The sequence below is a fragment of the Papaver somniferum genome, chromosome 8 (genome assembly GCF_003573695.1).
Source record: "Papaver somniferum cultivar HN1 chromosome 8, ASM357369v1, whole genome shotgun sequence".
Classification (NCBI taxonomy): Eukaryota; Viridiplantae; Streptophyta; class Magnoliopsida; order Ranunculales; family Papaveraceae; genus Papaver; species Papaver somniferum.
Genome location: NC_039365.1, coordinates 123,565,941 through 123,638,029, shown reverse-complemented (window position 1 = coordinate 123,638,029; position 72,089 = coordinate 123,565,941). Strand labels below are relative to the sequence as shown.

Here is a 72,089-nt window from a genome sequence, read left to right as displayed (position 1 = left end):
CTTAAATTTTTACCAGACGTTGTATCCTAAAAAAAATCTTTGGGGATAAAAAAAACAGTCATCATTAAAATTTATCCTATTATTTATTCCTCATTTACTTATTCCGACAAGGTAAACTGTGAATGATAAATCAAGGAAGTGATTTAAAGTTTATGACATGTCGGGTTTTTTTATTGGGCCTCTCAACCAACTTGCAAAACCAGATAAGCCTTACACATCATCGTTACATGAAAGGACTGTTACAGAAGGTTCTTTATAAAATCACTTGTTCGTCAAAAAAAAATTATAGTGCAAAACATAATATATTCAGATCCATTCATTTACGTCTTATCCGGGAATATTGGTTCTTTCGTCGTTTCTATCTGGCAAGCACAACACACTTATAATGGCTCGGTATACCGTCGAAGAGGATGTTGCAATCACAAATGAGTGGTCAAGTGTTGTTATCCTTCACGAGGTTTACCATCATTTGGTATCGGCTAATACGGTTTGGAACCGCATATTCGAAAATTACACACAACAATTCACAAATATTCATCAAAGAACATCGACAACTATAAAGGGATGGCTCGGAGTAATAAAAAAGGGGGTGAGGGTTTACGTACGTTACCAGAAAGAAATTTATATTGCCCAGAACCGATCTCCTCTATGGACAGTTGAAAGGCTTGTAAGTAGTTTATCTTTTTACTTCGACCACTTGGCCGTATTCTTCACCAATAACACTAACCAGTTTATGACGTTTTTTTTTGTAGGAGCGATATGCAGATATTAAATACGCCGGGATACGAGAAAAGAATTCATGTTTTATCAATGCTACTTAATCATGAAGGCTAACTTCCCGGAACTAAACACGATACAACCACCACCAAATCCTCCTCAAGATGGAGAGGAAGATTAAAACAACCACATCAACGACATGGTTTTGTGGGTGTACCTCTATGTAAACCCCGACGAGAGAAAACTCGTCCGATATGGCCACATAACGGTTTAAAGGCTTGTCACACATGCTCTGGGTTGCCGCGCTTTGGGAGAAATTTATCTAAGTTTAGGATTAAATAATCATTTAGAAATCTGTAATCATTCCATCCATGTATCCCCAAGATCAATATCAATTTATTCGTAATGGTTTATGTTTTGTTGTATAACATAAGAGTGTAATCGGGGTGTAGGAAAAAAAAGGTCAAACAAATATAAAACTGGGATGCCATTTGTAATGGTGTATTTGAAATACACCTTTACAATTACTGTGGCACGCCATTCCTAATGGCGCACCGGAGAATATTTCGATGGAATATTCGCTGGTACGCCATTCCTAACGGCATATGGTGCTTTTTGGATACACCATTTCTAATGACGTGCCAGGTTGCTTCCATCTCGCATCCAAACAAACTGATGGACTCTCTGGGAATCAAGCAAATAGTGCTCCAATTAACGACACTTCAACAATCCAAATCTTGAATCTTGGACACCATTAGACTCAGTCTTACACGAAACATTTCTTGGATTCTTCGTTGTTTTCACTGTTACTAACATGAATATACATCAAAAATGCCCTCTTTTCAAAAAGTGATCTAGATTTTTTTTTTTTCTGAAAATAGTGGTTTGTTTATATTCCTTGGGTGGTGTATGATTACAGCAAACATAGATAGATTGCAGAATCGTTGATGGCAGATAATTATAATTTTGTATAAGCATAGCAAGGATTGGTAGTGTTTAACAACAACAACAAAAAAGAAGAAGAAACGGTTAATTATTAACACTCATTGTTTGGACACTTGAACCAATTGGTGCTACCTTCTTTCCCCAATATTCACAAACAATTCCTATAAAAAAAAATTCACAAACAAAAAGTTAAATTATTTTTGCTAGATGTTGAAGATGGGGATCCACCAAATTTTCTTCTTATACACCAGGAGCCATCCCATATGGTGGCTAGGAGCGGATATTTGGTAGTCTATGTTCGTACTTACTCCATCACCTACTAAATCAGCAAAACAATATTAAAGTGGATAAGCCTAACATTTTACTCCAGCTTTAGATAATTTCCAAACCTCCATCGAATGAAGGTCATAGTGAATAGAACTCTGTACTTTAAAAAAAACAAATTGCCCGCTTAAAAGGGTGTTTGCCCTTTAGTCATACATTGTAAAGTTTCTAGCATCATAAGAGAGATGCCTTGCCAGAAAAGATTGTGAAGTGACAGGATGGCGTTGCATTGGAATGGGAGGCCAGTGCATGAGCCATCTTCACTAACATTGAATTTGCTAGAACATGGTCATAGCAAGTAAATGAAGTCTCTTCCATCTTCCAGCATTGATAGAGCTTGCCATTAGATGTTCAAATTTTGGTTGTTGATGTAAGATAAAGTCTTTTAATTGTCTCCTTCTAACTCCTCTTGGTTTAGTCCTTTCTCCTTAGCCCATAGCAGGTCTTCCTTCAGTGGTGCATGCTCTCCTGTTTAGCCAGTTGATTTAAAGTTCTTGTGACTGTTTCTCTCTATGTAGTTTTCATACAAATCGCACAAAATTAGTCCAATGGATACCTGTATAGTTAATTCTAAAACCATCAGGAGCAGCCAATAATAGTCATATTAGTGATAGAAATAATTATTAAAAGGACACAAAAGTTATACCCATCAAATATATTTTTATTTCTCAAAAATTTAATTACTGAAGGGTCGTAAGCCACGCATCACCTAATTTTATTGATAGTTGCAAGACCCACCCTACTTGGAAAATTACAGGAAGCATTAAAAGCTCTTTGGTCTTGTATGTATCCAGCCCACCAAAGAACTCGAGATACACCATCCCAGCCAGATAATTAGTTGATTTTGACAAATTGCTTTAGACCTCGGAAGGTTCTTCTACAGTTTCAAGCACACTGTCTTGTCCAAATTAGGTGCCACGGCCTAAAAGACACGAATCTCATCGAAGGGCCAAAGAAATTATCTCCCATCTAGTTGGCCCGTATGTAAAGTTTCCTCAATTGGCAACACTACAAAAGAATTTGGGTTGGACAGCAATAACGGCTCTCATCTTGCTCTATCAACATATTTGTTGTTATCCATGGAGAACCGAACTTGATAATAATCAGTATGAGAAATCATAAATAAAGTTTTGACGACTATCTAACAACTAAAATCCGTACAGTGCTGGATGTGCACGTGATATCCTCTGGAGTTGTCTCAATATCAGATGCGAACTAAACAGTTAACCAAACCACTATCTGAAGTCATGCAAATGTAAAAATCACAAATCAAGCAGGCATTTGGAACTCTAGAAAAACTGAATTGAAACAACAGAAAAATATATGAAATAAGTGAAAAAGAAAAAGACCGAACCACATAGTTCTGTTGTACTGGACATATATATGGCATATGGAAGTAATCTCACTTCACCATACATAAACAGTTTGCGGCACTTGTGGTTGCGAGTTTCTTCTTATAGAAAAATTTGGATGTGCCGCACAGTAAACAGAGAGAAACAGTCGATAACCTCCAAAGGGAGAGCACAATTAATATCCAGAAAGTATCATTTAAAGCTTGAACACTTGGTTGATTTTGTGCAAAAAGAAAGAATTTCATAAGAATTTTGAGCACATTGGTAGAAAACATAAATGCTATGCAATTTGTAAGTCAAACATGGTATACCTACAGTTATGAAGAAGTGACAGAGTGAAAATAAGCAATAGTGTACGGCTTCTGAATCCTCGAACTTCTGAAATTGTATTTCAAATTGGTCACTGGTAGCTCAATATTAAGATATCAATAAAGTTTCAGAATTATTCATAAAATCCAACAATATGGGCCGAGGAGTGAAGCTACCACGAATCAAGTAAATGTGTGTAGCCAGTTACTGCTTCCTTTTGTTTTCTTTTTTTCTAGGCTGTCACAGTATATTGACATTTGTTGCGAGCACCTACGTATGCGGCATAAATTTCATGTGTCTAGTCAGTCACTAAATGTTGGCGTGTGATGCAGGCACCGATGGTTAAAGTTGATAACTATGAAAGCTAATAAAAAAAAATGAATCCTACGAACCATTTTTAAGCACCTATGGATGTTCTTCCCTCGGAACCATACGGAAGTCTAATTTTGGAAAACACAGTTGGATGAACATAGTATAGGAATCCATCATTCCTCCGGCCGCTCCTCTGCAACCCAACTATAAATGTAAAATTAATTGAGAGCGACTAAAATTATGGTCCTACGATGTTTTACTACATTTAAAATATGATCTGCAGTAGCTCAAGCATGGATGGATGTCAAAAAATTGTAAGAAAAAATAGTGCTAATTGAAGAAAAGTTAGGAAAAAAATCAAGTCACTCGTATTATCAACTTTTCACGTATTAGCACTAACCTTCTATTGCAAGTTGAGTGAAATTCCATAATCCATTTGCAAAATTGCACCCAAGGCGATCCAATTCGTACTAAATTCGTCACTCTTCCAGCAATCCACTACAACCTAAGCCATAAATATATAATTAATCGAGAACGACTTAAATTATCAAATGATACCAAATGATCAGTGGTATCATCTTAGCTGTCAGAAAATAGATCAGGAACAACAAAGACCTCGTATGTTACCAACAATAACTTCATTTCCATGTCGTTAAATTCTCCCCACTTCCTTGCACCCGGCAACGTTTTACTATATGTAAAATATGGTCTGCAGTAGCTCAAGCATAGATGAACGCGGAAAACTGTAAGAACAAATAGTGTTGATCGAAGAAAAGGAAGAAAAAAAATCAAGTCAAGCTATATGACTCGTATATCAAATAGTTTGTATAACCAAATTTTCAATTATTAAGTATATTAGCACTAACCTCTAGTTGCAAGGTTGATCAATAATCAATTAGTAAAACTGCATGCACTGCACCCTAAGGAAATACATTTAGTAAGTAATAAAAATAAAGTACACAACTAATTCACTTGCTTGATTTTAAGTAAAATGAGGGAATTTTATATGACAATTAAAAGAATCAAACAATTGATGGAAGTTAAAAGAACCAATTAAAAGATATGCACAAACAACCAAGCTATGCATCAACAAAGCCATCCGCATTGAAAATTCAGCAAGATTATCATTCAATAGTATTTGCTAAAGAACAACAATTGCCACATATGCGTTAAAACAAACAGTTGGTGTGATGACAATGATAACAAATAACAGTTGAAGAATGACAGCCAATTCAAATAGAATGAAATTCAGTTGCCATCTAGTAGAATGGTTCAGGCAAGAGAAGATAAGTTTTCATTCAACCAGAGAAGAGACTTATTCACACTGTATATACTCGACAGTTTACAGACAAGACAGACAGTGTGATCAATAAGGACCAAACACCGGAGGACACGTAGACTAAAGCAAGAGAAAAGTGTAACAGCCTTAAGGGAATGTTTGGTTACTACCCTCCCGCAAGCTGAGGAGGGGAAAGCACTCGAAGCTTGTTCTTTAAAAAGTCGAAACGAGGACTGGCAAGGCCCTTAGTGAAAATATCCGCAGCTTGATGGAGAGAAGAAATGTAGATGACCTGCAGATGCTTTGACTGAGCCATCTCACGCACAAAATGATAATCAATATCCATGTGTTTCATCCGGCTATGAAACACAAGATTAGAAGCTAAGGCAATTGCACTCTTGTTATCACATGCAATGGATGGAGGATCAGGGAGAAACACATGAAGATCTTTTAAAACCTGACAAATCCATAGCACCTCTGCTGCAGTAGAAGCAAGAGAGCGATACTCGGCTTCAGTACTAGATCGAGATACTGTAGGTTGTTTCTTGGATGACCAAGAAATGAGAGTATCACCAAAAAACACAGTAGCCGCTAGTTGATCTCCTATCATCAGGGCATCCTGCCCAATCTGCATCAGTGAAGCCGTGAAGAGTTGTAAAACCTTTGCTGAAGTATAAGCCATGGTCTATGGTGCCTTTGACATATCTAAGGACTCTCTTGGCAGCAGTTAGATGAGTTGTAGTAGGAGCATGCATGAATTGACATATTTGATTCACAACAAAACTGATCTCGGGTCTAGTCCATGTGAGGTACTGTAAGGAGCCAACAAGAGATATGTAAGCAGTAGCATCTGTGAGGGGATCACCATCTGTAGCTGAGAGTTTGAAGTTGGCAGGACAAGGAGAGTTGCAAGGCTTCAGTCCAACAAGATTGGTTCTCTGAAGTATATCAAGCACGTACTTGGATTGAGAAAGAAATAACCCCTTAGAATTCCTCCTCACCTCCAAACCCAGGAAATAATGTAGATTACCCAAGTCTTTGACAGGAAATATAGAACTTAAATGTGCAATGATAGAGTTGCAGTGAGCTAGATCATTCCATGTGATGATAATATCATCAACATAGACTAGTATGATGGTCAGTTTAGCACCAAACTTTTGAAAAAATAGGGAGGAATTAGCAACTGAAGGCCTGAAGTTTAGAGCAACTCGAACATCAACAAGTTTTTCATACCATGCTCTTGGGGCCTGCTTAAGGCCATAAAGAGATTTGTTCAATTTACACACAGTCTGGTTTAGAAGAATCTTGATAGCCTGGATGTTGAGTCATGTACACAGTTTCCTTTAGATCTCCATGTAAGAAGGCATTGCTCACATCAAGTTTTTTGATGGGCCAATCAAAAGTAACAGCAATGGAGAGAACAAGTCTTATTGTAACAGGTTTAACAACTGGGCTGAAGGTGTCAGTGTAATCAAGCCCCTCAAGTTGGTTGAATCCTTTAGCAACCAATCTAGATTTATGCCTTTCAATGGTCCCATCAGCATTATGTTTAACTTTGAACACCCACTTACAGCCTATGAGATTTTGTGAGGGATGTGGAGGGACAAGGGTAAAAGTTTCTGCATCCATAACTGCTTTATGTTCTGTATCCATTGCAGTTTTCCAGACTGGAATTTTGACAACTTGAGAATAACAAGTAGGTGTTGGTGGGGTAAGAGTGATGAGTAAAGCAGTTGGAAGTACATGTTTGGTTGCAAACATAACTTTAGGTTTGTAAATATGATTTTTTGATCTGGTGGTCATGGTATGGGAATTGACAGTGTCAGGGAGAGAAGGAGAAGGTGATGTAGTTGATGTAGAAGTAGAAGGGGAAATACCAGATGAAGTACTAGGATTAGGAGTAGAGTGGGTAGGAGATGGAGTGTCAGATAGAGTGACAGACATATCAAAAGGACAGTTAGAAATAGTAGAGTTGACAAGAGTAGAATAAGGAAAAGAAGTTTCATGAAAAATGACATGTCTGGAAACAAAAGTTTTACCAGTAGAAGGATTGAAGCATCTGTAACCTTTCTGAGTAGAACTATAACCTAAAAAGATACATGAACCACTTCTAGGAGCTAGTTTAGTGGATGTATAAGGCTTAAGCCATGGAAAACAGAGACAACCAAAGCTTCTAAGGAAAGAATAGTCAGGTGTTTTATGGAAAAGTTTTTCAAAGGGAGATAAAAAGGAAATAGACTTGGTAGGAAGTCTATTGATGGTATAATTAGAAGTACTAAGAGCTTCATACCAGAAAGAGGTAGGAAGAGAAGCTTGAATGAGAAATGTTCTAGTAACATCCAAGAGATATCTATGTTTTGATTCAGCAACACCATTTTGTTCTGGTGTGTGAGGGAAAGTAATTTAATGAGAAATACCAAAGGAAGACAGAAAAGATTTTAGTTCATTGTTGACAAATTCACCTCCTCCATCAGTCCTAATAGTTTTGATTTTGCAAGATAATATATTTTCAACAGAGGATTTGAAGTAAATAAAAATTGACTTAAAATCAGACTTAGATTTTAATGGAAACACCCAATAAAATTTAGAAAAGTCATCAATGATGTTCACATAATACTTAAAACCAGTTAAAGAAGTAACAGGGGCAGGGCCCCAAACATCCATATGAAGAAGTTGTAAAAGAAAAAGGGATATAGAGGTAGACACTCTAAAGGGAAGTTTGTGGCTCTTGCCTGCTGACAAGCAGTACAAAATAGTGGTTTGGACTGAGAAGTGTCAAGCAGAACAATTTTACAGACTCTACTAAATGAATTAAAGGAGGGATGAGCCAACCTCCTATGCCATACTTCAGGTGAAGCTTTAACACAAGACAGGGCTGAAGCTGATGTAGAAGTTGAAGCATAAATACTAGGGAAAGGATAAAGGCCATTGTCACTGGGTCCCTGGAAAAGGATTCTCCCTGACTTGAGATCCTTGACACAAAAATGAGTGGAGGTGAAGGTTAGAGAGCAGTTGTTGTCTTTAGCAAACTTATGAACAGATATCAGGTTATGAGAAGCTTTAGGAACATGCAGTATATTACTCAGATAGAATTTGTGATTATCATGAGCGATGACAGATGAACCATGACTCAATATTGACATACCTTCTCCACCAGCAGTAGCTATATGATCATTTCCATCATAAGGAGTGGAGGTAGAACCATCAAAGTGAGAAGCATTAGAGGTTAAGTGTTGATTGGCGCCTGAGTCCATGAGCCATGGATTTTCACCAAAAACATTAGCAGAGGCAATTGCATGAAGGTTTCGTGGTGGTCCTCTACCTTGATAAGAAAAGTTCATACGATTCCAACATTCATCTGCAGGATGACCAACTTTACGACATATCTGACAAGGTTCTCGATCATCATCAAACAAATGAGCTGGAGGTTGAGTAGAGATTGGTGTTGGTGTGGGTAATATGTCTGAATTAGTAAATCCCCTGCCAGAACTTCTACCATTTTGGTGTTGAAAATTAGTGTAGCCTCTGCCAGAGTTAGAATAACCAGAGTACCCTCTGCCTCCTTGAGAATTATAGTTGGGATAGTTAAAATTTCGACCAGAATTAAACCTTCCACCAGAACGACCAACACCTCTATGATTAGAAAAATTTCTACCACCTCTTCCTCTAACATTATATCCAAAATTACTCATATGAGCAGTGAAAGCTCGGTTACTAGATTCATTAAGCAAATTTTGATTGCGCTCTTTAATAACAGTTTCCTCACTTAGCAACAAATTATGTAATTCAATACTTGATACTGGAGGGTTTATTTTCCTCATAGACGTTGAAAATGGGAAGTAATCAGAATTCAAAGCAGATAAAGTGACAACAACCAATTCATTATCTGAAATTATCTCTCCTGTAGCAGCTAATTGATCAGATAAGGATCTAATTTCATTAATCAAAGTAGGAATAGACTTATCACCTTGTTTAATTGACAGTAACTTGGTGTGTAATTGGATTGAGTGTGTTGAGGAAGAACGAACAAATCTTTCATGAATACTTGACCATAATTGATGAGAAGTAGAAGATCTAGTAAAGTAAGGGATTACCGAAGGAGAAATTGTTGATTGTATCCACATAATAATGGTGGTGTCTTCATCGATCCAATCTGTGTATTCAGGATTTTCAATCTCATTGGTTTGATTTCTGATATTGTTGGATTGAACTGGACAAGGATAAGATCCATCTAAGTATTTCATCAGCTTGTACTTACGAATAACAGGAACCATCAGCGATTTCCAGGTTAGGAAATTATCTTCTGTCAATTTGAGCGTAACAAAACTAGATAGATGATGAATAGGAATTTTAGATATAGAACTAGAAGTAGGATTCTCCATTGGAGGAAAAGAAAAGAAGAAGAAGGATCGATGAAGAAAAGATAAGTTTATGGATGAAGAAAATAAAGAATTAGGGTTTATGGATCAGATTGCTCTGATACCATAGTAGAATGGTTCAGGCAAGAGAAGATAAGTTTTCATTCAACCAGAGAAGAGAGTTAGTCACACTGTATATACTCGACAGTTTACAGACAAGACAGACAGTGTGATCGATAAGGACCAAACACTGGAGGACACGTACACTAAAGCAAGAGAAAAGTGTAACAGCCTTAAGGGAATGTTTGGTTACTACCATTTACCTAAGATTGACGCCTTTTTCTGAAATATAAATCAGTGGTGCACCAATAACAACAAAATGAAAATGCAGTGTTGCATCGCTATAATATAAATTATCAACTGTTCATTGCATAATCTGCGATGAAAACAAAATCAGTCAACGCTTAAAACAACGAAATATCAAAATCAGAAAATTTTCCCTAGAAAAGTACCAAAATCATTGAGAATATGCAAAGGATAATGTTTTGTGGAGTTTATGTAGTCGAACATTCTAAAGGATTGGTATAGAGAAATAATGGTGTTTCCATAACGTATAAATCAAAGGGATTAAATGGTGATAGTTAAATGGTGGTGTTAATGGGAAGAACAATTGTGGGAGAAGAAAGCGAAGAAAATGCTAAGTTTTGGCTAGAAGAGATTACATACATCGGGGGCTCGTTCTGAGCCACGATTTGTCTTTTCCATAGATCGCTGAAAAATGCCCTTCCATAACCGTGGATTGGGCCAAAACCATTTGTTTTTGTAAGAATGACTAGGGTATGGCCCGTGCCGTTATTTGGTTTGCCGAAAATAAAGATCCATGAATTTTTCTTGTGGTGCAGGGGATGGCTGGTTCTCGCATTTTCAAACCAAGTGAATAGTTGTTCATGGTGCGGTTATGGTAGTGAACTCTAGTTTGCACGCATTTTAGATATTTTGGTTTAAATACTGAAGTGTATGTTGTAAAATTAACGCTAAAAAAAAGTGAAGAAAAGAATGTTGCTTCTGGGTTCAGGGCTCTAATGATAGATTCTTTTCGACAATCATTCGACCCTTCCCAATTAGATTGGCGAGTACAAACAGGTCAATGAATATTGCCGTCAGGATACTTGAATCCCTACAACAATGTTGGATTCAAAGCTTGTACAACCTTGAACCAGCCAAGAACACACTGGTTTTGTTTCTGATGATGCTTGTAAGAGAGAAAACAGAGAAAGTTGAGATGTTATTCGTTAGTAAATGGAAAACAATCATCACTACTTCTAGGGGACTCCTGCCTATTGGAGATGCCTCTTCATTTCCAAAAGACACATAAGGTGTCTAATGGGAATGGTTGCGTCTTTTGTGAACCATCACACCCATTAGAGGTGCCTCTTGATCTCCAACTAACATCCATTGTATCTATTCAACACAGGATACTCCACTATTGTAGTGGCAAACCAAAAACGAAAATCATTTTATTTCTATGTTATTGAAAATATCCAACAATCTTCCCCTATTTTCAATAACAAAAAAAACATGAAAATAAAGTAAAACTTATAAAACAGGAGTGGCTGCATCACTCAAATGACTACCTACGTACCCGAGTGGGATCAAGCCAGCATATTTCAAGGTAAGTTGAGACAAAGCATCATCGTTGGAACCAATACATAAATGATAGGTACCTTTTGGGTTTGAAACTTCACTTAGTGTAAGATATTCAAAGCTTTATCGAGGTCCTATGGTGAATTTAATCTTGAACCAAGTACCCCTTGTGATAAAACCGGAACCTCCACACATATTGATTTCCGATAGTAGTCTGTTCTATAGCTTGCACATTAATGACCCTGTGCTTTCTCCTGGATTCATGAGTCCTTTTCTGAGAATGGTCTTATTCTCATAAGAAACGACCTGATTTCCAAATACTCATATAGGTAAGTCTCGAAGGTGTTTCTGCGAGACACCTTGTGATAAAAGTTAGACTTATTTAAGGATTTTCATCCATCCCTAAGATCATGCAGAATCACTACACTAGAAGAACAATGGGAAATTTTAGTTTAGTGTACCATAACTACTGCAATAACTTGTTAGTACCACATTGAACTTAGTTTATCTTTTTCAAAATATAACATAAGTTGGGTTTCCGTTATTGGTGATCAAACTTCTTTCACATACCTGAGTCCCATCTCCTTATACTTCATTGAAAACATTTCCTTTGGGAGATTCTTCATGAACAGGTCTACCAAGTTTTTCTATGTTTCAATGGTTAACTACAATTACTCTTTTCTTGAGTAATTGGCTTACCGTTCAATGTCCAAGACTTGCGCATGTCTTGACTTTTTCATTATAACTCTCATTAGAGACATTATAGATTCATATCCTGATTCTCTCAATTAATCAATACCACTTGAAATGACTTCTTCCAAAATGGGATCTCTACAAGTTAGTTTCCAAGCTATTCTACCTCGTTATTTATTAATTGCATCTATTTATGCAATCAATTTTGACAACATTATTAAAAATGTTCTTATTTGATTTACAAGATTATTTGTAACTTCTCTAGTGATCTTAATTAACATTCACAAGAAGTCATTATAGACTTTCAATCACTAGAGGCATAGAAAGTTTGTAGACAACTTACTTGCTATTTCAACAAGCACATTATCACGACGAGTAATTCCTCTACTCATACCCAACCTCTACAAATTTATACCCAAATACGTAGACAATGTCTATTTAACATTTTACATTATGTAATGCAAATGTTCATAATTTATGCATCGGCAATATCGTAACACCTCATTGTTGGATATTGGTTGGCCACCCAATTTTCCAATACGTTACATATCAATCGGTATTCCAATTCTTTTGATATCATTTAAGATATCCCATTTTCCAAATTTTGGAACCTTTAATTCTTATTGCAAGAATTATGTTCATGCCATACAGTTGTTGTCTCAACAATTATGACGCATTCACAACCACTAGACACTCTCATATAGTAGCTGTATCTTTCCCTTCCATTTCATGACAATTCTCAAATGGCAAAATGCAATTAGATGTCATGAAATCACGTTTCTTGACTTATATTAATATTAATAATTTCTACCAAACATGCACATTCATATTTTTAGAACGGAAAAAACTTCAAATCCGATGACTGGTAGGGATACCATTTTATTGGATTTGGCTCTGTTTCATGGTGACGGTAGAAAACAACCACATAAATAATGCATATTTATCATACGCAACAGAGGCCATATAAGAACAAGGAATTAGGGATGTCTCTCTTCCCATTGTTGGGTCCATATGCTACCACTACCAACACTACAATACTATATTAGAGAGTTTTCAACTGTAAGTGATTGCAATAACAATACATTTCTTATCCCCCATTGTATATACATATATCTCACCATCAGACACGTATATATAGAAAAATACGTGGAAAGCATGCAGGCCAGGACATCAAAATACGATGCACTACGGAACACCAAATAAACCCCAAGGAGTTACTTTATCTCATCCCAAAAGAAGCTAAGATCAACGGTGGAGAGAAAGTTAGCTGACACGAACGTGACAGGGGCAGAAGACACTTGTCTGACACGAGCAGGCATCTCAACCACCTTCATTAAACACTCTAAGCAGTATACGTGTCGATCAACCCGTGGAACGAGCGAGGATGTCTCTGCGTGATCAAGTGGCAAACGCAGACCTCTGCGTGATGGACACAAGACACTAGAAGATAAGGTTCCAACGGCCTTCAGAGATGGGGCCCACACTCTAACCCTATAAATACCCCCTCTCCACCAAGAGGAAAGGGGATCGGAAAAATCAGGAAGGGAAGGAGAGAGAGATTGCAAGTGTAAGTTAATCCTTTAGAAGAGAAAAACATGTAAACCCAAAAGTCATTCGACTACTCTTGTAACCGTGAAGAATATAGTGAAACAACAAACCCCGTGGACGTAGGCCTTAGTGCTGAACCACGTAAACCTCGGTCTTGTTTACATTTCAGCACTTTATATTTGTCTAACCCCATGGATCTTTACTTATATGTTTTGCTTTCTTTGTTTTTACCTATATCCCGTGCGCAAACGCCTCGCGCGGAGTTGTTAGATGAGGCTATGATAAACCCGAAGGTTTTGAGCCAAGGAATCAACACTAGGATATCATCATCACAAATCTCTCTAGATTACGATGATTGGTTGTGAGCATTCGGATGCCTTCGTGATTTGTGTGTTCACAATTTGGCGCTAGAAACAGGGACTTCGTCCCGGTAAAAGATTTATCTTGTCCTGTGATTTCATTTTAAATTGGCATATGATTGCTCTGATTTATCAGCTCGGACCGTATAGATCATTTGTTAACTTTATTATATTCAAAAACCCATCTATTATCTTCGATAAGATTTATTGTTTTGATCCGTGGATTTACGTTTTTCTTTAGATCTCGTGCGAACCCGTCTCTCAAGGGGGTTTTCGTAGTTTTTAAAAAAAAGGATCTACTTGCATTTTTAAAAGGATCTCTTTTAATAAAACTTTAACCCGTGTATTGTAACTCGTATGTATTAATCCTCTCCTGGAAGAAGATATTTCGCCAACTAACCCGATTCACGCGGATATTCCCGTTTTTCGTTGTTTGAAATTCCTTGTGCAGAAAGAACGTATTGTGAGTAAAGAAGGCGAGTTTCTGCGAGATTTCATTGCCGACAAAAGGACCCGTGATGGAAAATACGCAGGAAGCAGGAAAAGCCAAAGCTTCGTCAAAGGAAACACCCAGGACAACCCCGGTCATCACCCGAAGCAAGCAGAAAGGAGACAAAGCTAAAATGACCAGTCAAAGGCAAGATACTGCGGAAATCACTTCACCTATGAACGCTAATTCAGTTGCAGCAGCGGCTCTCAGAGCAGCGGCAACAAAGTACGGTGCGGCTGCGGTAGTCCCGAAGGCTGCAGAGGCTAGCAAAACTTGCGCTATGAATCAACTTCATCAACCAAGAGAAAGGGTGGATGAATCTAGAACATTCCAACCCGTGCACCTTCCAACTTTTGGAATGCCACCAACAAATGATCAAAATCAAACCATACCGGCGGCTCTAGAACCGCAGAGGGGCACTCACCCCTATTTGGAAATGCCAGCAACCGAAGCTGAACCTCTGCCACCTTTAGTGCAGACCGTAGAGGAAGGCGGCACCATGGCCGTAGTGGCACGCGCTGGGACTCCCAATCAGGGGTCCAACCAATCACATCGACTGATGGCTGAGCTTGAGGAACTGAAGAAGAGCCAGCAGGTTTACGCAGATGCTGTAGCCCTGTTGTCCAGAGAAAATCAATATTTAAAGGAGCGGATTGCTCTAAGCACGAAGACCAGCCAACAACTTGATGAAGCAAATTCCAAAGCACCAGAGCCAAACCGAGACTGTAGAGTCGTCATAGCGGCTAATGGAGACGCGACTAGGGGAAGTAGCGTATCCGACCCGGATTATGACGACGGAGAGTCAGACGGTAACGAGCAGAAGAACTTAGGGCACCACCGCGCGATGGAAGAGCTACGAGATGAGATGATGTCCGAGATCAGGCAATTAAAAAATAGACAAGGCGGGGGGAGGTTAGAAGAGGTCATGAGAGAAGCTAACTCTACGCCCTTAACTCATCACTTGGCCAACACCCCTATTCCACTGAAATGCCCTGTCCCAACGTTCGAATGCTATGATGGATCCAGTGACCCTGCTGCACATATTCGGTACTACAACCGTGTCTTAGCTAGATGGGGTCAGAACGACGCCGTACTCTGCAGATACTTCCCGTCAAGCCTGAAGGGATCGGCACTATCATGGTTTGATAATCTGCCACCAAACTCCATCCACTCATACGACCAACTCGCAGAGAAATTCTTAAGAACATACATGTACAACAAGACTGTAAACACCGGAATGGATAAGCTCTTTTCACTAGCGATTGGCTACAAGGAAACCACGAGGGAGTACACTAACAGATGGCACAAGATCTGCCAAGCCATAGGGAGCGTGGACCCAGTGGTAAGCATCAATTGATACAAATGGGGATTAGACCGAATGAGTCCCCTATTTGTTGAAATTCATGGAAGCGTGCCTAAGACAGAGGGAGATCTTCGAATAATTATCGAAAAGAACGCTCGACTTGAAGAAATTCAACGGGAAAACCCAAGGGCATATCCGCAGAGATCTCACCGCACCAATTCAGCGGAACAAACCAATGGGGCCAAAAGGAGTTGCTCAGTGGAGAGACCTCACGAAGATAGGAAGGAACGAAGGGATGAACGAAGAACAGGTGACCGAAAATTCGAAGATCAAGTTTACACGAAACTCAACGCTAGCTATGCTCGTATCCTACGAGAGATCAAAGGGAGGGAAAACCTGGAGTGGCCATGGTCTAAGGGAAAACATCCCCCGAGATCCGAGAAGTCTAAAGATTACTGTGAATATCATGGTTTCAACGGACACCAGACCGAAAAGTGCAAGAACCTTAAAATAATGATCCAAAAATTAATTGATGCGGGAGAGCTCAAACATTACGTACGAAAGGATATTACCGAGGATAGACCCAAGCGAACCAAACCAGTCCAACTTCCGGAAGGAAACCGCACAATCAACACCATCTCGTGTTCCGAAGCCACAGGGCCCTCACTTACAGCGCAGATAGGAAAGAGGTTACGGAAGCAATTCGAAGACCGCTGCGAACTGTATAAGGTCGATGGGATAGAGGTGGACGAGCACGAAGAGTGGATGGAATCTCCTATCATCTTCGATGCCGAAGATATCGAAGAAGATATGGAAGACCATAACGATCCCTTGGTCCTAACACTACCAGTAGCTGGATGTAACCTCAAAAAGATCCTCATAGACGGGGGAAGCTCTGTAAACGTCCTATTTTACGATGCATTCAAACGGATGAAGCTCCATGATGAACAGTTAATGACCTCTTATTACACCATCTACGAATTCAATGGAACAGCCACGAAGCCCTTGGGAGACATCGTGTTGCAGGTTAACGCAGGGCCCATGAAACTAGAAACCCGATTCAGTGTGGTGGACACCCCTTCCCCCTACAACGCTATTATTGGACGAAAATGGATACATAAACTCAAAGGAGTTGCGGCAACATACCACCAATATCTCAGATTTCCAACACCTGAGGGAGTAATGGAAATCAAGGGAGATCGGGTCACTACGAGAGAGTGCCAGGCCACTCAGGATCATATCAACAACGAGCAAGAAGAGCAGCGAAAAATCCGAAGAGTAAAAAATAAAGAAACCGCGAAAGAGAAGGCCATAGACCTGTTCCTCAAGGAAACTACAGGGAAGGGCTTGACGAAAGATGATAATGTCCTAAGCACAGAGACAAGTACTTCAACAACCAACGAAGAACAGAAACACGTTAAATAGCAATTAAAGAACGTCTCAGTCCTCGGAAATCCGAAGCCTGTGTTCACACCAGTGGATCCCGTAAAAGAAATCAACATAGGAACGGAAGAAAACCCGAAGATGATCAAAATAGGGACCATAATGGACGAAGGAAGGGAAGATTCTTTAACCAAATTACTTAAGGAATACGCGGATGTGTTCGCCTGGAAGCTAGGAGATATGCCGGGGATTGACCCAAAAGTAATCCAACACGAGCTACGCATCAAACCGGGCACGCCCCCGTTCAGGCAGAAAATACGAAAAGTAGCTCCAGAGTATCATGAGGCAGTAGAAACAGAACTTCGGAAACTACTAGACGCAGGATTTATCAAGGAAGTCAAGTACCCTACCTGGATCTCCAACATGGTCATTGTTCCTAAGAAAAATGGAGGGGTTAGAATGTGCATCGACTTTACTAATCTCAACAAGGCATGTCCAAAGGACAGCTATCCCCTGCCGAGCATAGACCAGCTGGTAGAAGCAGTAGAAGGATATGAAGAACTGTCATTCATGGATGGACATTCTGGCTACAACCAAGTGGCCGTGGCAGAAGAAGATCAGCCACACACAACGTTCTACACCCCACATGGCCTTTATTGCTACACTAGAATGCCCTTCGGACTTCGAAACGCAGGGGCAACATACCAAAGGATGGTCGATGCTATCTTCAATCCATGGATTGGAGGAACCTTAGAAGTCTACGTTGACGACATGCTCGTCAAAAGCAAGCTGCGTAAAGATCACCACCAGGATCTGAGGAATATCTTCGAAGCAATGAGAAAACATCACATGAAAGTGAATCAGGAGAAATGTACTTTCGGTGTCACATCGGGGAAATTCCTCGGGTATCTGGTAACAAAAAGGGGCATCGAGGTAGACCCAGCAAAGATTCAAGCCATAGTAGAGATTCCGTCCCCAAAGAATTTAAAGGAAGTACAGAAACTCAATGGATCCATAGCAGCTTTGGGCAGATTTATTGCCCGGTCCTCGGACAAATGCAAACATTTCTTCAATATTCTCAAAAAAGGGAGCAGGTTCGAATGGACCGTTGAATGCGAGGAAGCATTCCAAAAAATCAAAGAACACCTAGCCTCAATCCCGATCCTGCAGAAGCCAGATCCTGACGAGGTTTTGGCACTGTACATAGCAGCAACAGAAGACGCAGTCAGCGCAGTATTGGTCAAAACCAATACAAAGATAGAACAACCTATCTATTACGTCAGCAAGACCCTCAATTCTTCGGAAAGGAACTATACTAAGATTGAACAGCTCATCCTCGCATTGGTGTGGGCTACTCAAAAACTGAGAACCTACTTCCTAACTGGTAGGCTTTGAAAGGGGACAGAAAATAAGAGCAAGAGGAAGCCTACATGTTATAACCGCAAGTGCACGGTGTCGGTTGTAGCTTGTGCAAATACGGGTCGAATCCACAGGGACTAGGGTGTGTAAGTTGAAGTTTCCTAAACTAGTTAATCTAAATGCAATGAGTGACAATGACACAATGAAGCAAAGAGAGCAAAACTGGGCCTACACAAGGTGAGTTAAAGGTGACAGTGGCATATACAATGGTATTTAGGCAGTGGCAAAGGCAAAGCAAACCAAGGCAGTGAGGGAAACAAAGATAATAAAACATAGGTAGACATAGGCTTTACAGGGCAGTGACAGTGCATATTTACAAAGCATAGTGTAACAATAAGAGTGACAGGGGCATACAAAGAGAATGAGAGACAATGAAACAAAGAAAGAGATACAAAGATAGTGTTACAAAGAAGATGGTGACATTTACAAGGCAAGGCAGTGAATTTACAATGGAACAACAATGGCATATACAATGGTATTTACAGGGCAGTGATAGTTTCAAAATAAACAAAACAGATGCAAACCAAGGCTGCAAAATAAACAAAACAGATGCAAAGCAATATGGCAAAACAGTAAAGAACCAAGGCTGTAAGCCAAGGGCAGGGAGGAGTTTGTGCACTGATTTCAATGCACAACAGCTACAATTTGCAAGAAAAACTGAACAAGATGGCTAAGAAATTTAACTGAGCAGGGAATCAAAACAGGCTTGAAATTATAAGTGACTGTAAAAAGATTTGTGGCTAAGCCAAGGCTTAGAATCCACCTTGTGACCTAATCAAGCAATGCAATTCTAGGTTGAGTTGAAGACCTTGAGCATATATTAGAATGGGAGGAAAATCAGCTTGCTCACTGATATGCCCCTAGTATTGACTGTCTTTTGACAGCACAATCAATCACAGGCATACCAGAGCACTGATTACTTCCCATTGCTCAAGCAAAACAGGCATCAAGATAACTATCCTAGCAATACATCATTCAACAGTGCACTAGAATGAGACTATCCTAAGAACAAATCATAAGAACATAACATAACATAAACATGAACAGGAGCTTGATATAAATTGTAACAATCACACACTCAAATTCAATACATGTTGGAGTTCAGAACAGCTAAAATTAACAATGCATTTGAATTGAGAATCATGGAATTGAAAAGATTGATAACCCTCAAAGCTACAGTTCATGGAAATAACAAAACTAAACTATTCTACTGATGCTCTGGCTAATCCAGGCATGCCTTCTACAACACCCAAGCCTTCTATTTATACCCAATTTCAATTCCCCCAAAATACCTAATTTCTAAAATTAGGGTTTACAAATTAAATCAAAAATTCTTACCAACTACTTCTGATATCCACTCAATTAGCTTGACCCACGCTTCCTCTTCCTCTTCTGCTCACTCTTCTGGTACAATTTCCCTAGCTCGAGCTATTCCATCATTTTCTCTCCTAGGGTTTCAGGAACTGTGAAGAGGAGAAAGTGATAGAATAGTAGGCTAGAATGATGGGGGATTAGGTGGTAGTGATGGGTTCTAGTGTTTGGGGATTTGACGGCTCGTGGAGGGGAGTGGTGGTGGTTGAGGCGACGGAGAGGGTGGAGTTGGCAGGAGCAGAGCTCGACTGCTCGAAGGAGGAAGATGAGAATTTGGGTAAGGTGCGTTTGGCTGAAGGGTATAGGTGTTTGGGTGTTGAGCGGATGCATCAAGTCTCGATGATTCTCAAAGCTGAGCCGTGGGATGCGGAAATGATAGATTGATCTAACGGCTACAAGTGAAGAGGATGGTATCGACCGTCGGATGCCTGATACAACGAAACTGACGGCTCAAGATGGAATTAGGTGCTGTAGTGTTAGACAGGAGCTTCAGACTTTGATGTACTGGCGATGCTGCGATCATAGGATGCTGAGATGATCCAATCTGACGGCTAGAAAGGGAAACGGGTATGGATATAGGAAATGGATTTGGGTGAGGGTTTTGGGCCTTGGGTATGCCAAGCCCATATCTTCTTTAAGAACAATTCTTCCTCTTCAAGCCCACTTCTAGCCTTTTGGTCTTGTGCACAACATTCTTCGCGGCTTCCTTGCGTGATTCCTCCCGGCTTTTCACTACTTTTCTGCTCTTTTCCGCTCCGCAATTCATCTAACTTTATTTATTACCTAAAAATGCAAAATTAATTAAGAAAAATATTTATTCTTGAAAACAATGAAAATACAGAATATGGGATAAAATGTAGAATTAACGCACAAAAGATGAGTTAAATGCCAAGAAAAATATATAGAAATATGCACTTTTTAGCACTCATCACTAACTCACCTCGTTAGGGTCCCATGCAAAGCACCATTGGAAGCAGTCCTCAAAAGCACGGGAAAAGTGGGCCGAATAGCCAAATGGAACACCCATCTGGACCAATTCAACATCATTCATGAAATTCAACATTCTCGGAAGTCCCAAGTTCTGGCGGATTTCTTAGCAGACCTCCCCCTTGACAACGACGAAGAGATTAAGGGAATACCAGAAGCCGAGGAAGAAAACAAGGATCCAATGGATATCCTCGAACCTGCGAGTCAAAGACAATGGGAAGTCTTCGTCGACGGATCCAAAAATAAGGAAGGAGCAGGAATAGGCATTGTCATTATCACCCCAACCGGAGAAAGGATTATACAGGCACTTAGGTTAGAATTCAAAGAGCATACCAACAACATCGTTGAATACGAAGCTGTCGTACATGCCCTCCGTATAATAATAGAGATGGGGGTAACCGATGTAAGGCTGACAAGTGATTCGCAGCTTGTCATACGGCAAATAGGGCTCGAGTATAATGTGTACGATGACACCCTCTCAGCTTACATGGCCTTGGTCCAAACATTGGCATCGCAAATCCCGAACATTAAGTTCCGGCACTTATGCAGAAGGGACCTCAGGCACGCGGATGCCCTAGCATATATATCATCCATGCTGAGGGATAAAAACGTCGAAGCTATTAAAATAGCAAGGGTATACGAGCCTTCGATTGCATCTCAATTCTCCTTCGCTACCAATCAAGATACAGTGGAAGAAAATATCGAAGACCAGGTAGGAGAAGACATCCATAACGACTTTGACGAAGAAGATATCCTGTCAAGAGCAAATCAAGACGAAGACTTCAGCAACGAAGATGACTGGAGAGTGATGATCCATGCCTTTCTCGAAAAGGGAAGCTTACCTGCGGATCAGAAACAAGCTAGGAAGATACTCTCCAAAGTAGGAAGATATGATCTTCGGGATGGGGTCCTGTACAAGAAATCCTTCCTGGACCATTACTACGTTGCTTGTCCCGGAAAGAGGGGCATCGAATTCTAAAGATATCCATTATGGTGACGCGGGGAATCATAGCGGCATGAGATCACTAGCTGACAAAGCAAAAACGCAAGGATATTACTGGCCGACAATGATACAGGACGCCGCGAGGATGTCCCGACGGTGTGAAGAATGTCAGCGCTTCGCCAAAAAGATCCACGCGCCGGCAACAATGTTAAACTCCGTCGATAGCCCGTGGCCATTTGCAAAATGGGGCGTAGACATCGTCGGGCCTTTCATCGAAGGATCAGGGAAAAGACGATTTTTGATAGTAGCCACGGACTACTTCAGTAAATGGGTGGAGGCTAAGGCCTTGGCCAGGATCAGAGACGTGGATGTTTTACTTTCATATTCCAGAACATCATTTGCAGATTCGGTATACCCGCTGAAATTGTATCTGATAATGGTAAACAATTACAGGGGAAAAATATAGACATGCTCTTCGATACTTTCAAGATAAGAAAGAACAAGTCCACCCCCATATACCCTCAAAGCAACGGGCAAGCGGAAGCTACCAATAAGACCCTCGCCCTTATACTCAAAAAACAATTAGACGAGCATAAAGGAGATGGTGTGAACAGCTGCACAATGTGTTATGGGCATACAGGACAACGCGAAGATCCGCCACTGGGGAATCCCCGTTTCTTCTCACTTATGGAGCTGAAGCAGTCATCCCTACAGAGATACTCATGCCAACCACAAAGACCGAAGCGTGGGAGAAAAATCTCACAACAGACATGATGTTAGAGAGATTGGACGACCTAGAAGAAAGAAGGGAAGCAGCATTACAGAAGATGGAAAATTACCAACGAAGACTTGCAAGGGAGTACAACAAAAAGGTAAAGCTCGGAATTTTGTAGAAGGGCAGTATGTGTTAAGAACAATCCCACAGTATCAACGAGAGAAGAGATGGGGAAAGTTAGCACCTACGTGGGGAGGACCTTTTATAATACATGATATTGCGGGAGCGGTTCCTACTACCTTCGTAATCTGAAAGGCGAAGTCCTCCGACATCCTTGGAATGCTAAGTGGCTCAAACCATACTTCCCATAGGGCAACGCAGCCTTGCAACTGCGTGAAGGGTACCAGAAGAAGAAGGGAGTGTGACCACTCTACATGTTTCTATCTCTGGACGAGGAATTGCAGGCCTCAACCTATCAATCAAACAAGCTTTCTATGTATCCACTAAACCTATCGACAATATTGGGGAAAGTAGTTAATCTACAATCTCTCAGGGCTCCCCCGTCAGTGTCCATAAGTGTAAGACCAGGGGGAAGGCACCCAGCAGAAAGAGATACCCAACCAATCTTAAGGCAACGGGTCGACGGAATGGGTGTATGTAAATTTTTTAACCCCATATCCTAGAACGTTGCCTCGGCCCCCACCGTCTGGGAATCCTCTGGCCAAGGGTTCGCCAGCGGGGAGACAGGTCTCAAGCCGATCACGAAGGTACCTCCCTTCGGGATCGCACCCAAACACTTAAAATCCTTTTTTATTTTTAGAGTCTTTCATCACAATGCTTAAAATAAAAACAAACCAACATTGCAGGTATATCAAGAAAAGGATCCATTTCATAAAGGACGATTACAAAAAGTGAAGGCCAATTCAAGGAAGAGTACACATCAAAAAATATTCCTTTTACATGATACTAGCAAAAAATATTCTTTTTACATGATTACAAAAAGTGGAAGGATAATGACGCTGCGGTCTCTACAAAATGCAGCGGTCTCTACCTAGATGATGCCGCCCCATCAGCAGGATCGTTCCGAAGACTTGAAGGGACGCTCCCACCAGATGAGGGTCCCGAGGAGCCAGGCAAGGCAGCAGGAACTGGACGACGCGGATAATTCTTCACAAGACCATGCTCGTTCTTTAGGCCAAGTTCTATCTTCTCTAGCATCTTGTTCGTCTCCTCAGCCAATTGACACCGAGCCTTGTGCTTAATAACTATCGTCCGTTGTGGCTTGGGATAACAATGAAGACAGACGACTCACTTCTTTAGAAGCAGCACCGACGGCCTCTTCGCGGGATGTCGCCAAACTCTTAAAATGCTTAGTCTGTTCTTCCTGCTGCGCTAAGGAAGATTGAGCCTTTTCAAGTTTTTCATTGCAACGCGAAGTTGTCCCTCGAGTTCTGAAAAAGACAACACCAGGGAGTTAGCACAAAAAGACACAATCACACTCGATGGAATAGGGTTATACCTTCGACACAAGCCGAAGCTCTTCATACTCATTAACAACGCATCTCGCGCTTCATCAAGATGATCATATTCCGCGGATAATTTCTTATAATCTAGTGAAGGTTGGTGAGAGTAAATTGACTGGCATCTAATTCTACCTGCTTCATCGAATCCATGTGACGAAGGTGGTCGACTTCTTTGTTTATCTCTGATACCCCCTTGCTCAATCTGTACATACACACTTCAAGATTCCTCTCAGACTCAGCCTGACGAGCTACTTCAACGCGGGACGCGGCAAGGGCCTTGCTTAGAGCATTGGCTTCGGCACGGGCATTGTCCCTTTCTCTGATAAGACACCGCGCACTATCCTCAACTCCTGGAAAAGGGAGGGATCGAGCCTTTTGTAATTCCTCTTCCAGAAGTTGTATCCTAGACTCCAACAAAGAAGTACGCTCACGGGATTCCCGCAGACTATCACGTGTCCACAGCAGCGTACCATTAAATAAAGCACGGTCATGGTTATACAGATTTTGCATGTCGACCATCTGAACATGCCTTGCGCGCCATACCTCAGCCCGAGCATCCCATTTCTTGGCTTCACTTTTAATTTTCTGAACAAGTTCTTTAATACGAGATTTCTGCCGTGCCCTTTCGTTTCGAAGCCATATCAGCTCGGGGACACCACCCACTGGAGATAGGGTGGGGAGACTCAGACAGAACAACTAAGAAATAGAGGAATGACGACACACTGCGAGGGAAAAAGAAAAAAAAAGAACCAAACCTGTGAAAGCTGAAACTTGGCCGCGAGTTTGCTCTAACTCAGCGCGAACACAACAAGCTCTGAACGAAGACTGGCCTCCGCTTCACCCAGCTTTTCTTTCTCCTTGAGGCTTTTCTTCAGCTCTTCTATTTCCACCTCAGCCGCAGATAATTCCTTTTCTCTGTGACGAAGCTTAGCCTCGAGCTTCAGAGATTTCGCTTTGAAGAACTGATACAACACGTGGTTACAATGCTCACTCCTCATCATCTACACATCAAGACGAAAAACATTATTTCACCGAAGAATTGGATCGTCACGTAGAAGTACGTACGAAAATTTACCTCCAAGACACGCTGCTGAGGAAAGCCATATTGATACCCGTCGGCTATGGCCATCATATCTGCAACGGAAGTAGGAGGCTCCGACACAAGGGTAGCTTCGGGAACACTCAAATTTCTTCCCCAGGCCTCAGACACCCGCGCCTTGGAAGACATTTCCATCATACGACGGGTATACGCATCAGAATCCTTTTCACCAACAACAACAGGGGCGGGATGAGGGACAAATAGCAGATTCTTTTCCTTGAGCCAATCCATTATGGCGTCCTCACCCTCAGATGTCGGCGAATGAGGGAGATCCGCAGCAGGCGAATCAATCACCGACTTCCCCTTTTCTGACACGGCCCCATCAGCACAAATGTCGCACCCACATGCGCACCATGCTCCTCCGCGCCACCATCTTGAACAGCAGCGTCTCCGTTACTAGCACCCCCGAGGACATCCCAATCATCATTGGGGGACAGTAGAGAGAAGTCCTCAGGAAAATCGAGGGCATCATCCATAAACTCCCCTGTAGAATACAGCCGATCAAAAGAAAACTCTTGAGAAAGGGTGGGGAGAGTATCGTGGCATCCCCAACAGGGACAGAAATATCACCAATAACACCGTCATCAGCTACCACGGCGTTTTTCTCCCTTCATCACCATCTTGACCCACACAGACCTCTTCTTCGACATTGATAGGGGAAGTACCAGTACGTTCCTCCCCATCTGTAATCTCCTTCCTCAGCAAACTCTTCGTTCACGGACTTGTAACTTCTTCATGGGCCTCAGCCTCACCCATCACAATGGTAGAAGACTGCTTCGGCTTAATCTTTTTCTTCTTCGACACCTGAAAACCACACCACAAAAAGAATTATTTTTCCCGAACAGTTGAATTTCTAAAGAGAGAGAAGCGCAGCTAGAATCCGCGTACCTGAGCAGTCGAGGTACTCCTCGGTGGAAGTATAGCACCAGAACCTTCCTCCTCGTCTCCCTCACAACGTCAAGGGCATAAGGAAAATTCATACCTGCGAAGTTTAAACGCCAGGGACAGAAATCTCCATAACGAGCAGGAGGAGATTCACGCGGCTTGCTACTCTCAGTAGGACGCCAACCGCGGGGACCAGGGATCCAACCGTACGCCCATGGACCAACCACTTCGATAACGGTAGCGTGCCACTCGTAGTCATGGTCGCGCTTGATCCTCTCGCGGGCCGGGAAAAGTTTCCGCTGACTAGACCCCTCCGTGCCGGGAACATACTTCAGCTTGGCATCGCTGACCTCATTTAACAAACGAATTTCGCCCCGAGGAGCAGCGAGATTCCGGAGGCTGACACTCCACGGCTTACGGTTCCTACTGTTGACGTAATCACCGAAGGAGTTATTGAAATTCTCAGGAGTATACCATTCCTTCTCCGCGGGATTGGGAACGTAACAAGTCATTGTCGTCTCCCCCTTACTCCGCAGATAGCATTCCTTCAGGGCGCGGAGATAATTCCCCGATAGTTGCGATACAGAACGGCTGTGAGTATTGGTGGAAGAGCCTTCACGACTAGCAAGCACATCATAGTAGAAGGAATCACCTGACTTGTACAACGGCAGCATAAGACCAGCTTCGAACGCACCAACCGTGGTCAACAAATGAAATTCATCGAACTCATACTTTGAGATAAGCTCATAAGTAATATCATCCTCAGGGGCATAGAAACGAACCTCGAAGGCTTGAAGCTCATGCTTTTCCTTGAAAATCTCGAGATCAATATGCTTGAACGTTACTTTTTTCTTGCTGACCGAAACGCTGCGTATCAATGGGGCAGCCTCATCCTCCTCGGCGGGACCGGATAAACCAATGAACGCCTCGGAAGCCTTTCTCTTCAAAGAAGGATTTTTTGAAGATTCAGCCCTCGGAACACCACCTTTTGTACTCTTCCCTTTAAAAGAAAGTTGTAGGAGGGGGCGGCAGGATGCTCGGGCACTAGAGAACGTAGAGGAGGAACATCAAAAGCGACAGCACGAGTCGGTGTCTGCGTACTCCTAACATCATCACGAGGACGAGACACCGCGCGATCAAAGACTTTTCGAGCCCCAGAAGATTTGTCAAAGGAACTCTTCCCTAGAAGATGAGGCCTTCGCCCCAGAAGAAACTCGACTTCTACGAACATCATCTTGAGACTCTCTACGCGGAGGAGATCTCGATAGACCAGAACCAGGAGTCTGATAAGGAAGCCGCGGACGGTCAGACATGGCTGCGAAAAGATTAATCATAAACAAGTCAAAAACAAACTCGAGGACATTACCAACGATCAAAAAACCACATAAATAGAAATCCACACACGACAACGCAGAAACCCTAAAATTAGCATACGTGATCGAAATTCCATAAAATCCCTACCCTAACAATGGCTCCTTGATTTAAGACGAAGAACAGGGGCAAACTAGCATGCAAGCATTGAAAGAAGTTCTTCATCACAAACAAGGAACAACAGTACAGAAAATTTACAAATCAACAAGCGTAAAACCATGGAAACAAAGAAAAGAAAAACTTACCAGTAAAAACAGCAGCAGAAAGAACAAATCAGAAATAAAGAGGAGGCAAGCGTGATTAATGCTCAGTGGAAAGAATTTAAGGGCTGAAGAATGAAGACTGACAGAGAATTTAAGGGCGGAAGAATGAAGACTGCCAGAGAATTTAAGGGCTGAAGAATGAAGACTGACAGAGAATTTAAGGGCTGAAGAACGAAGAATTAAAATCGAGAGAATGTTTAGGAAGAATGAAATTAATTTTCTTTCTCTCCTTAATATACCCGAAAGAAAGAGAAGGAAATTAATGGAGGAATGGGAAACGTGCCCGTTACATGAGCAGTTAATGCACAAATAAAAGACGTGCCCAAGTATCTAGGAAAAGTTATTAGGAGAGATAGAAGAATATGCAACAACTGTTTTCTTCAATGCACCCATTAAACATTCAAGCCCGAAGAAAAGGGGCAAATTGTGTATACATATATCTCACCATCAGACACGTGTATATAGAAAAATACGTGGAAAGCATGCAGGCCAGGACATCAAAATACGATGCACTACGGAACACCAAATAAACCCCAAGGAGTTACTTTATCTCATCCCAAAAGAAGCTAAGATCAACGGTGGAGAGAAAGTTAGCTGACACGAACGTGACAGGGGCAGAAGACACTTGTCTGACACGAGCAGGCATCTCAACCACCTTCATTAAACACTCTAAGCAGTATACGTGTCGATCAACCCGTGGAACGAGCGAGGATGTCTCTGCGTGATCAAGTGGCAAACGCAGACCTCTGCGTGATGGACACAAGACACTAGAAGATAAGGTTCCAACGGCCTTCAGAGATGGGGCCCACACTCTAACCCTATAAATACCCCCTCTCCACCAAGAGGAAAGGGGATCGGAAAAATCAGGAAGGGAAGGAGAGAGAGATTGCAAGTGTAAGTTAATCCTTTAGAAGAGAAAAACATGTAAACCCAAAAGTCATTCGACTACTCTTGTAACCGTGAAGAATATAGTGAAACAACAAACCCCGTGGACGTAGGCCTTAGTGCTGAACCACGTAAACCTCGGTCTTGTTTACATTTCAGCACTTTATATTTGTCTAACCCCATGGATCTTTACTTATACGTTTTGCTTTCTTTGTTTTTACCTATATCCCGTGCGCAAACGCCTCGCATGGAGTTGTTAGATGAGGCTATGATAAACCCGAAGGTTTTGAGCCAAGGAATCAACACTAGGATATCATCATCACAAATTTCTCTAGATTACGATGATTGGTTGTGAGCATTCGGATGCCTTCCTGATTTGTGTGTTCACACCCATGTTTCATGATCATTAATCATGAAATCACTACAAGTTACAGCCATCCGTATTTTAAAAATACGGGAAGTGCGAGGATCATACTTTCAAGTTGGATCAAATTGCATGTTCAATTAGACAACAAAACTTCATGCAAAATCTTTTGGATATTCAAATCTACCATGCACCAACACAGATAGGAGCCCAAGTATTATCATGTCATAACGTGTGGTTGAAAGCAAATACTGATCATTAATTACTCGTACTCATATGATACAGAGAACACAAAAAAACATTAACATCACCCGAAAGAAAACACCTATCCATAAAGACTGAGAATATATAAGAAATCTCATTTCGTTTACTAGTTTCTGGACATAGGTAAAAATTCAACCACACTACCAAAGGGACACAATCCCACCGATCCATGTCCAACACATATTTCCTCTAAAAAGAAAAACCGATATAAATTACTATTTGTTGTATCTGGATCTCCATCATCACTATATGATGTTTACAGATAAAGGAAAAACACTACGACGTTATTATCATGACTCCATCATGAATACTCATGCATACTGGAATGAAACATTCAGTTTCCATAAGAGGCACTTCCATTTTCCGTTAGGATTCCTCTCTTCAAAATCCAATCAAATGGATTTGTAAATCATATGAATCATAAATTATCAGGGGTTTGACTTTTGAGTTGTAACAACTCAATCATCCAAGCAATATTTAATTTAAGCAATTAAAAGTCATGATTCATGTAATCACAACAAAGGAATAAGACGGAAAATCAAAGAGAGATAGTTACTTATCTGATTCCATGGAAGTTTCCCTTGACCACAACCCTCGAGAGTTTGTGCGCCAATCATTGAATCAACTTCCCATAAACAACATCATGTTCCCGAACACGGTTTCCACTACAAATTTGAAGCTTGTTTTCCAACTTCCCTTCTTCTCGTTTCCTCTGTCTTGTCTCATCGTTTTGCAAAGAATTCCCCTAACGCCCTAACTTAAATAAAAGACCAACTTCTCATATTATGATAGAGCCCAAAACGATAGTCCGGAATGATTCAAATATCAGAAGATAATAATTCAGTTTCTGTTGTTGCATTTCGTGAATCATAAACATCTCCAGAAATTATTACCCCACTAAATATCTAGTGATCGAACTTTCCACCCTCTTTTGTCGAAGAAAGTAATTGTCCAAAATTAATTGACGCTAAAACAGGGTGCAGAAAAGAATGTTTTTTCGACAATTATTCGACCCTTCCCAATTAGATTGGCGAGTACAAAGAGGTCAATGAATATTGTCGTCAGGATACTTGAAGCCCTACAACAATGTTGGATTGAAAGCTTGTACAACCTTGACCCAACCAAGAACACACTGGTTTTGTTTCTAATGATGCTTGTAAGAGAGAAAACAGAGAAAGTTGAGATGTTATTCATTAGTAAATGGAAAACAATCATCACTACTTATAGGGGACTCATGCCTATTGGAGATGCCTTTTCATTTCCAAAAGACACATAAGGTGTCTAATGGGAATGGTTGTGTGTTTTGTGAACCATCACACCCATTAGAGGTGTCTCTTGATCTCCAACTAACATCCATTGTATCTATTCAACATAGGACACTCTCTCATTGTAGTGGCAAACCAAAAACGAAAACCATTTTATTTCTATGTTATTGAAAATATCCAACAGTGTAGATTAAACATAAATAGAATTTAGATTCACCTTATTAGTATCAGAAATTGGAACTGTATAAAGTGTGGCTTACATGCATTTTATGCACTGCTTATTATCACAAACTGCAACAGTAAAAAAATTGAATTCATATTATGCTTGACCTTTCCTAAGACATGAATCAGCGAATCTGTTGTGTTACTAAAGTAGCGTTTCATGCTTGTCTACCTGCTGTCGTAAATCGCATGGTTTATTAAAATGATTTACAAAAATAAAATAAAATAATAATAATAATAATAATAATAATTCACAATTCTAACTAAAGATTAGTCATACCTAGATTTTGTATGGAATAATATTTTTCCGAAACCGAAAGGTTCGACTGTGAACCTCTTCCAAAGCACATAAAAGAAATCTCCACGAAAGTTCAAGAATTTTGGGCATGCAAACAGACACTCATATGAGTACCAAAACTATATTAGCACAACTTTAGTCCATCAATGAGAAAAAAAATACACTCCATTGATGTTGCGCTCTCTGCTTCCCCTATTGCCCCAACTATCTGACATCCCTTTCTCTTCCAATGGCCGGTCTTTCAGTTTTTCTCTGGTGGGTTGTTGTCATAGGCAGTCTCAAAACAAAAAAAAAAGGACTCTGGAAACCATTAAGCATCCATTTCTTCGTCCTGCACAATACGTAAGTATGAGCAGAAATCAATATGCTGAAGAAATGATGTGCACCTGCTCAGAGGACGACATCTAGATGAATGCATTTTATTAGATACCCACTGACTTCTTAAAAATCATAACTAACCGTGAATGGCGTTTGAACATAAGGGATGGTGCACTATATTCTGTATGCTCTAATTCAGAAAAGAGCTCAACTAAAATCTCAAGTATCTCGACCTAGTTAAAAATTTAAAATGCATCAAGAGTATCCTATATATAAATGAAGGATAATAACCCACTCCATCAGCATAGTAGGAATGTGCAATTTAAACTTGTAAATGATCCACTGAACATGAGCTTGCATATCTAAAACTATTTATGCTCTAGAGAATATGCAAGTACCACTAATGATGAAAATCAACGCTTCCATATCATGAGCTATTTTAGCCAGTTCACAAACTTCTTGCTCCGAAAAGATACCGGTTAAGAATAAAGGGTGCGGAAGATGTACTATACACCCAAAAATGAAATTGGTCATACACAGCATTCCATTTTGACGTACTGCAGTTGCCACCATTAAGTATCTAAACTGTATAAATTGCCACTAGAAACTCAGTTTATATAGGTGATGCAAGTTATTCAAAGAAGGGTAATAGCTTAATAAGGCATTTGAAACTATGAAGCAGCCACGTCTGCCCTAGCATTTTATATTAGCAATATTTAAGTATGTTACCCAAAACAAACACGTGTATATATTACATCTTAGGTCTAACCATTTCAGAGCGAGGCTTCGGTAAGTCCTTAGCTGCACAGTACAGTTGTTAATTTTTTCGACGACGCACTCTCAAACATTGATTTAAAATGATATGCATCAACAAAGTCAGTATCAATGAAAATTCAGCAAGATTAACATTCAAAAATTGTTTACATGAGACAGACCGCAACTAGCTCTTTTCTCAATAGATCAAAAAAGTAGTCTGCAACGATAATCAGATTTTTAATTGTTGTTGTAGTAATATAAGATTCGAGCTCTAAGACTTGTGAAGATTAAATTTAAAGGTTTAATGAAAATAATAAAAGAGAGAGTTACTGGGACTAGGAGTTCACAGAATTCATATCATAAGGTTCAATTATTTATTCTTCGACAATTATAACTCAATAATTAAAATATATTGACTCTTATTTTTACCAAGGTAGATTCTCAAAACATTAGTTATAAATCATAAGCATGGGTCATCAAACATTTAAGCAAGCATGACCCATCGAATAAAATAATAACTAATTAATTCAAATCATAAATCAATTTAAAATAAGTGCAAAAGTCATATAGAGAGTAAAATCATTTTACCATGTATGAAATTCGGCTTCCTCCGTCGTCCCAGTGATGGGGTTTAGCTTCTCATGATGAAAACACACTCAAAATTTATTTTTATTGCTCAAACGGTGTTTACAAAGAAGAGAAAAGGAGAAAAATTAAACGCAACTATTTTGCTCTTCCAAAACTCCCCCCTCTCCTGATTCTTCGAGTTTAAACAACTTGTTATCCGTGTTTGACCGTAACATGGTTGTATTAATCCAAATATACGAGAAAATCTCGATAATAACTCTTCAATCAATTTTCAGAAATCTTCATAGGTCTAAAACATTTTCCCGCCAAAAGTATTTTTTATCTTTTGCTTCAAATCGATCACTGTAGCCAAATTCGATGAAGTTCAAAGACCTTACCAAGCCTGTTTAACCAAAAGGAAGATACCCATTCAATTTCAGCCATTAAGTCTCACTGGAACACCTCCAAAAGCCAAACCCTAATTCTGCCACCATTTTTCCCGCCAAAATTGAATATTCAAACGAAGAAGAAGGTCTCCCCTTATCCTGAGTGCTGGAGTGTGAATAGCAATAGGTGTTGATTAGTAAAGAAGGTGCCCCTTATCCAAAACTGAGAGTCCGAATAACATGTGTCCTCCGGGGTACAAAAACCACTTTTCGAGCAACTTTCTCCATAAGAGCTTATTCTTCCAAAAATAACTAAAATAAGTTTATTAGTGATAAAATGAGTCCCAGCTAATGTATTTATGGGTGAAAATGCGATTTCGTGCTCATCAATTTCCCCCACACTTACATTTTTCTAGTCCTCGAGCAAAACCGAAAATTGACCCGCTACACAGCTGGTCATATAATAAGAGAGAAAGAGACCCGCTACACAGTTGGTTATATTTTTATATATATATATATATTTTTAGACCCGCTACACAGCTGGTCATATAATGCAAAAAAAAAGACCCGCTACACAGCTGGTCATAATCCTAACAATCAAATTATTATTATTTATTTTTTTCATTTTCTATTTTTCATTTTTTTTAGACCCGCTACACAGCTGGTCATAACATGCAAGAAAAAGGAACAGACCCGCTACACAGCTGGTCATGATTTGCAAGGAATTTCCTGAAAAAATGAAGTAAAAAGTTAACCTCTCCCCCACACTTAAACATTACATTGTCTTCAATGTAATTGAGTCATCCAACGCAAATATTAAGATGGAAAATGCAAAAAGTAAACGAAAATATAAAAATATAAATACATCTACTGGAATGTACAAAAAGGATCCCCATAAACTAACAACCTGAAAATTTGGGGATCAACCCAAAATACAACATTTACAAATGACAGCTTCACACTTATGTTATCACGATCGGAGACAATGAAACTATCAAAAATAGAGACTTACCTCCAAACCAAGTTTTATAACACAAGGAAGTGTGTAAAGAACATCATATGGGGATATTATTGGGACTGGGAAATTTTCAATTGGCTCATGCACGATATCAGGAATAGGCAAGTCCTCTGGGTACTTAGATGCAGAGTAATCCAACAACACTTTAGAAGCACACAATTCTAACCATAAATTAGGCAACTTTTGGAAGTCCAGGGGTCTAGAAACAACCTCTAAGTTGGGTGAATTATCTTGTGGGATGGATTCATCTATGGAATTAGGCAAATTATCCACACAATCATCCACATGGTCATATATATGTTCTGTTTGGAACAGAGAGTCACTACAAGATTCATCATCATCAGCATATAATCTTTGACATTCAAAAACTCTCAATCTTTGTTCCAAACTAGGCGGTGTGTGTTTCTACTACTTCTCATATATTGTTAAAGGTGATTCTTCACTTACCACATGTGGAGTAGAAACTCCATACTGTTGCCTACGCTTATATTTAGCAAGCGTCATCTCAGATGAGGTTTCCTGATAATTTGAATTTCTACGCTTATATTCCGCCAGCGTCATCTTAGGTGACGTCTCCTCGGAAGAAGTCATCATCCTCAAAAAGTCCCTGAAAAGAAATACAAAAAGAAACGCATAAAAAGGAAAAAATAAAATCTAAAATGAAATGAGAATATTGTACAAAATAAAAATAAACCTAAAAATTAATCTAAAAATAAATCCCCGGCAGCGGCGCCAAAATGATCAGATTTTTAATTGTTGTTGTACTAATATAAGATTCAAACTCTATGACTTGTGAAGATTAAATTTAAAGGTTTAATGAAAATAATAAAAGAGAGAGTTATTGGGACTAGGAGTTCACCGAATTCATATCACAAGGTTCAATTATTCATTCTTCAGCAATTATAGCTCAATAAATAAAATATACTTACTCTTATTTTTGCCAAGGTAGATTCTCAAAACATTAGTTATAAATCGTAAGCATGGGTCATCAAACATTTAAGCAAGCATGACCCATCGGATAAAATAATAACTAATTAATTCAAATCATAAATCAATTTAAAATAAGTGCAAAAGTCATATAGAGAGTAAAATAATTTTACCATGTATGAAATTCGGCTTCCTCCGTCGTCCTAGTGATGGGGTTTAGCTTCTCATGATGAAAACACACTCAAAATTTATTTTTATTGCTCAAATGGTGTTTACAAAGAAGAGAAAAGGAGAAAACTTAAACGCAACTATTTTGCTCTTCCAAAACTCCCCCCTCTCCTGATTCTTCGAGTTTAAACAACTTGTTATCCGTGTTTAACCGCAACAGGGTTGTATTAATCCAAATATACGAGAAAATCTCGATAATAACTCTTCAATCAATTTTCAGAAATCTTCATAGGTCTAAAACATTTTCCCGCCAAAAGTATTTTTTATCTTTTGCTTCAAATCGATCACTGTATTCAAATTCGATCAAGTTCAAAGACCTTACCAAGCCTGTTTAACCAAAAGGAAGATACCCATTCAATTTCAGCCATTAAGTCTCACTGGAACACCTCCAAAAGCCAAACCCTAATTCTGCCACCATTTTTCCCGCCAAAATTGAATATTCAAACGAAGAAGAAGGTCTCCCCTTATCCTGAGTGCTGGAGTGTGAATAGCAATAGGTGTTGATTAGTAAAGAAGGTGCCCCTTATCCAAAACTGAGAGTCCGAATAACATGTGTCCTCCGGGGTACAAAAACCACTTTTCGAGCAACTTTCTCCATAAGAGCTTATTCTTCCAAAAATAACTAAAATAAGTTTATTAGTGATAAAATGAGTCCCAGCTAATGTATTTATGGGTGAAAATGCGCCGCACTTTCGTTCTCATCAAACGATACATCCAAATATTAAGAATCTCGGATCGAAGATAACGAAGAAACCCAAATCCAAATATACAACCAAATATACCAACCAAAGAGACATAGTCCCTGAGTTGTTTTAAAAAGAACACCAACCAAGTTCAAATTTGACGAAAATGATATGCATCATTGGTGCAGGGCCGATCCTGAAAGGGAAGCAGGAAAAGCTCCACTTTAGGGCAACAAGCCTAGCGGGCAACAAAATAGGAATGCTCTGTCGTATTTAGAAACCAAACCGTGAAAACAATTGGGACGACTATGAAGATTGAAGAAGTAATTGTACAATGACAGATTGTAAATCAATGATCAGTTGGTGTTGCTAGGATTTCAGAATGTTTTAAAAAAGTTTTTTGATCTCCCGATCTCTAAGGTGAGTTTTAGGGTTTTAGGGTAATATAATGTAGTGTATGGGGTTTGTTTAAAGTTTCAGAATATGATAGATTCTGTTTGAATTCTATTTTTCAGCGATTTTTGTTGGATGCAGTCAATCAATATCAATTTTGACTCCGTCTACATGTTGATATAGAACATTCTTTCTTTTTATGATAGGGTCTATCGTTCAAACCTTACCTGGATTCCTACTCCAAAAAAACACAACATGTGACAAGTACTTTAAGATAAGAAAACGATTATGGGATTACAAACTATTATTATACGTTTTGTTTTCTTGAGTTTCTTTCTTCGCCTTCTTATGTGAATATTTGGACAATATACATGTGTTCCCTATTTCAATATGGTATTCAAAGAGAATTATCATGTTTGGTTTTTCAGTATGGATTTTCCTGAAACAACTTACGATCGGAAATATGTTGTTATGAAGCTAATATTCTTTGATCATAAAGTTCTTTTTAGATAAGGGGGCAGCAGTCTTTTGGTCTGCTTCGGGGCAAAAAAATTTCAGGACCGGCCCTGCATTAGTGGAATTACATTTATTAAATAACTTGAGAGAAATGGAAAAAAAAAGTAGTCAGCTTTACCAACTGAATACATATATATACACATATGATGCTACACTAACCTACATCAGAACTGTTGACCATATACCGTTCGACCTTTCCCCTTTTGGAAGCACATGAGTCAGTAGCACACTATTAATTGGGATTGATATATGATAACTAAGAGAAAAATGTAGAAGAGAAGTAAAGATGGACATGCACAAAAGTGTAAAGAAAGAAAGGCAGATTTAAAAATCATCTTTTTTCACAATGCAAAGAAATATAGAGTTCAAAATCTGAGAGTCGAGAAAGGAACCACAAAGTACAGGATGATAGGTCCCACAAACACGTCTTATAGCCCAGAGTGTTAATCTGTATGGTCCACCTAAGTCACTGGCGTCCCCAAGAATTTTCTTATGACACGCATGGCAGGCTAGAAAGCGCTAACCATTTTCTATGAGTATTTAGGTAGTCGTCACGTTGAAGTGAAGAGATTAGCAACCTGCATACATGGGTGGAACATCAAAAGGAAAACCGTAGACTTGATGGCTTTGCAGGGGACTTAGGTATACCTATATGAGGTTTTTTACTTTTCCTCGTAGGCTATGTAATACGGGATGGTGGTTAATATTCATCAAGTGATATACAGTCACTGAGCATATTTAACCTTCGTACCCTGAACTACTATGTATGAAGGTTATGAAATACTACATTGTTCAAATTACAAAAATATGAAGAAACATCTTGAACATATAATGAATGATCAATAATGAATGATCACACGATTAAATTATATTTATCAAATAGTCATTGCTAGTGCAACTTTAAAGGGATAATTGCAACAAAATTTAATGCAATCCAAATTTATTTGTTTTGATTACCACTAATGGAAACCTCAAACCAAGAATTCTTTTGCATAATTGTGCCAAAACAAATATTTGCTTGGAAAATCTAAAACATCCGCAAACAGATAAATTATTAAGGGGAACAAAAGATAAATGTATATAACAACGGAAAGAAGAACCATACAAACATTATGAAGGGAAAACTCATTCCTGCAAAAGGTGAATAACAAAGTAAAACCACTAATTGTGAAACAAAAGATTTATAAAAATTCATAAATAAGCATGAAAGTATCAACCATGCGGTCCATATCCACAACAACAACACTAACCTCTAATGAAAGACCGATTTATAGCCTCAATATTCTACTCTTCAAATTGACAAATAAGTATTGCAGTAGCTAAACAATAATAGGAGCAGAGATTTTTTACCCAATCCAGTAAAATCAATTTGAATACCTATAATAAAACTGCAACTATATGCTACGACCTGCTTAGCTTTATGGCTTCTGCAGGATGAGAACAATCAAACACTATTTGACAACAACTTAACTAAGCTGAAAAATTATAGATCTTAAAATTAAGAAGCATGAAGAGGAAAAAAATGATAACAAAGTCCGAAACAAAATGAACAAAATGCGCATATCTATCTTACAAAAACAAATGTGTTTTGCTCCATCTGACGGCTTTGAATGAATCTTTTTAAGCAATCGACAGATCTTATCAGTTTTGAAATGCAGAAAATAAGAAGAGATAAATCGTGGCTCAAAATGCACCCCTTTCCTACGACCTCATCCAATGGATGAGCGTGTCCGACGTACAAAGTCTCAGTCGTTTCAATTCTTGGCCCAAGTCGTTTCAAATTGTTGGCAATAAATGGGATTTATATCAATTATCAATGGAGTCGAATTGAACGAAATCTTCTTTGAAGCTAATAACTCACGCACATACGTTTCTTTTCAGAAGCTCAAAACTCACACACATCTAGAAATATGTCCACAGTGACTCAATTGAGGAGTTTGAGAATTTAAGTTCTTATTTCTCTCCTCCGACGTTAGGTTTTTATTTTTCGCAATCGAAATGTAAACCATGGATTTCTGATTCACAATTTTTCATTTTGATTTTCTTAAATTAGCTATTGATTCACTAATGGCGTAACTACATCATCCATATGTATTAACATCTGATAATCAATCCCAAAGTTTATCTCCATTCCCAGGTATCGGCTGTTGTCATTCTACTGATTTTTTCATGTCGTCGGTTGCATTTTTTCCTGTTCATTGTTTTCTTTACTCTCAATCTCCTATTTTTCGTTATCCAGTCTTAACAATTTGCATAAAAATTCCCACTTCTTTTAGTGGGGTTTGGGATGTTTTGTAACGAAATAATTTCTTGAATATACGCATGAAATGGATAGCAACCCTTCAATATCAAGTTCAGTGTGCAACAATAAAGAAACTTACTTTTGATACATGGACAGTTGATGTGAGCTTTCTATTTCCATATTTTTGTTATCAATTTAATCTTGGAGATTATGATAGTGTTAGATTTGGATATTAGGGTTTTGTAGACTATCCCTATCTATATATGTGTTTCTTTTGAATTTCGTGAACTAGATGTTATTCCACCACGTTCGCAATGAGCTTACTCAACTTCAGATGATTGCTAATATCTCATGTGTTTAATAAAAATCATAGACTATCTATGTGTGTTGGAGTTCACCATAGTTAAATATTCCATTGCTTTGATTAATTATACAACATGAGTTTTTGTAGAAAGTGAATTATTGTGTTTGATTAGACTATATTTTGATGTTGTAGTTTGGGTTTGAGTTGGCAGCAGGGTTCCACTAAGAAAATTTATGGAACATGGATAAAGAAACTGGTAGCAGAAAAGTTGATGATCCATATGGATTCTAAACGATGTTGGAAGAGTGTTATTGCACGTTGAATTCTATTGTACGAGTATGGATTCTAAAACATTTCTGCTTGATCTTTGTCTAGATATTTCAACTGCTAGCAATATTTTTCCTATATATTTCAACTGGAGACCAACCCACTTGCTATATTTTATATATTTGATTTGAAGATAGTCTTCATATTACTATTTATAACTTTACACATTTTTCTTTTTCTTGCGCATTTTGTTTAGAAACTCATATTTTCTTTTGTTCATCACTTTCAAACGTATATTGTTCGTGGTGTAGAAGGCTACCGTTATAGGGTATAAAAAAGTTGAGAGAGATAAGCCTACGAGTTTGATTATTTCTTTCTTTTGATTACTGAGAGATCCACCTTAAAATAGTTAAAGAGTTTTCAAAATATATAAATGGAGTTATGGTGCTGAAAATTCATTATTGGGGCCCTGTGCGGGTAACATTCAGAACTTCACTTTGCTTCTTAGGCAGTTAGCATCAAGGCATCTTTCCTCATTTTTCTAAGTGTGGAGCATTGACTTTTCATGTGGGTCATGGCCCTTTAGTTTCCTTACATGCAGTGTTGTGTAGAAGTTCTCTGTCATGGAAAAGGGAGCATAAGTTCCATTTAATTCAGGTAACAAAATATATCACTTTTGTAGGATCTACTATTGATCTGAATCTCAATCTACTACTAACGGCGGACTTTATTTAAATATATTTTAGATAAAGTTCAAGATGGGCACGGTCTGTTCTGGAAACATCTACAAGTCATGGAGTATATTTTTTTACTGGAAGATTAAAATAGAATGCCATATTCAATGCCGAATCTGCACATTACAATTAACCCCAGAGCAGTGTGGGGTATAACTCAACCCTTTTAATCTTTCTCATCATTTCCTTTCACTCTAGACTGATTTTTGTGTTATAGCATGAAATACGATAGAGGAAATGCTATGAAAAACCATGATGTGCATTTGTTGAACTTATTTTGTTTGTTTCATTGCAGAAGTATTGTTATTTTGCATGCCAAACACTTCGTTGGAAATGGAGGCACTGGTAAAGTGATAAATCATGGGAATACCAATTAAAGATGTATTTACCGAGATATGCCGCTCTGTCTAATGGGTCTCTGGGTCGTATTGTTGAAGTAGGTGGAATGATTGTAGTAGAAGGAGACGACTTATTATGTTGTTTTTCATGGAAGCCTTTTTTTTATTTTTTTGTACACTATGGATAGCCAAAAAAAATCATATTATGTCACTAAAAATCACACATTTACGTCACTAATTTACATATTGTACAAGAATCAACACGAAAATTTATGTCCTTGAAATTCATCTATAGAATGGCATTTTAAAATTTTGGAATTCAGGAAAAGAGCAGATAACAATATTTGGCTATCACAATATCTTAAGTTTTTTTTTTTACTTTATTTTTTAAAGTACAATATCCTGAGTTCATGAGTTCGAAAGAAGAGGCATCCCTAAGCTGCTCAACAGTAGCTCAGCTCCTAACCGAGTTTCCTTTTTTATCATAATTTTTTTCCAAAAGAAAGCTATTGATTTAGCTAAGCATAACGAAAATCAGATCACGAACACTTTAAAGAGAGGGTTGGTGGGATGTCCATCTAAGCAAGAACCATCTTCCAACTAGGGCTGTCAACGACACTAAACGTAACGGATATTGGCTCTGTCGCTGTAAATTATCGGTTAACCGATATCCGTTAAGTTCCGACGGAAATCTGAAATTCAATTCCATTACCGTTACGTTGGACTTACCGGATAACGGATATTTTTCCGATAATTTCCGTTATCAAACTCTACAGCGCACCACCATCTTCAGTGAATATTCTTCACAACCATTTCAGTTCATCAACATCACAATTTCACGGAACTGCAGCTGCAATTAGCGCCCCCATATCCCTATAACCATTCAGCTAACATCAGCCAAGGGAATGCGCATATTTCATGTACCATAGCTTTCATATGATTCTCATGTTTATACTCATATTTATACTCGTTTGATTTCTGAAACTATAATTGGCCCCTCGACCTTATTTTCGAGGATCTCTCCTTGCGTGTTTTTCTTGAGTAGTATCGTAAACATCCTACTGGGTTCTTCCTGCATCCTGTATTCAAATAGTAGAAAGGGTGAGAACTCTACTTAACGCCACCTAGCTTAACATGGTAAAATGACAACCCTATCAACAGTTAGTCATTCCTTTTATTTCTAAGTTCTAGATCAAATTCAAAATATATGTGTGTGTAAGACTACATAATTAATTTGATTTGGATACAAAATATCCTAAATGAATACCAAATATAAACCCTTAGAGCGTCCACAGTGGGCGGTTAAACCCAAATATTTGGTCTTTTGAACAGACGTAGTGGAACGTACTATCGATCAAATTTTGATCGACGACTAAAACCCAGAGTATATTTGGTCTGGGACCAAGACTAAACCCAAATATAGTCGAGCGTTGGCATAGTCCACGCCCCACCACCAGGCGGACGTATAGTACACGTCCGACACCAGACGGACGTATAGTCCACGCCCCACATCAGGCGTTGGTATAGTCTACGCTCCACATGGGGCGTACGCAAAGTCTACGCCCCATTTTTTATTTTTTTAATTTTGTATGGGGCGGGCATTATACCCCCCATTCTTTACAAATTCAAATTACATGGGGCGGGCTTAATACCTCCGCCCCATTTTTTCTATTTCTTTTTTATTATTTTTTTTTGAATCTTTCTTACCCGGGCGAACGTATAGTCCCCGTCCCACACCAGGCGTTGGTATAGTCCATGCCCCACACCAGGCGAACGTATAATGTACGTCTGACCAAATTTAGTCTTTCCACCGTAGCGTCACACACCAGACTAAACCCAAAATTTGGTCTTTTTTCCCTCTTTGGTCTTTGGTTATACTCGCACCACTGCAGTTGCTTATTGCAGATGTAAATGTGATAGAAAATCCAATTGACCTGACTAAACCAAAATCCTCTGGATTGGATTATACGAAAACTCACCCATATAAAAAAAAAAAAAAAAAAAAAAAAAAAAAAAAAAAAAAAAAAAAAAAGAGAAAAGAACTTTCAAAAGTGACTGTAGGGAAGCTGATAAATTCAGCAAGATTATCATTCTATAGTATTTAAAACTGGAAAACACAACAACGATGGGTAGTTCAGTGATGATTTTAGTGATTTATTTGAGATGAATGGCAGCTCTTTTCCCCGTATACCATCTAAATTCTGCAACAATACAAAAAAAAAAAAAAATCATGAACAACAAATTCAAATACAAATTTAAGAAAAATTTCAAACTAAAAGAGTAGTGACCTAGTAGTTTTGACTAAGTAGGGCTGCACAACGGGTAGGGTGGGTAGGATATGGCGTATTTCGTCACCTTACCCGCTAACTGGCGGGTAAGAATTTTTTTACCCGCCACCCTTCCCGCCATTAAGTGGGTAAGATCCTATCCGACCCATTAATTGGCGGGTCGGGTAGGATAGGGTGGCGGGTATAACCTTTTTTTTTTAGCTTTCTTTGTTCTGGACTTTCTGGTTACTAGTACCTTGACTGTGTATACAAAAAATGCTTCCCAGAAAACAAAAAAAAATCTTGCAACAACACAGCAAATAAGAGCTAGCCTATCTAATGGTACTGCCAATCTAGCAACGAAAAAATGAACAAACAAAAGCATCCTGCTAGGCACAAAGCCATTTTTTGTCTCAAGAAACAAAAGTTCTATTCTTTTCAAAATCGACGATGAATCCCAGTATAATTCCGTGTTCTTCACGTAACCTTGTTCTTCATATTCGAGTATCATCATCAAAATCTCTTCATATGACCTTCTTCTTCAATCATCATCTACAATGATGGAACACATACTAAGATCACCAAATAAAGCTGCATAACAACAAATAAATTCAATCAACATCAAAATCTCTTTATAAGCTACATATCAAAGCTGATTAACAAATATTAATTAAGAGTCGTAACATATCAACAATGCAGAATCATGAAAAGAGAACGAGGTTCAACATACAACTAATATTAAGTTCTTTAACTAATATATGTAGCAGTACCGAGGCCATTGAAGTCTTGTAGAGAAATCTTTTCAAATCTAAGGTAGAAAAAAGACTATTAACCAACCGACTACTCCATCTGACAAGTTAACTATCTCATATGCTTATCACGAAATCAACTGTATCTAGTTATTCAAATCTTATGTAGCAATATTAATCAGTAATCGGTATCAAGAAATCTATTAGTTTTCATGCTCACCAGTTTAGAATTTTTGATAGCCCCAAAAACATCTGTTAGTCTGTTACACCTTTAGCTAAGGTCACTGACAATTAGAAGTTAACTAAGATATCAAGGGAAACCAAATAAATCTATATGAAAGGAAAAGAAAAACAATGGTTTCCCTAGACAGAACCAGTAATTTGTGTACCATGTTTCCTAACAAACTTGAAGGTTAGAAAAGTTTAAGAGCATACATACATGTCTATTGATAACCAAAAACGTTTTTTAATCTCAAAACCAATCACAAGGAAGGAAAATATAATGTTGAATCAGAATAATGTAAGGTGTGATCTCAGTTGGTCTTACCAGTTGCCCTTCGTTGCACAGATTGAGATGCAGCTTGAGAGGGAATAGGAGGTCTCCTTGACATATCTTCTGTAATCTGAACCATTTTTTCTCACACTAAGCTTGCACAAACTAAATTAATTACACACACTGTAGTCAATATCGGCCGTATCGGCCGATATATCGGGGATATTTCGGATATCGGCCCAGAACGATACGATAAGAAGGATATCGGGGATACGATATTCGCCCGATAATATCGGTCGAATATCGGCCGTTTCGGTCAAATATCGGCCGTATCGGTCGATACGAAATTTTCCTACATTTCCTGATATGAGACGGTATTGGTCGTTTTCTATAAAGTTTAAGGGTAATTTTCGCGAAGAAAGTCTTCCAGGTGGTAGTAGAGGTGCATGTAGCTCTCGAAGCAAGTCTACTAAAGTTACTCTTTTGTTTTTTGATAAAATTGATGTTATCTATTATATCTTATTCGAAAATGTGTGGAGAAATGTTTAATATAAAATTATAGTCTCTAAATCTAGAACCGATATTTCAACGATAATATCCCCGATATAAAATCGTACCAGTGTATCGGTCCCGGACGAGATGAACCGATATCCGATATTAACTACATTGATTACACGTTAAAGGCAATCATTCACAACTTCTGATTTCAGTATATTTTAATAATTCAGTACTTGAAAAACAACAAGGTACGTGTACATCATCTTTCCAAAATGAAATCTGTCAAGTACTTACCGACAATACGGACAACAGATAAATATATAACATAAATGTTTGTGCCAAATGCTAACTACTACAGTGTAAAGTGAACTTCTCAAGCATGTGCCTAAAATCAAGAAAAATGAAATGTTGGACCAGGCATGTTTAACTAAAAGAAATAGCATTTGTTGTGAGCCTCAAAGATAAATAGCATTTGACTCAAAAAATGCATGTATATGCCTATATTCATCATATGATTTGTTGTGAGCCTCAAAGATAAATAACATTTGTTGGACTTTTGACTAACTGGGCAGTTAAAGTGGAATAATTACATAAGATTTGCAAACATCGCATAATTTGTTCATGCACTTAACTACGAGCTCGGAGAATCAATTCACATTTTTTTCATAAATGACTTTCCTAGAAATGTTACATCAAGAAAAACTGATATTTTCGAAGAACAAGCGACAAAGGCAAAACACTTAAATAGTCTGAGGCTAACACTAGCCTTAACCTTACTAGAAAAATTCACCCACTGTTATTGCTACTCTAGTCTGTTCATAGACCGAAAGTTATGGCTCTTAAAGAAGAGCTTTCTTCTATATTTAAATCAATGTCTTTACCATAACTTTCTCTGTTTCGAGTTAATCCTAACTTTGGTTTGACCCTAACTAACCTTTCCATAGCTACCAAGGGATTCTAAACAGATCTTTTATATATCGTCTTAGCCATACGATCTAGGATGTACAACTGCAAATTCAAAGATCTTTTGTTCTTTAATGTTTTAGTGAGACAAGGATAATGGCATAATACATGTAACTTCATTTATTAGTTAAGGACACACAGCCAAACCATCTGTCTTACTCTTAGCCACAAAATCTAGGATTGTATCCCCACTAAAACGCATAGTTTACTGGATATTGGTGGTATGGAATTATGCATCCTCCGTGGTATGGATCACATTTAGTTATTGAGAGCTACAAAAGTACAAATTCACTCACTTATGGAAAACTAAACATCCAAATTCAAATCAGAATCAAGCTTCTGAGCTATCAAGCTCAACTCAAGTGAATCACTCAATCACAAAATAAACAAGAAATTAGAGAAATCCCAATTCCCAAATCCTATTTCAGTAGTATAGGGTTTTTCAAAAAAAATTCAAAATCAGTTACTAATAAAAGGGAAATCAAGACTCTAACCTTAATTTCGTCCTCCATGTGGAACAAACTAAACTCCTATGTGAAATTTTATCAATCAGTTAACATGCATGTTAATTTCTCATAATGGCAATTATATTACTCAACTGATTTCAAATAATTTCTTCAAATACAAACGAAACCACCAAGCAATACAACATACTTCAGGTATAAAAGAAAAACCCATTCAGCTTATCAACTAAAAAAATGATAATTATGTGATTATTATGGACTTACCTAAGATTGGACGTCAATTCATAACTTCTCCATCAGATTTGCCGGAATTAGATTATTAGGGAGTAAGCGAACCAACTGAGTAAAGGGTTTTAACCGAGACCTTGAAAGATGAACATAAATTCGAGAAGAGTAAGGTCTAGAGTTAGCACTGAGAAAGAATTGGGTTTATGTGACTTTGTGTTCGACTTGAGGAAGAATAAGAAAGAACGGAATAGAGATAGGTAGACGAAAAGGCCAGTTTCCATTATACCCCTAATATGTTTAAAATAACAAAAAAATAGGCAGGAGGAAAAACAATACAAGGATTACTTTGTCTTTTCATTATTAGACGGGTAAGCGGGTAGGATAGGATAATTTCGATCTTTACCCGTCATCCTACCCATTTAACGGCGGGTAAGAACCGTCACCCTACCCGCCAAATAGTGGGTAGGATAGGATACGGTTAAACACTGGCGAGTAGGGTAGGATTGGCGGGTATGGATAGGGTATGTGCACCTCTAGTTTTGAGCGAAACTGGTGAGGGAAAAAATGGAGAACCCTTAGAAGATGAAGACCTCTGTTGAGGTTTATGTAGGGGAACATTTCAAGGGGTTGTTAATGGGTATCTTTAATCAAAGGGATAGTAACGTATGGAATTGATTAGCCAAGTTTGAATTGAAGGGATTAAATGTCGAAAATAAGAGGAGAATAAGCGGAGAAAATAATGCTGGTGCGAATGACACTGTAACGGCGGAAGGAGAAAAAGAGAAGGAAGCCCTCCAAGAAGAGATCAAAACCGTTGGATGAGGCTTAAAAAGGGGTACATTTTGCTTAAAAAGGGGTGCATTTTCAGTCGAGATTTATCTTTTGCATTTTGCAGCACTTTGAGTGAAACCTGAACGGTCGATCAGTTAAAAATGATTTATCTTTTGTATTTCGTAGCACTTTGAGTGAAACCTGAACGGTCGATCAGTTAAAAATTTTGTCTCTAAGCCATCAGATCGGGCAAAAACCATTTGTTTTTAAAGAATGATGGTAACAGAACTTCTTTTTTATGGAAAGTGCAACGTGAGAACTGAATTAACACGAGACAATACAATACCCTTCATGTTGCGTTATTGATTTGTACTGAAGGTATAAGTTTCTGCAATTGATTGAGAGTTTGAGACTGATAATTAACCACACACAAGAGGAGAATGTTAAGAGTTCAAAGCAGTACCAAAATTGATCTTAAAAGATGGGATAATGGCCATCCCACTTAGCCTATTGGTAATGTGATCCAAAAGAATATCATCACTTCTCGCAGTACATAAAAATGAAACAACGAAAGGGAGGGTGAATGAACTCCTAGATAAGAACACTTAATAAACTGTATTTATTTTTAGGATCCTACTCCTTTTCTCTACTCCTCCACCTTTTGAATTCCTATCAGGCGTGCATAGTCCACCCACCTGCACAAACAAGTTAACGAGCATTTTGAGAAATTGGGCATGGTTCGCCAAGTCGTGATGAGATTAAACATTAAGAAGTCTTACAATAATGATCCCAAGAAGGTGTTGCCAGTACGAACAGCAAAGCACAGAGCACTAAGTAAAAGCTTGTGCTGGTGCAGCATGGGCTCTAGAATCCGTTGTTCCACTACACCGGCTAGCAGTTGATACCTGTATGCATAAGAAGAGCATGCTGTCAGAGGAAACCACCAAACGACAACTTTAAGAAGTTAACAATAACTGTGTGCTTTAGTTGGCATGTTATTCAAGCAATTGATAATTCTGCTTACACTCTCATGGTTCATATGATTAACTCGTGTTTTTACTTTTCTATTTTGTTCATGACTACCGAGACAACATTATTTTGTTTTATAAAGCACAGCACTACAGATATATTATACGAGTAGAAGATAACATTGAACACCAGCATGAATACAAATTCACTTGTACATCATATAAGATACAGCATTAGAACATAGAAGGATCAATGGATGCTTGTTTGCTTTCTAACGAAGTTCGCAAACTGAAAGAAGAATTTCATCACGAAAAATGTCAGGATCTATTTTAACTAGGAAGGTGCTTCAACCAAATAACGGTACCATAATAGAGAACGGGTTACAGTCGATTATGCACACGTATTCAGTAACTACATGAGAAACAAAATATAGAAAGATCAAAGTAAGGTTGCACCATGATACGGAATTTTGTAACCATTCAACAAGGCACATACCTCAGATTGCTTGAAACTGCCATGTAAACACCATAGGCAACACTGGTTGCAACTATAGGAATTTCTTCTACTTCACCTTCGGAGGACTTGTTGACAGTCTTTCTTGCCTTTATCAACGCATTTGTTGCAGCTGTACCAACCTACGAATGTAGCAACAGGATTGGATCAACAAATTGTTGAAATGGTTGGATCAACAAATATGATTGTAACCTAAGAATACTGAAATAAGGTGAAGACGCCACCTCTTGACAGTGGAGAGAAGTATCACAAGGACGGCGTGATTATCGAATAGCCTATTACCGCCTAAGATAGTAAAATATAGTATGAAAGTAGTCATGGGACTTCTATCTAGCATAGTCACTGAAGTTCACGTCACTTTCACATTTAATTGATGTAAATACTATCAGTTATAACATAAGAGACTCGGTGTAGCCAAATCTTCTTTGATTTTTAAAACCAAATTATTGGAGAAGAAAAGGACTCTAGGTATTAACAGAGAACAGAGGCTAGTCTGGAAGAAGGGGGGTTCGGTCTTAAATAAAGATGTCAAGCATCTTCCTTCCATATTACCAGAGGATAACAGTTGGATAACAGTTTCAGTGCCACTGACAAATAAACCAAACCAGATAGCCTGTAATACAAAACTCCTCAGCTACAGTATATTCCAAATCATATTATAAGGATACTGCTTATTTTAGTGATAATTGTGCATACGCATACTCTTCAATGGAGGCCGAACCAGATAACTAATATCAGTAACATTTAAACACCTGTCTTCCTTCTAAGCACCTGTCTCCCTTCTAACTTCCTTGTAGGCTAGCTTGTTACTTTGGTCATTTTAGAACCTCCCTGAAAGTTTTGCCCTAACATTTTCATACTAATAAGAGTATTCTGATATACATGTTTTTGCATTAGCCGGTAACAATTAAAGCTATTAAGGTTACATCTGAGAAAAGAAGTGGCTTTCTCTTTTTTCTATTCAAACATTTTATCTATGCAGCCCAACAAAAAGAAGAGGGTTATTTAGTTGATTAAGAGGACTCAACTTCATTTCCTTGTTTTAGCATATAAGAAACAAAAATGTACACACCTAGGGTTTCTACTTCACAGTGAACTTCAAAGATATCAGGGGAAATTTGACGAATCTCAAACAAAATGGGTATTTTTAATAGATCTACAAGAGATGCTTAGAATTGCAGTGTTATGCATTCTCATTTGTCTCCCCATTTAACAAATTAAGAGGTGAATACGATTGCAACCAATGTCAACCATTACCTGTCCGAAAAAACTATTTAGAGTATTAAACCTAAATTGGATATCTACATTTAGGAAGTATTGAATATGGATATTGACCAGATATCACTCAGACATATCATAGACATTAAAACATTATGATAACAACCAACTCAATTCAAATTGCAATGTCTGTAGCAAAAATATGCATGTCCGTAGGTCTAATTATATACTACTGTCATCCTTCTTATGTCACTCTGGAGTGGAGATAGAGATGTAGAGATTTATTACATGCTATAAACATGAAAGTACTAGGCAAAAGTGCAAGGTGCGAGCGAAAACTATTTTATATACTTGAAAGCACGCCATACTACCAAATTAGGAACCATATGAACATAGGAAAGATTGGCCTACCAGGGAAGCAGTGGTCCCAACTGCGAAAAGCTTGGCGCCGTTACGCTGCAGAATAAACGCTAGCCCTATTAGATTCTTGGATCTTACCGGGAAATCAGGGTCGAATCTTACAAAATTAATACAGCATTAAAGGTTTACCATTATTGAAGCTAGTCTCTGTATAAATGAATAAGATGTTCCACCTAAAGCTATCTGCAATGAGCATCACCAACATTAAAGCCACGTGGATATGTGTAACCAAATCCAATGATTCTATACTTTTAAGGAAAGCAGACAGTAACCTGGAAGGCATTATCAGGACAGCTGTGGAAGAACTTAGCCAAGGACCCAGCATTGACTGACAGAGATGGCCGAAGAGAGACAGTCGGAGCAGGAAGCCAGACGAGCATAAAATCTGCAATGATGGCCATTGCCTAAGACGAAAGCAGGAAAGTAGGTTATAAAGATTCTATATAAAAAATAAAACAAAAGGTTAGAAAATGAATGGACAACTAGCAAAGTTACTATCCTAAAAATTTACTGACAGTAATTGCTCCTGTTTGGTTATGATCCTTAGATATGGGAACAGAATAAACAAAGGAAAAATGCAAATAGTTTACTCAATCGGTGTCTTACTAGGCCAGCCTTTCTAAATAAGATTTGATCCTGCTGGTGCAATTATGCTGTTCCTTAAGAATGTAAACCAAATAAAAGGTAACATAAGCTGTATTGCTGCTGACATATTATTATCATGAGAAGATACATACCACATCTGCAACAACAAAATCCAGCTCTTTCATAAAATTCTCTCTTCTCCGCTCATACTCTGCTGCAGTCTAGAGAATTGAATTTGAACAATGTTGAGCTCAGATATACGTCCCAAATACCCCACATAACAAAAAAGAATAAGTGCAAAAGTCTAACAAATGTTAATATGTGTTAAAGACAATAAGTACATAACAGTTATTCATGAAATAGTTTTGTAAAAAAAAATACATGGCACATTTTCTGCCTCTATAGATTCAACATCAGGTTGCAGGCTGTAATTAACTAGCTTTAGTTGAAGGGCTCACTGTAACCTAAGAAGGATGAACTACATGCTAAAATTACAGAACCAACATGATGAAAAATATTCCCAATTAGCTCCAATGATGATGACGATAGTATGAAACAGATCATTAAGAGCCTGTTTGAGTTACTCTGTTTCTCAGGAATGAGAAATTGGCCTAGATGAGAATGTGAGCACCAATTCTCTCAAAGCAGGTTGTCACTAGCCATTGCGGGCAAGAGTACACCTCAGTTTAAAATTGAGCTTCCCACATCAAACTAACATTGCATGTCATGTTATTTAATCTAACACTGCCTGTCATATGTTTTTCAATCTAACAAAGTAGAGCTTCTCATTTCAAAATTAATCAGAACACTATACACGACTTTTATTGAAAATAAATCTACATAAATTTCAAAACATGACCATTTCTCAATAAAATTTAAAATACAAACTGAAAACATACGTTATCAAATTAAGAAGATGGCCCGAAACAAAAAGAAATTTGTCGCAGTCTAGTAGAATTGCAAATAGAAGACTAGTCAGTTCATATTAGTTGGGCAATGCATTTCATTTTCTTAATCAGGATTGCGCTACAAAGTGTTACGAAATAAAGAGAAAAAAAAATCTCAGGAAATTAGAAAATAAGAGTAAACAAAAGAAGAAGAAAAAAAGAACTGACCTTAGTAAAGATACCAACCCCGCACTCCATACCCATTTTAGCTAAGAAAAGATCATCAGCTAACAAACGCTCCTTAAATCCACCAAATTGAAGCAACCATTTGAAAACACTTGATTTCTCCAGATTGAGGTACCTATGCACAATTGATGCTGGTATTTTTCCATCCACAATCGCAGAAGCAAGATCCGATGGTATGCTGTCTAATGACCTCCCAATCGCACTCAGTACCAGCATCGCCTCTGCTTTATTCTTCTCATTTTCATCATCACTATTCCCGTTATCTCCATCACCACCGCCACTGCCACCTCCATTATCATTACTACCACCACCACCATTATTATTATTATTACCACCTGAGGAAACTACTATAGATGGATTTCTTCTTTTTAAATTTAAACTATTTGATTGACATTTCAACAAATTATTATTGGTATTGTTAGCAGGATTTGTGGTAATAGAGAAGTGACGGCGATTGGAGGAATTATTAAATGCTGATGTTGAAGATGATGCTGATGAACGGTTCAGATTGAGTTGAAGAAAACTCAAAGAAGACCTTGTTGACGTACTGAATCCCGCAGTGATTGCCATATGTCTCTCTTCTAAAGATCTTAGTAGTAACAGTGAGGCGTGAGAATTCTCACACTTTTAATGTTATTGGATTGCCGGACTGGTACAGAGAGAAGAAGAGGAGTAGAACTGTAAAGTAGTAGGTAAGCAGAGGTCAGTATTAGCTTTAGCTTTTATGAAACAATAATTCTAGACAACCCATGGGAAAGCTAAAGATATCCAACGGCAATTACTTTTCCAGAACCAAGTTAATCACATCTAAAACATATAAAATCCTTGATTAAGCTATAGAATGTGATGCGGTCTGACTTCTAAAGGTACAGTAGGAAAGCTAAAGATATCTAGCGGCAATTACTTTTCCAGAATCAAGTTAATCACATCTAAAACATATAAAATTCTTGATGAATCGATCAGAATGAGATGGAGTCTGACTTCTAATGATACATAAGAATATCAAATAACTGATAATATAGAATATAAATCATTTCTAAGACACGTACATTTCTTGTATACATGAACAGAACACTGCGTTTATATGTCCGTTTCTAAAGGAATCTCTTTAAGATTCAACACCATAAGGCAAACAGTTCACAAGTCATCGATTTTTTTTTTAAGAGAGACACATCTCAAGCCCTAGTTACCACCCTAGATAAATATTTCTGATTCCTACATATCAAACAAATCAAATAAAAAAATGGGATCACAGTTTGAAACGCAATATCTCAAAATTTCAATATAAACACCAAACTTATCAACAAATAATTTTTCTTATGCGTTACCCAAAAGTATAGGCTGTTGAAACACTTATAACTAGATTCAAACTCAACAAGTCTCTTGCAAGTTCAAGTTATTTTGATTTATGCAACAGATTAGAGTTAAATCTCTGTAAATTCATACATCACACAGAGAACCATTGCTCTCTCTCTACAATCAATCCAATGAAATAGAAACCATATTTTATGTCAGTATCCAGTACACTAAACAATTTCTAGCTCCATCATAAAATAAAACCCTTCCAACGCCAGTAGTATGTAAGACTGAATCCAAATGTCTATTTAAACCAATACTCCATGATCAAGTAATCACAAAATCGGGCAACAATTACCTCATAACATAGACATGATTTACACAAAAACCCTACCTTTCCACTGTGAGAGAGTACAAGATACAAAATTTAAGCAAAATCCTCCTGCATATGAATCAATCAATTACGGAATAACAGAACAGTAAAATCACTTACTTATTTCGAATCGCCTTCAGCAAAATCAAGATTTGGTTTTGTTCTTTTTCCTCCCCCTATTTCCTCTGTCGTTTTTCTTTTTATTGATGACAAAACAGAGAAATAAAAATGAAATTTTAGATTTACTTTTATATAAGATCTTTGATCTCGAAGACAATGTACGGTTTAGATCAACTTTCTTAGAGTTAACCTAATTTTCTCCTTTAGGCTAAGCCCTATGGGCTAGATACCTAGCTGCTAGATGCCTAGATTGGCCATCCACGTTAGCATGGGCAACCTCCTAAGTCCTATGGACTAGATATCTAGCAGGTAGATTGGTCATCCATGTCATCTGGAACCACTGTAGAACGTTGTTTGGTTCAGCGCTGAGCGCTGTTTGGTTCAGCGTTTTAATTCTCAGCCGCTAGATCATAAAATTTATCTCCCAACGTTGAACCGTTCAGCGTTAAAAACGCTTTTTGAGCGCTGAACCATTCAGCGTTTCAATCTCGCTGATAGTTGAACTGTGAGCACTTGTTAGGAGAGAGAACTATTCAATGCTAGTGCTAACTTTTTTCCCACATTTTTTTCATGATTTGCAACACTTTTTGACCAATCTATCAGTTCAATCTAGTCCATAGGAGTTAGCCTAATCCTCTTCCTTTTTTTGAGTTAAAAAGGTTGTATTAAAAAGTAAAAACTGTACAAAAAATACATCCTAGGAACAAATCTTAACATACATCACATGTTTAAGATTGTGTCCCAATTGAAAATAATTGAATTAACAGGTAAATTTTCAAAAACATTAGTTTCTCAAACTAATCCTCCTCCTTGCTCCAATAATCTAGCTTCGTGTTTCTCCCATCTCTATTGTTCACATGATTTTTCCTTATTAAGACGAGAATATCATAGTTCATGGACGTCACTTGTTTACAAACAAAATATATGGACGTAACTTACCTACCAGTCTTACAACTAGTGCCACGCCTGAAGGCAACGTGAGGAAAGGAAAAGGACGATTTCTTAATACAAGTTGACGTAGTAGACCACCAAACACTTAAACTGAGAAACACTAGAGAACTTGAAGAGGAAAGATTCCTCTCACACTATCTCACGCATTTTACGTCACCCTGGTGAATAAAAAACAAATAATAACGGTTTGAAACTAGTATTTTGGGATATGATCCTTTTACAAAACCCTACATTCCTATTAAAAATGAGCGCATTCTGAAATCTATAACATCACCAAACTACTATCTCGTAAATGAGCCGTTGAAAATCAACGGACTTTTAACCATCGAAATTAAAACCGGCAGATTATGAGATTTAGTATTTCGGAAAAACCCTTATTTTTTGGTAGGTATGTAGAAATAATTTTTTTTTCAAATCCCATTGTTTTTATTCACATAAATGACGTAAAACGTATGAGACAATATGGAGATCCCCGCTTGAATTTAAAAGTTGAGGTTTTAAATAGCCTTTTGGGTTCGTCTTAAGTGAAACATTTCCTCCTACAAAAAGATTTGCAAGAGATCAAACAATGTAGAAATTTGAAAACTTAAGTAGGGTTAATCCAACCGAAACTAATAGGAAGAAAATGCTTATATTTGATGGTCAACGTGGCAGGGCAAATTGGAAGTTGCACTGTGGCAAAGGATAGTCAACTGCTCAGGCTAGACCTAGTTCCAACGACAACAAAAATTGCTTATTGTTTTTTCTTTTTGAATTTTTATGTAAACACCCTCCTCAAACTCTCCACTCAAACCTTCTCGGCTATTTTTTCCTACTAAAAGTTTTCTATAATTCTTCATATGTTTCACCAAAAACGTCTCGAGCCATTACTAGAATATGAAGAAATGAAAATTAAAATGACGAGGGTACCAAATGCAACATAGTCTTTTCGATATCAACCTATGCAAAAACACCTTGTATAATCTTATCGAAATAATATTTCAACAAGGTGTTCTTGGTAATAATCAAAGTTCATGTCGAACTAATTATGAGATCTTTATAAAGATGTTGTTAACCTACAAGTATGATTACATTTAATTATAACTATGAAAATCATAAAGCAAAAAGTAAAAGTAAACATATGACAAACAAGATTTTGTTAACGAGGAAAACAGCTTGGCTGAAAAATTCCGGGACCTAATCCAGTTTTGAATACCCCTAAAATTAAATCTGCTACACAAATTGACTACGGCAATTTTGTATTGCTGAGACCAAGTAAATGCTCATTAGTTACTTAGTTCCGTCAGTATCCCTACGCTTATAACCGATCTGGATTACGCACGAGAATGTCAAAACATAGTTCACTATCTTGAATTGCTTCACCGTTTGAAGATTTCTTTACTCGATTCATTCAGATAGTAAACCGAAACAGTAAATGACTAAATTTGTTCTAGTAACCAACTCACTTATCGATCGCCCAAATCAATCTTTATATCAATGATAAAGCAGGGTAAAGGATCTTTTGTTTATATCAATAAACTCATTTGGTCAATATATCAAACCAAGACGATAATTATCTAAGTAACCAATCTCAATGAACAAGATCTATCCAAGAAAATCAATGCAACTAAACAGTTTGCTCGATCTTGTACAAGTCATTAGTTTATCAAGATAAAATGCTTTTAAATCCTAAAGAATCAAGTTCGTAAGAATTAACCCAAAGATCAGAACTGGAAAGTGAAAATATGAGGGTACCCAAATACACCAAAATCTTTAAATTATCCACCTATAAGTCTTCTTGCCAAAAGTGATTGCCTATGGACAAAGTCGAGACAGTACGACAAATCGGTATTCACACTTTGTGTGATCGTCTATGGATACGAGGTCGAGATAATACAACAATCAAAGTGTGATTACTTGATAATATGTTCGGACTTACCAAACTCTATAGGATCACTATCAAGTAAAGCCGAGTTAACATTTGTTTAATTTACTTTAAATTATAATAACAACAACTATAATTGCATAAAGGAAAAGTAAATGACTCAACAAGATTTTCTTAACGAAGAAACCAAAAATGCAGAAAAACCCCGGGACCAAGTCCAGAATTGATACTCTCAGAATTAAGCCGCTATACAAAATCTAAACCAAAACTTCATATAGTTGAGACCAAGCAACTACACCTAGTTCATTTAGTTTCTTCAGTATCCCTGCGCTTCCGACATTCAATAATTGCACGCACTGTAACAATTCCTTTGGATCGTATTCCAAACAGTAAAGGAACAACAAATCTATTTGGTAACAACTCTCTTGATTCTTTCAGATGAAGATATCTCAAGTCATATGAAAAGGCTCTTCCGTTTAAACTAATAAACTCCTTTGCCTGGTTAGATCAATCTATCCAACAACTATCGAAGTAGCAGAGTTTATATTTGCAATCAATCAATATAGATTCCAACAAGAAACCATATGGTGATGCCGATCTGACGCAACTAATCAATCGAATAAATCTGATTCTAGTTGAAACCCAGCCGACGATAAACCAAATAAGAAATCTTCTTTGTCTTAAAATCTTCTTTATTCTTCAATAAACACCTGCAAAACACCACTTGAATCTCATGTGATCAATCACGCACAGAACGGAGTCTGTTAACAATGGATTATCATAAGATGTCTTTAGATCTACAAACAGTTCGAAAGATCCCATCGACACTTCGATCTAGTTTGAGTGAATCTTATATCAGAAGAAAAGATTCTCAAGAATAAACAAACTAGGTGCAATCAAAGTTCAACAACCGTTAGTCAATCAAATCAATCGAAAACTAAAATAAACTGCAATTATCTAGTTTCCCACCAACGGTACTCGTAGAGCTTCTTGATCCCACGGAAGTCTTTAAACGAGCGGTCGTAAGAGATTTCGCCTAATTAGGGTACTTTCCTCTCCGGATAGACGGCTCCAACAGAAACAACAAAAAGATGAAATTTGCATGGCTCTTAGGATAGTTTGCTATAAATGCAAACTTGGATATTTATAGACCAATGATGTTTGGACACCAAGGAATTTCCAAAAACGAATATTCTCAAGATATGCAATAAATGCCCAAATCGGTTTTCATAATTCCTGGAAATGCTTTGTCCAATATTTTTCGTAATCTCTCAATAGAAAATCTCCAATTAGTAAATGCAGATTACTAATTTTTATTCTCTAGAGATATGCATTTAATTGCTGATAATTAAAGCATATAAAACTAACAACCTTAATTAAAAGATTCTTAATTTATTTTGGATCGGGATCTCCTTGAGTAATTAAGGAATATCTTTGAATAATAAAAGATAAGAGTTATTGTTCGTGTTCAAAGTATGTTGACATATTTTCTTTGTTAATCCTCTTTCATATTTACAATCTTCGAATCGATTATACCACACTTCCAAACAAGTTTAGAATTGGTTCATCTGTATTCCAAGAAAATTATGTGATTGATCAAATATAAAATCACTATCATGGGTTCAATCGGTTCTACCAATCACAAGGATCGTCTCTACCTCAGGATTACTTGTGATCGAACACACAAGTCACCAGGACCGGTTACTTCAATTACTAGGATCGGTTACGTCAATTACCAGGACCAGTTACCATATACTCATGGTATTTCTTATGATCAGTCACACCAGTTACCAGGATCGGTTACACCAATTACTAGGACCGGTTACACCAATTACAAGGATCGATTACACAACTCTTTTGTGATCGGTCACACGAATTACTATCGATCATACCATCTCAGGTGATTACTTAGGATCGGTTACACTAATTAATAAAAACCAGTCATACAAAATCATAAGTCAGGCATTGTAATTATTTATACCAAGATACATAACAAGTTATGATCGGTTATACTAACTCACACATATTGGTAATCCAAAGATATGCAACGAATAACAATACCAATAAGCCTAGCGATTTCCCTTTCGATTCATAAAGCAAGTTCATGAATGTACTTCCTTCAAACAAATGTAAACATTGTTACCTAGGATGAAATATTCACCTTTACCCATACACATAATCACAATAGCATTCATACGATTATGTCGATGTCATATATACGAAGTTCAAAAGATAAGCGTTATCCTTCGTATTATGTCATGTCTCACTACTAGAGTATAATCATTCACAGCTTCGCAGTTATGTTTTCAATATAGCACGACTTGAAAGATACATTAGGAATGAAACAGTTCAAGTCAATATTACTAACGTCAAGACGAAGGATGATGTCGTCGTTGTAGCTCGTTACTTCTTCATATTCTTTAGGTCTTCGAGTAATACTTGTATGTCTCATAATCCTATAATTTATAGTCTAACATATACGAAGTTGTCTCTAGTACATAATCAAGTGACTCTTAGATGAGTTTTGATTCACTAAAACATGACAACCAAACTTGACATACCAACGCTTGGTGGGTTCAATCGAGCTATGCTCTAACAAAAAGAAAATTCTTCAAGTCTTTAATCTTCAATCTTCAAAGTAACCGCTGCAAAAAATTTGATTCAACTATTAGTCAAACACACATAACATAATCTTTTAATGTTGATTGATCAGGAGTTCTATCCCAGAGATCTAGAATCACTTGGATCAGTGATATTCAAATCTTAAAACAAACTTGAGTGGCCATATATTAGAAGAGAAAGACTGTAGAATAAACAAGGTTGATCTACGAAAGATAATTATACTATTAGTTCATAATAAGTAATAAAATATATGAAAACTAAATAAAAATATAGCTTCCACCAACAGTAAGATTAGAGGCTTCTTGATCCCATGGAATACTTTAAATGAAAGGTAACACAAGATGTTTCACCCAATTATATTACTCTTATCTCTTGGCTTTCCCACACTACATGGGTGTGTTTAAGAGATGCGTTTGTAAGGATACAAGACTTTTTATTTTATGGAGTTAGGACCCCAAGGCTCGTTTAGAAACAAGATCAATCAATTTCGAAAATCCTAAAGTTTTCCAATATATATTTTCGAAATTAGCAAATTCCAACTATGTTCATATTCATAACTGATTTCTCTCATGTTAGAGCATTGCTTGGTCGATCTCACAAGTTTTGTTATTCCAAACTTGTTGTCAATGTTAATAGCACAAAACTATATCATGATTTCTATTCTACTAAAGTCAAGTCTTGGACTAGGATTAGTGTATGGTAACCGACCATATATTACGGAATAACCCTCGAAGATTGAAAACTTAAGAACAAACGAATACCTTTGGATAAATTCATCGATAAAGAGGTATGCGAAAACTTATCCCATCCTATTTATCACGACATTTGCATTCCATCTTATGAGACTATGTTGTACAATTTTCGTAGATTTGATATTGAAAAAAAAAATTCGAGTCAATCTTATCTTGATAAATCTCTTGAAATATGATTCAAGCAATGGATGTTCTTATATCCTTAACAATCTTAGTTAAGAACAATTTATTGTTCATGAAATATTTTTGTTTCAAGTTGATCGTTTGTAAAATTTCCTAAGCAATGTTATTTATTATCTAACGCCATTAAGAAAATTTCAAATTGTTTAAAGAGAGTATTCAAAACTTTCTGAATTCTGGAGTCAGGGTAAGTACGTATACCCAGTATACGTACCCTAGTGAGTTCCGTAAAGGAGGAAGGTACGCATACCTATGGGACCTGAGTTTGAGCATGACATGGTATCCATTCCCGGTACGCATACCCTTGCAGTCCGAGTTCGTGGACTGTCCATAGGTATGCATACCCGATACACATACTTAGCCACCATGAACCATCATTGTACTCTTGACCATAATTCATATTCTTCTGTGTAATTTCAAGGCATAAATCTCAAATGCTTAGTTGGATCCTAATAAGAATTTCATTAAACTGAGAAAGTGTTTGCTTGAATTCCAAGTAGTATTAGCTTTAATCCAAAGCTACCTGGAGGCTTGAAAATCTATAAATGGAGAGACTCTTGTAACTGGATTTCATAATACCTTATACTCTTGTGTCCTAGTTGAAAAATAGAGTCATTCTCTATAACCTAGGTTTTTCTCTGTGAAACATAATTAGGTTACGACTGTGAAAGCTTCACTTAGGGATTCATGAAGCCCGATCAGACTATATTTTACCTAATAATTCTTGTAGTTGGATCTTGTTCTTATTGATCTTTGAGGTTTTAGTAATTATACATCAAAAACGAAATAAATATAAATCACAAAGTTCTCTTCGTCTCAGACTTTGCGATTCCTCAAGATCGATATATATCTACACTCTTCTTCGATTTGTTTGGATTGTTTTTGAGAGGTGGTTGGTAGGCTTCTCAGCTAATTGATTGTAAGTGTTTTGGATTCGTGAGGTTTACTGGACTTTGTCTATTGCAGGCAGATTTCCAAAGCAAAATTATAAAATCAAAAAGAAAATCAAATAGGCTTATCTGTTAAAGGCAGATTGGTATCAAAAGTCTATACCGAGGTTAAAGAAACTCTTAGGATGTAAATGACATAAGCTAAGGGAATCAATTGTGTAAATCCTTACGAGGTTCATGAGACGTAAGGAACACGACTGCATCTGAATTGCTTCAATGGTCAATTCGGTCTCAACTCCATTCCAATCTAAAATCTAATAGTAGGATAGTGTCTGTAGTGGCTTAATACAGTTTGGTGTTCAAAGCTATACGAGGTCCCCGGGCTTTTATGCAGGTGCAGTTTTCCTCGCTAACGAAACTTCTGGTGTCTTGTGTATTTTCCTTTTCCGCATTATATTATTTATCTTTATAATAGGAATAACATAAGTAGTATGTAATCAATCTAGATAGTTTAATTCCTTATTAATTGAGATAAAAAACACAAGAATTTTTCTTGTTGAATTCATATCTTGAAAGATAAATTGCAAGTTTCATACTTGTTAAAATTCAGATCATCTTGATTTGGATATGGCTAGATGGATCTTGGATATTGATTTTTGAAATCGTCCAATAAATCTTCTATACAATAATCTAGAGATATCTTGATCTATCAAATCAATTCAGGTTCACGTATTTTTAAGTCTAGACATATTGATTTTGGAAGAGAAAGAGAAAACCTCTATATACGATCTTATTCAAGGGTCTTTGTTTTGACTGACTTGTGATTGTATTAGGTATTGTCCATATATTTTGCCGAACAAAAAAGTTGGTGGTTAATTAGTGACCTCTCCTTTTCGATTAGAAAAAGAGCAGTCAAATACCGTTGGTCCTAACAAGTCTGTTTTTGTGGCGATCTGAATATACGGACAAGAGTTCAAACTCTGATATCGTACCATAAGTTGTCCCTACTTTATCATTATTGATTCTGTTAATACGATTGGATCTTCTTCCTTATCAAAATATACAAACATCATGTTCCCATAAAATAGTCAAGTATTGACAATGGTTATCCCTACTTTCTCATTATTGAGTCTGAGCCGAAAGTGGAAAGTGAAGCAGCCAAAGAACGTGCTGAAATTCTTGAACGTATTAGAATTCAGGCTTCTAAGGTCAACAGGCTGAAAAACATAGTCAATGATCTTATTGGTAAGGTTAATGAAAAAGATTCACGAATAAGGGTCATTCTGAAGACAAAGTCTTTGTGGGTAAAGAAATTATCCCACTCTTGTCGCGAAAAAAGAAAAACGCCTTGGAATTTAAACATTTACAAGATGCTCCTCGTACTCCTTATAGCACTATCTGTGAATCGAAAAAATTATCTTTATCCATGACTTCTTAAAAAATTAAGAAATTAAAAGAAGTGATTGATAATGGTACTCATTATTTTCTATCAAAATCCGCTCCAAAAGATCATGCTCAAAGTGTCTCTACTTCGATAAGGAATTAACTATTGAATTTTTCTGACCAAGAAAAAACTGTCTCTCCAAGAAAGAAAAGTCCTTCTGGTGTGCCTTGTGCCAAATTAAATTTTTTTGATCCCATCAGAGCTCATAAGTTTTGTTACTTCTGTATTACAGAAGGACAAATTCGTAGAAAGTATAAGCTCATGTTAGAGAACGGTCATTTCAATAATCTGCAAGACACCTTGAATATCATTCTAAAAGGTGTAACTGATATTCTAAATTTTAAAAATCTTGGTTCAAGCATAATGGGTCTTGATCCGCATATCAAGGAATCATATCCCAAAAATATCAGTCATGCTTACTCCACTAGTAAAAAACATCAGTCATGCTTACTCCACTAGAAAGATTATATTAGCACAAAATACTCCAAGAACTTTAAGAAAGCTTCAAAAATATGGGATCCTAAAAGTACTCATACCACTACAAAGGATTTCAAGGAGTTATCGGCTAGTGAAACTATTTAACTGGCTAACATGAACATGATGATAGTTGGGTACAATGATCTCATCAACAAGTTATCATGCACCTTCAAGGAAAGGCGGACAAACTCAAGTAAAGATTCCAACTTCATCTCCTTCCATGATGACAATGATTTTGATGATAACTTCTCTAGACCAAATGGTAGAAAATCAAAAGGAAGAGTCTTGCATAAATCAAAACGTTGGCTTGTATCTCGTGGTGAGTGTGTAAATACTCACCCTTGTGCTTTCTAAGCAACATAGATTTAGATCCTCATCAACTCCAAAAATCATGTAAGATGAGGATTTCTAATTAACAAGTATTCTATTTGGTTCAAATAGTTGTGCTATATATATCCTAACACTTTTTATCCTTGAACTTGAAATTTTACTCAAATACATATTGAAATGTTATGTCACATCAGCTTTAAAGAATGAAAAAATGACATCTCCCTATGTTGAGCCCCTGCTCCAAAGAGATGTATCCACCCTCAAACGGTTACGTGACTGATTGAGTGGAATGGTCCAATAATTAAATAATTTTTTATCATTATTATCTTTTATGCACCTTTGTTAGTCATTGAATTGGTGTAACCACATCATCCAAAATGTAATGACTTGATGTGGCTATCAACAAATCTTATGCTCTTTGTAATATATTATTTGCCTATCTGACTCCTAAGCAAGATACGAGAACATGATACATGTGAATTTCTACCTAACAATCTAATATGTAAATTATGCTCTTAGATTTACCTAATTATCTGAATTGATATTTAAACTTAAGATAAATTGATGAATTTAATATTAGTATATAGAAAAGTGACTATCACAAATTCTTATTGAGCTCTTATGTGCAACAATACCCTTTTAGGGTAACAAAAGTGTCCGTGGGATTTTTAAAGCTGTCTATGATTTGATAAAACTTTTCCATAAGATAACGGTTCGCAGATTGTTTTGCTCGAAGGTTAACTCTTTAGTTTTCTACTTTGGCTCAAATTCTATGAAGTGGTCACAGAACCGACCTTTTTTTTTGTTGGAATTACCTTTTTGAGTACACCTTTATATATATACCACATATTTGAGTTAATTTTTCTCATTGAAGTCATTCTTGAAAATAAGCCCGAGTGTCTCTCAAAAACACGGAAAAATCTTTTAACAATGATTACAGTGTGAAACAACGAGGGTACCAAGTACACCACAATCTTTTCGACATTCACCTATAAGTTCAATGCCTCGTATGATATAATATAGACACGAACTATCAAGAAGATAACAACTACAAGGTATATACTTGATATATAGTATTAGTTCGAAACCGAACCTAACTAAAGGGATCAACCAAAGTGTTGGATTAACATACAATGTATTTACGTTTGGTTATAACTAAAATAATAATTAAAATTGCATAAAGTAAAGGTAAATACACAACAAGGTTTTGTTTACGACGAAACTGAAATCGTAGAAAAAACCCAGGACTTAGTCCAGTTCTAAATATTCTAAGAATTAATCCAATATACAAAGACTACTACCAACTTTGTATAGTTGATGAAAAGACCAGGGTATCCAAATACACCACAATCTTTTTGTTCAACCTATAAGTCCTCTTACCAAAAGTGATCGTCTATGGACAGAGTCGAGACAATACAAAAAAATCAGTATTCACACTTTGTGTGATTGTCTATGGATACGAGATCGAGACAAATACGACTACCAAAGTGTGATACTTGATAATAGGTTCGGACTTAACCAAACTCTATAGGATCACTATCAAGTATATCGGAGTTAACGTTTGTGTATATTACTTTTAATTATAATAAATAATTATAATTGCGGAAATATAAAAGTAAAAGACACATCAACATTTTGTTAACGAGGAAAATTGCAAGTGCAGAAAAACCATGGGACCTAGTCCAGAATTGAATACTGACAAAATTAAGCCGTTATACAAATTCTACACCAACTTCGTATAGTTGAGACCAAGCAACTACCCCTAATTCACTTAGTTTCCTCAGTATCCCAGTGCTTCCGACTTCGAAGGTCATGCACTGGTACAATTCCTTTGGATCGTTCCAAATAGTAAAGGAACAACAATTTGTTTGGTAACAACTCTTTTGATTCTTTCAAGTCATACGCAAAGGATTTTCCGTTTAATCTAATAAACTCCTTTGCCTGGTTAGATCAATCTATCCAATAACTATAAAAGTAGTTACGTTCAGATTCACACTCAATCAAAATAAATCTCAAAGAGATATATTGAGAATGCCGATCTCATGCAACTAATTAATCGAATAAATCCGATTCTAGTTGGATCCCAGCCGATCAAGGTTTGTGCACACACAAAGATATGAGAACTAAATAAGAAATCTTCTTCGTCTTCACATCTTCTTTAATCTTCAATAAAAACCTGCACAACACCACTTAAATCTGTTGTGATCAATCACACACAGAAGGGAGTATGTTAAAAATGAATGATCACAAGATGTCTTTAGATCTATAAATAGTTCTAAATATTTCGTCGATACTTCAATCTAGTTTGAGTGAATTTTATATCAGAAGAGAAGATTATCAAGGATAAACAAAGTAGGCGCAATCAAAGTTTCAACAACCGTTAGTCAATCAAATCAATCGAAAACTAATAACACTGCAATGGTTAAAATCGAAAACTAATAACTGTTAGTGAATCTTATCTAGTTTCCCACCAACGGTACTCGTATAGCTTCTTAATCCCACAAAAGTCTTTAAACGAGTGGTCGTAAGAGATGTCGCCTAATTAGGATACTTTCTTGTCCGATTATAGATATTGATCATTATAAAATCACACATATTATGAAATCTCATTCAATTCCATGCTTACAACAATAATAACATCAACAATCAAACATTAGGCAAGCTGCAATCGATATGATCTGAAATTAAATAAAGGGTCGGTTTTACCTGAACAAAAAAATGATTCCATGTTGTCCTGCTACTAAGTATTATTCCCTGATGGCTGTTGTCCTGTTAACAAAAAAAAAGGATAAAAATGATCAATCAATGACTTGAAATTAAACCCAAATTTTCCTAATCACATACATATCTAACCTTAACAACTGAAAATTAATCCCAAAATTTCCCTAAAATTTTTTGCCCTAATTTTGCATCTGAGACAGTGATTGAATTTGTTTCATAAATCATTATACCTGATTGATTTGTGTGATTGTGAGAACAAGAAACTACTAGTAAACTCGTAGAAGTTCAGAGACAGACACCGAATCATTTGAAAATAAATTGATCCAGAGGGTAAAAAATTGATGTTAACAGTTTGAAATTTTAGGACTTAGGAGTAAAAAATGTTGCACATCGATTAACCTTAATCTCTAGAGAAGAAGTAGAATCTGTTGCACATCGATTAACCCTAATTTATAGAGAAGAAGTATAATTTGTTGTTGCACAGCAGCAGAGTCTGCAGAGAGTTGGTCGACGAAGTGAGAAAAAAAAGAAAACTAACCCTACTCTCGACATGATGGACCCTGGGGTTGGAATTACTAGTACACCCCTAGGTTACCGGATGTCGGATATTAACCTCCCGGGAACTGCCCAAACCGGTTCCGTTTGGTTAAGGGGGTAAATTCCGATAAGAGTTTCGATTCCGAAATCCGAAATATCGGATTAAATCCTATATGATGTCGAATTTTCGGAAACGGATATCGTATTTCGGAAGTATATTGACAGCCCTACCAGTAATTATAGTCGGATCCAACACATGCTTTGAACTAGGTACTTGTTCTTTCTTTTTTTGGATTCATTCTTTTCTTATCATGAACATGATTCTAAGTCAAGTTATCAGTCATAAACTTTGTTCTTGATTTCAAAAAAGAATTACGAGACCAAATTCCATTGACCCTTTCTGATAGGTTATTCTCAACATCTTGATGTACGTTAACTGAGTCCTTTATAAGTTTAGCTTTACTTTTCTTATTTCGGCTCATGTCTTATAGGTTGGATCGCACCAAACATAGATTATTAGATCTTTTCGTGTTTGCCTGCTCTGATACCAATTGAAAAGACCACGGTACCCAAATACACCAAAATATTTTTTGTTTCAACCTATAAGTCCTCTACCGAAAGTGATCGTTTATGGACAGAATCGATAAATAGACTAATCGGTTTACACTTCGTGTGATATCTATGGTACAAAATCAGACCAATACGATAACTATGTGATTAACTATGGATACAAGATCGAGATAATAAAACAACGAAGATGTTACTTGATAATAGGTTCAACTTAACCAAACTCTGTAGGATCACTATCAAGTAATTCGGAGTTAACGTTTGTGTATTTACTATTATTAAATAAAACAATTACAATTGCGGAAATAGAAAAGTAAAATACATAAACAAGATTTTGTTAGCGAAGAAAACTGCAACTGCGAGAAAAACCCCGGACCTAGTCCAAAATTGAATACTTCATTTAAGCCCCTATACAAAATCTAAACCAACTTCGTATAGTTCAGACCAAGCAAGTACACCTAGTTTACTTAGTTTCCTCGGTATCCCTACGCTTTCGACTTCAATGAGTGCACGCACTGGAAAAATTCCTTGTATTATATCCAAAACAGTAAGGAACAACAAATTGTTTGCCACAACTCTTTCGATTCTTTCAAGATAAAGATTCTCAAGACATATGCAAAGGCTCTTTCGTTTAATCTATTAAACTCCTTTGCCTGGTTAGATCAATCTACCCAATAACTACCAAAGTATTAAGTTTAGATTCTTAATAAATCAATACAGATTCCAACAAGCAAAAACTATAAGGTGATGCCTATATCAAGCAAACTCATCAATCGAATAAATTTGATTCTATGGGATCCCGGTCGATCAAGGTTTGTGCAACAAAAAAAGATATGAGAACTAGATAAGAAATCTTCTTCGTCTTCAAATATTCTTTAAATATTCAATAAAACCTGCACAACACCACTTGGAATCTTGTGATCAATCTCACGCAGAGCGGAGTTGTTAACAATGGATTATCACGAGATGTCTTTAGAAGTACAAACAGTTGTAAAGATCCCATCGATACTTCGATCTAGTTTGAGTGAATTCTTATATTAGAAAGAGAAGATTCTCAAGAATAAAAAAATTAGGTGCAATCAAAGTTTCAACATTAGTCAATCAAATTAATCGAAAACTAATAACACTGCAATTATCTAGTTTCCACTAAAGGTACTCGTAGAACTCTTGATCCCATAGAAGTCTATAAACGAGCGATCTTAAGAGATTTCACCTAATTAGGATAATTTCCTCTCTGATTAGACGGACTTCACCAGAAACAACAAGAATGAAGTTTATCTGGTTCTTAGGATAGTTTGCTAGAAATGCAAACTTAGGTATTTATAGACCAAGGATGTTTGGACACCCAATGAATTTCCAAAACCGAAAATATTCTCAGATATGCAATGAATGCCAAAATCGGTTTTCCTAATCCCAAAATAGCTTGTCCAAAATTTTCGAAATCTCTTAATAGGAAATCTCGTTATGTAAATGCACTTCCTTAATTTTTATTCTCTAGAGAACGCATTTAATTGCTGGTAATTAAAGCATATAAAACCAAAAACCTTAATTAACAGATATCAATTATTTCGGACAGGATCTCCTTGAGTACTAAGGAATATCTTGAACAAAAATGATAAGAGTTATTGTACATGTTCAAGTATGTTGACATCTCTTCATGTTTAATACCCAAAATCGCTCCTAGGTAAAAATTTACTGTCAAACATACTTTTTTTAGGTTGGAAAATCAACATCGTATAAACTGAGCATAAACCAGAAGTTGGCCATTCACATTTTGCTTCGGTTATAAAGAGCGAATGGGTTGATCTTGGGGGAGGGATAACAAATAAAGTTGAGGAAATCGGTGGTGTCTGAATTGGGTGTGAGGTTATTGAACTATGGAAGATAAGGAGAGATTGGGAATGATAAGCTTGTTATGTCTTCTGAATAAACAAGGTAGTCTATTTATAGTTGTAGGGAACACTCTATTTCCTAGTAAGTAGTGGAGGTTATGAGAAACTGGAGATAGTGGGTAATGGTGTGCTTACGACCATGGTGTTAGGGAAGTTCTTGAAACCCGTAAACCATCATTCCATTACTTAGCAACTTCTTTTAAACGCTTTTCCAACCTTCCCCCTACTTTAACTTCCTATCATGGGATGTTGCCATGTCGCACGTTTTTTGTAAACCACCATACCAATACCCATGATAATTCCCCCATGTAACATGTTTGATTTCTCGTAGGATTAGTGGAGTCATGGACTGTCTCTAGTCTTATCCAGGTTGCCACGATATACTTGACTGAGTAATAGACTAAGCTAGTCAGACTTTGTCGAGTGGCATCGCTTGAAGAGACAACTCGGCTCCAAAGTTATGTGTGACTAATAATGAGTTTGCCATAGATGGCATTGTATCAGCTAGCCATAGTAATACACGTAGATAGCTAGTGCACCAAGTAAATAGATAGCTAAGTCATGACGCGGGAAGCGACTTAGTCGATAGCCAGCCGAGTTGCATGGACACGGGTGCTAAGATTGGGAGAACTTAGCCGTGACCATATGGCTAAGCTAGGCGAGAGGCAAGGAGGTCTTAACTAATATCTAGGACTAGGTGGCCGTGTCACGGTCGTTCTAGGAGACAAGGTGGCTATGTCTTGGCCATGGCTAGGTGATGAGTGCCAAATATTGTATAATTTTATCCCTTTTTGTTGGCATTTAACTCATCTTTTGCGCAGTAATTCTACATTTTATCCCTATTCTGTATTTTCATTGTTTTCAAGAATAAATATTTTTCTTACTTAATTTTGCATTTTTAGGTAATAAATAAAGTTTGGATGAATTGCGGAGCGAAAAGAGAAGAAAAGTAGTGAAAAGCCGGGAGGAAACACAAGGAAGCCGCGAAGAATGTCGTGCACAAGACCAAAAGGCTAGAAGTGGGCGTGAAGAGGAAGATTGTTCTTAAAGAAGATATGGGCTTGGCATACCCAAGGCCCAAAACCCTCACCCAAACCCATTTTCTATATCCAAGCCCGTCTCGGATTTCAGCCGTCAGATCGAAGCATTTCAGCATCCTACGGTCGCTCCTATGCCTGTGCATCAAATCCCGATGATTCCGCTAAACACACAACACCTAACCTAATCTCGCACCGTAGACTTCGTTGTATTTTACATCCTACGGTCGCTACAAGCTGCTTCTTTCTTAGCCGTCCGATCCACCTACCATCTCCATATCCAGCGGCTTCAGCTCGTGGTACACACATCTTGATACACCCGCCTAACACACTAATACTCGAACCCTATGACCTAGCCAAACAGCTCCCTACCCTAACCCATATCGACCTCCACCTTCGTCTTCCTCTCCCCCTCTCTGCAACAGAACCACCATACCCTGCCGTACCACCACCTATTCCACTTCCACAACCACCAACTACCACCAACTCCACCATCTCCATCATTACCCGACACGACCCATCCCCCTAATTCGAAGCGCTTTAACCTCTCTCACCAACTGACCTAGGTGAGGGTTGATAAAACACCTCAAATTAGGGAGCAATTGTAGCGATGTGAGCAGGAGAAGAACCGAGAGAGGCAGAGAAGACATGGGGCGACGTCAATTCAAAGTTTTGGTGAGTAAATTTCGGAGATTGAAAACCACCCTAATTTCAATTCTAGGGTTTCGGAAAATTGGGTATTTGGTGATATAAATAGGGGGTGATGTAGAGGGGTAGAGGGGGATGATCTCTGGACTAGCCAGAAAAACATTTTGTTCTGTTTTATTTCACAATTTCAATTTCAGTTATTGCATGACAGTTGATAGTGAATGTTATATGATGTTTTGATTTTTATCTTCAATGTTGAGAATGTTGTTTCAATTAGCATATGTGATGAATGTTGATGCTGTTAACATGTTTTTCATGAACTAAGTTACTGCAGCTAAGGCTCAGATGAAGCCTTAGTGCATTGTTGGATGATGAATTGCTAGGTTAGAGCCTTATGCTTGTTTTTCTTGAGCAATGGGAGAGATTAGTGCTCATCTGTGTGCTTGTGATTGATTGTACTGTCAAAAGACAGTCAATGCTAGGAGCACATTAGTTGAGCAAGCTGATTTTCTTTCCATTCCAATTGTATGCTTAGGGTCTTAATTTCAACCTAGAACTACATTGTTTGGCTAGGACACCAAGGTGGATTCTAAGCCATTAGCTTAGCCACAATTCCTTTCTTCAGTCACTAACAATTCCAGCTCTGCTTTTATTCACTGCTTAGTTACTTTCCTTTACTGTTTTGCTTAGTTCTTGCATTTTGAAGCTGTGTGCACTGAAGTCAGTGCACAATCTCACCCCTGCCCTTGGCTTACAGCCTTGGTTCCTTGCTGTTTTGCTATCTTGTGTAACTGCTTTGTTTGTGTTAACTGTTTTAGTTCTTTGATCTATCTGCCACATTACCTTGCTTTGCTCACTGCCATAGTGCTTGTCTCCATTGCTAGCTTAGGAAAATTCTTTTAAGCACTCCTACTCCCTGTGGACTGATCCCTTTCTTATCCCTATATTATAAAGCTTGACCTTGTATACTTGCAAGTTTGTGTGCAACCCCATTTTCACACCAAGTTTTTGGCGCCGCTGCCGGGGAGTAGTGCTGCATCTGCTGATTTCCTTTGCTGTCTTTCATCTACCATTGCATCTCTGTCAAGATCATTGCAGCCATTCATTCTGCCCTGCAATCATTGCACTTGTAGCCAATTTCTCTGAGTTGCCTGCTCTGCTGTTGCTTGCTGCTGTTGCTGCTGTTGCTGGAGCTGTGAACCAAGCCTGCTGCTGCCAAGCCAAAGCAACTGGGCTGCCAACTGAAGCTGTTGGCTCTGCCTTCTACTGGTGGCTTGTACTTCTCTGAACTGGGCTTCACAACTTCAACTGAACTGGGCTTGCCAAGTGCTGCGGGGCTCTGCATTCTTCTGTTGCTGGGCTTGAGCGTGAGCTGCTAGGACGATCCTAAAGCCCAACTGGGCTGTGCAACTAAAGGGAACAAAAGCCTAACTGGGCTTCCCTCCTTAACCAAGTAAGCCTAAACCATGAGTAACCCACTTGGGCCCCATTAAATATTCAATTTGGGTATGTAATAATTAATTTATTTTTAATTTGGGCTTGTAATAATT

General features: G+C 37.7%; 1 protein-coding gene across 1 annotated transcript; it reads right to left on the bottom strand.

Moving 5' to 3' along the window:
- Nucleotides 1-47,394: 47,394 nt before the first annotated feature.
- Nucleotides 47,395-53,761, bottom strand: LOC113302876 (protein RETICULATA-RELATED 4, chloroplastic-like). The gene is made up of 9 exons (XM_026551835.1): nt 53,628-53,761; nt 51,821-52,516; nt 50,858-50,926; nt 50,393-50,524; nt 50,250-50,303; nt 50,112-50,156; nt 48,465-48,604; nt 47,780-47,905; nt 47,395-47,695 (listed from the first exon to the last, which is right to left on the bottom strand). The coding sequence occupies exons 2-9, from the start codon at nt 52,406-52,408 to the stop codon at nt 47,647-47,649; spliced, it is 1,203 nt and encodes a 400-aa protein (XP_026407620.1). The 5' UTR covers nt 52,409-52,516; nt 53,628-53,761; the 3' UTR covers nt 47,395-47,646.
- Between the last annotated feature and the right edge of the window lie 18,328 nt (nt 53,762-72,089).

Bases quoted from the DNA above. Each gene is read 5' to 3' on its own strand.
- LOC113302876 (XM_026551835.1), bottom strand. From the start codon at position 52,408: ATGGCAATCACTGCGGGATTCAGTACGTCAACAAGGTCTTCTTTGAGT. The intron at 50,927-51,820 runs GTCAGTTCTTTT...TCAATTCTCTAG, and splicing joins GGGTTGGTATCTTTACTAAG to ACTGCAGCAGAGTATGAGCG. The intron at 50,525-50,857 runs GTATGTATCTTC...CTTTCGTCTTAG, and splicing joins ATTTTGTTGTTGCAGATGTG to GCAATGGCCATCATTGCAGA.